Source organism: Fusarium falciforme, chromosome 13, assembly GCF_026873545.1.
Source record: "Fusarium falciforme chromosome 13, complete sequence".
Lineage (NCBI taxonomy): Eukaryota > Fungi > Ascomycota > Sordariomycetes > Hypocreales > Nectriaceae > Fusarium > Fusarium falciforme.
In genome coordinates this window covers 1375070-1446503 of record NC_070556.1, presented here as the reverse complement: position 1 = coordinate 1446503, position 71434 = coordinate 1375070, and the positions used below count along the sequence as shown (strand labels likewise).

The 71434-nt window shown below is 49.3% G+C and overlaps 6 protein-coding genes and 1 pseudogene across 7 annotated transcripts, besides 1 other annotated feature; 1 reads left to right on the top strand and 6 right to left on the bottom strand.

Annotated features, from left to right (window-relative positions):
• Positions 1–20447: 20447 nt before the first annotated feature.
• Positions 20448–21061, bottom strand: NCS54_01485500 (Hypothetical protein; the record flags this gene model as incomplete). The annotated part of the gene is made up of 3 exons (XM_053159977.1): positions 20851–21061; positions 20578–20783; positions 20448–20516 (listed from the first exon to the last, which is right to left on the bottom strand). The coding sequence occupies exons 1-3, from the start codon at positions 21053–21055 to the stop codon at positions 20448–20450; spliced, it is 480 nt and encodes a 159-aa protein (XP_053015952.1). The 5' UTR covers positions 21056–21061.
• A 2718-nt stretch (positions 21062–23779) lies between these two features.
• NCS54_01485400 (Hypothetical protein) lies at positions 23780–24412 on the bottom strand (the record flags this gene model as incomplete). The annotated part of the gene is made up of 2 exons (XM_053159976.1): positions 23780–24307; positions 24362–24412. The coding sequence occupies 2 exons, from the start codon at positions 24410–24412 to the stop codon at positions 23780–23782; spliced, it is 579 nt and encodes a 192-aa protein (XP_053015951.1).
• Positions 24413–27047: 2635 nt separating this feature from the next.
• NCS54_01485300 lies at positions 27048–30103 on the bottom strand (annotated as a pseudogene). The gene is made up of 7 exons: positions 30016–30103; positions 29857–29950; positions 29313–29713; positions 28904–29251; positions 28564–28845; positions 27957–28510; positions 27048–27905 (listed from the first exon to the last, which is right to left on the bottom strand).
• Positions 27048–30103: a sequence feature.
• A 4085-nt stretch (positions 30104–34188) lies between these two features.
• NCS54_01485200 (Ribonuclease H-like protein) lies at positions 34189–36926 on the bottom strand (the record flags this gene model as incomplete). The annotated part of the gene is made up of 3 exons (XM_053159975.1): positions 34189–35361; positions 35419–36468; positions 36519–36926. 3 exons carry the CDS (start codon positions 36924–36926, stop codon positions 34189–34191), a joined length of 2631 nt encoding a protein of 876 aa, XP_053015950.1.
• A 21526-nt stretch (positions 36927–58452) lies between these two features.
• NCS54_01485100 (BAH domain-containing protein) lies at positions 58453–58711 on the top strand (the record flags this gene model as incomplete). The annotated part of the gene is made up of 2 exons (XM_053159974.1): positions 58453–58477; positions 58530–58711. The coding sequence occupies 2 exons, from the start codon at positions 58453–58455 to the stop codon at positions 58709–58711; spliced, it is 207 nt and encodes a 68-aa protein (XP_053015949.1).
• A 1277-nt stretch (positions 58712–59988) lies between these two features.
• Positions 59989–60956, bottom strand: NCS54_01485000 (14-3-3 domain-containing protein; the record flags this gene model as incomplete). Its single annotated transcript, XM_053159973.1, has 4 exons — positions 59989–60156; positions 60382–60469; positions 60533–60883; positions 60943–60956. The coding sequence occupies 4 exons, from the start codon at positions 60954–60956 to the stop codon at positions 59989–59991; spliced, it is 621 nt and encodes a 206-aa protein (XP_053015948.1).
• A 6757-nt stretch (positions 60957–67713) lies between these two features.
• On the bottom strand, positions 67714–69351 carry NCS54_01484900 (Chitinase; the record flags this gene model as incomplete). Its single annotated transcript, XM_053159972.1, has 4 exons — positions 67714–68636; positions 68850–68899; positions 68958–69056; positions 69203–69351. 4 exons carry the CDS (start codon positions 69349–69351, stop codon positions 67714–67716), a joined length of 1221 nt encoding a protein of 406 aa, XP_053015947.1.
• Between the last annotated feature and the right edge of the window lie 2083 nt (positions 69352–71434).

Sequence of the window (71434 nt, the reverse complement as noted above, 5' to 3'; positions counted from 1 at the left end):
GACTGAGCTTGCGAAGGATGTTGTGATGTAATCGACGGGAAGGAAGGATGACTGGAGGAGAGTGGATAAGCACTAGAGTGAGCGTAGCGAATGAGGTGCGTTGAAAGTGGCCGGAATGAGGAACGGAGTGACGAATAAGCGTAGCGTCTAAGATCCGGGCACATGCTGACTTGCACGGAGCCATGGGCGAGTACAAAAGGGAAGGATTCCCTCGACCAGAGGTCATGAAAGCTTTGTCTTTCATCCTTTTCATGTTCGAGCGGTAAGTGAGGTTGATCGGACTGATCAAAGTTTGTTTATTCCTGTGGAATTTTCACTGAGGAAGCGAAGTGGTGTTACGTACGTTGACATACGAGAGGTATGTATAAACGACAATGGAATTGTTACCCAGAGGGCAACGAGTTGGGACGAGAGGTAAGGATAGAGACGGAGTCGACACGACGGGAAGGCGTGTTTGTGATGGAAGCAGAGGTATCTGCGGCATACTGAAGGTATGTGTTTGTACGGGAGTTATTGACAGCCTGGGCTGGCACCGTGAAGGTATTGTCGCAGGATGCGGACAGTCGATTGTGGTGCTTGGCATCACACCTAGCCTTAGGCTATTCGAGAGAATCGTGTTGAGGGCGAAGACCCGACTGGAGAGGCATCGTTGGAAGATGCTTGCTTTTGTATATCCTCTAGAAGAGACAAGTTCGGATGGACTTGCTTGTCATGGTCAGTCTGTGAAGACGGGAGGCCCGGTGGCCGTGTTTATTATCATGCGTGATGTGGCGCATGCTTATCTTACAGTACCCATTGACGCACAGGAGGTGTGTTACTTCTTAAGTGGAGGAGGGGAGCGACGAGAGTGGTATAATGACTTTCCAGTGGGAGACTGGTTTATCCAATCCTTTTCTCCGAGTGAGCTCGGGGTATGGTGTCACGATAGGTGGACATTGTTGTGCAAGGCCAATATGATGCTTCTAGACCAAGACGGGCTAGAGTATGTACAAGGACCGATCTCTATGGAGAGAGGTAAAGGTGATCGAGACGGAAGGTGGAGATATCTAGTAGGATGGCGTCAGTGTGTATTATGCGGTGGCATAGATGAAGGCGTTGTGAAGAATTGTGAGAATTGTCTTTGGATGCGTGTTATGAAGACATTATGGGATTATGACCCCAGGTATTTGGTAGATAGTCAAGCGAGCAGGAGTCAAGTGAAGGAGCGAGCCTAAGAACTAATAATCAAGACACTAATTTGGCGAAGCGACTGTGATGATATTGATGCGAGCATTATAATGTGAAAGTACATGTAAACTTGAGTGAATGTGAAAAATGTTAAGTGAAAACACCAAGGAGCCCTGGCGACTTGGGGTAATCGTAGATGTCGTGATGACTTCATCCGGTAAGATGAGTGGTAGTTGGTAGTCAAGCATTCATTAAATGGATGAGTGAAGAGTTACGAGCGCCCGCGGAGGGCCGAGTCCAAGACTGTGAAATAAATTACGGAGCCTGAAAGGCGACGTGTCAGAGGAGTGCGACGAAGGAGCACGAACGATGACTAGATAATAAATAAAGATGGAGTAAAACTTCATGGAAGGAAGTGTTGATATGGAATGACGAACATGTGAATGGAGTCAAGTAAAAACATCTTCGTTCCACTCAGATGGAGTAAAACCGAGCCTAAGGCGAGGTCAAGAATGGAACAGACGACCGAAGGGAGGCTGTCCCAAGATCATTCCAGTCGCTTCGCTCCTGTTTGCTGTTAGCATATCCTTCTATTCGTTCGCACCCTCACTCTCCCTACGGTCGCAATCAAATGATGCACTCACCTCTTCGTGCCGACTACCGTCTTCCACAACTCGTTACTCACTCAAACAAAAAATGAATTCCAACCTGAATTCAATCTTCCAGATGTGCGGGCGTTCCCTCCCTTTTATGTCCTCATTACATTCCGGGCATCTTCAATGTGGTCGGAACGTTCCTGCGTCACTCATTCGTCCAACCACAACACGAGCTCCACTCGGTACCCTCCTTCCCGCTCTTACACCACCCAACTTCGATCGTCCCTCTCTCCCGTTGGATAGACACGCATTCTACTCCACTTCGTTCCGTTGATGCCTAAAGACTGGGGATATCCAATCGACTGCGTCTTGATAGGATGACTGTCCACTCGTCCTTCGTACCTCAGTCCCGTCCCGTGTCCCATAGTCCCCCCTTATACCAAAGTTATAGGCGGCTTCGCCGCTAAGGGGGGACATACCCTTCGCTTCGCTCAGGTGGACTCTCGCACTGCTCGAGTCTTCTTCGAATATACTTTCTTATCAGAGCCCGAATAACGATCCGGGCACTTTTTGGGGACACTCGCAAAGCTCCTATCCTCTTCGATCTTATTCACTCCATGAATACTATTCGAGGTCATCTTCGCTTACGCTCAGATTCCCTCTTGATTCCATTCCCATATCATCATTCCATATTAACATTTCATCTCTTCATGTTTACATTATATTATCTAGTCCTCCGTCGTGCTCGTTCCTCGCACTTCTCGGACACGTCGCCCTTCGGGCTCCGTAATTTATTTCATAGTCTTAACTCTCCCTGCCGGGCTCAGGTTCTTCACTATACCTATCGGCTTACTGACTTCCAACTAAATGTTTGACTCCCAACTTACACTCATCTAGGAGGTTATTCACATTCACTTAACATTCATATCTACGATTAAGTTTAATAAAATAAATAAATCATAATTCATCACTATCTACTAAAATATCTGCTCGCATTGAAATTACTACCAATCGCTCACCTCTGAGAGCTTTTGTGTTATGTTGGCTCGCGACTGTCGTCCGTTATGCTCGCTCTCTACATGTCTATGATTACATTTATGTGGCTGAGGTTATCATGAGTTCCCTTTTGGGTAACATCCACTTGATTACAAGGATGAAACATTCCACTGCCCCGCGTGGCGGGTTATAATTGCAGTGAAAATCAATCTTTGATAATTGGCTATAACTAAATGTCAACGATGAACCGTCGACCCACATGGCGTAGTATGGCTGCATTAGCCTAACACCGTCTTACTCTTGATCCCTATTCGGTCAACCTCGACTCTATTTGCTCTTCCGAGCCCACACTTTCGTGTCGCATGAGTGCCATTAGGCACCACCCCTTCGGGTTCATATCCTCGCCTTCCGCGATGTATCTATAGATGCGTACTCTATCACCAAATACGTCTTCCAGACACCATCTAACCTTATTCAGGTCCGGCCTTACAGTAGCCGTCATGTTTAAAAAACCAAGTCGCCCTTGCTCCTTAACGTTACCCTTCTTACTTCGCATTGCTCCCCATAGTCGCATCATTCCATGAATAACCTCACCTTCGGCTCGACATTGAAGCCCCTCCGGTCCTTCCTCTCCTAGAAGCCAGTCGACTTCGTCTCTTGGTTTTAAAAAAAACAGACACCTCCTCGGTGATAAAGATCCAAATCCGGATCCATAACTGACTGATCAATCTCGGCCACTGCCTCACTCAACCTCACATCCCTCTCTGAGGATACTCTCACCCTGTTCGAATACTCATCCTCACACGTTCGGATGCTCTCCACTCACTTCGTTCGATCATTCCAGTCGGTTCCCTCCTGTTTGTGGTTAAGTTAGCGTTCGCCTGGCTCACTGATTCTACGAATATAAAATACAAAGACACTTACTCTGTTGCGTGACTCCTCTCGTCGTACATTGACTGGATATGGGAATCCAGATCTCAGCGCTGCTTCGCTCACAAAAAAATAAATAGAAGAAAGAGTTCACACATTCACTCTCCCTCTCGGGGAAGTCGTCCCTCCTTATATGTCCTCAACTCTGTTTCCGGGCACTCTAAGATGGTCGGATCAATACCGCTACGCGGATTGGTCAGTCGTAAACTCCTTCCCCGCCCATGCTGACAAGCTCCACTCCGTCCCTCCGTTCCCGCTTTTACATTCGTCGTTTCGGTCGTCCCTCCCTCTCACGACTTACATGACTCATTCCTCGTTGCCTCGGATGATTAACTGACTGGGTGACAGCAATGGTGCAAGCACCTAAAGCTGTTGACTCCTGGTATGTCACGTCCCGTGTCCCGTAGTCCCCCCTTATACCAAAGTTATAGGGAGCTTCGCTCCTAAGGGGGGACATACCTCTCGCTGCGCTCGAGTGCGGCTCACTACGTTCGCCTCTTCTCTGTTAAGTATATCCTTAACATTTCTTTGAAATCCGGGCACATTTTTTCGGGACACCTCAAAAACGTTCCGGGCACTCATACTTATTCTCTTCTTCACTTACGTTTGACACCATCTCCCCTCACGGTCCGATGATGTTATTCCCATCTCGCTTTGGCTCGATGGATTATTATTTCTTGTTGTTTTACACATTATCTAGCTGTCGTACGCACTCCTTCGTCGTGCTCCTCCACCACGTCGCCCTGCGGGCTCCGTAAAGATTAAAGCAGTCAATGCTTGGGGTATTAACTCCCACTTGAGTTAACTCTACTAGTCAATCCTTCGATGCACCGTCGCATGCGCTCCTCCCATCTCAGGACTATCTTAGTATAACATTTCACATCAATATATCTACGCATGATTCTCTACATCACTCGCTCACAGTATTATTAAGTTTTTTTGGGGGTTAGTGTTCGCTCGTCTCTACATTAACTCATGCTCACAACAATACGATTACTACTCTCCGTCTTACACTGCCATGAAGCTATCTACACTACCTGATTAGTCAACTCAATGATAGTCTAACCGATCACGACTACATGAAAAAATTCATATCTAATAAACTCCTTGTCTCCTCTGTACAACACCAGAGAAATCTTTTCAATCTCGACTCCCATATCTCGTCACGTATCCCTTCCGGGTATATAAAGAACACTCGTTCCATGAACCTTAAATAAAAGGCCATAAGAAAAAGCTGAAGCGATTCCACTTCACCCGCCTCTCGGCACTGTGCAACTGCACCTAAAAGCCTAGACGACAAGCCGTACATCATCGTGGTCTCCCCACTCCTCAGTCTTACTTCTACAGACTTACGCTCCCATGTCGCGCCACGACCAAACTCATCACATTGCGTCTCCTCCGGATCAATAAAGAATTCCACATTGGAAAACCTACCAGACATCGACAATCTCTCGTCATCTTTGACCTGCTCCAACTGTAAGCAGACATAATCAATCTCCAACTTCTCGCACACCTGCTCAAACACGAATCTAATACGACGTCGCCTACGGCTCACTTCATCTTCCATCTCGGGAGTCCCTCCCTCCTCATCCAAATGCGCCAACGCATCTCGAACAAACATCATCAACTCGCCCCATCGGTCTCGCAACTTACGCAAAGTGTCCCACTTCAACATAACCAATTGTGTATGATCCCCTTCGTGGATACCCGTCTCCGACTTCATACCCAAGTGACATCCGTCCACTTGATCCATGTCTACCGCCATGATACCCTCACTTGACGTTCGACCAGAAAAAGACTCCTCGGTTCCCTCGTTCGATACAGCCCTCCACTTCGTTTCGGTAGCTACTTCGCTCCGCTCGTGCTTGCGTTTAGTAAATGGTTCGTACACTCACCCGATCTCCTAGATCATATTAGTCCTCATACCATTGCGGTTTCCTCCAGGCGTCGGAATGAATGCATGACTGAAAGATTTCAGTACTCACCTACAGTTCGAACATAATCAAGTGTCTACTTCCACTTGAGCTCACGGCGTGGGCTACGCCCTCTTTATACCTCGTCGGGTACCCCTCCTCGTACACAGATGTGCCCGGATCGTTCGTTCCTCACTCATTGGTCCAGGCACCATCTCACGCGACTCCACCCTACTCCGTGGGTTCCGTCTGCTTACGCACAGCCCGCTTCATCGTCCCTCTTCCGCGTGCCTAGACCCAGCAATCCTCCTTCGTCGGTTGCCTAAGAACTGGGGCATCCATTCGAGCAAGCTCTTGAAAGGATTACTACTCTTTTGACCCGTCCCGTGTCCCGTAGTCCCCCCTTATACCAAAGTTATAGGCCCCTTCGGGGCTAAGGGGGGACATACCCTCTCACTACGTTCGAGGTGCGGCTCGTTGTACTCGCCTAACACAGCCCGAATAACGATCCGGGCACTTTTAAGGGACACTCGCCAAGGCTCGGTCCTCTACGAAATAATTCACTCCATACCTGTCGTTTACTTCCATCTTCGTTCCACTCAGATGTTTTTACTTGACTCCATTCACATGTTCGTCACTCCGTATCAACACTTCCTTCCATGAAGTTTTACTCCATCTTTATTTATTATCTAACTGTCATTCGTGCTCGTACCTCGCACTCTGACAGCCCCTTCGCTAACGCTCAGGTACTTATTTCACAGTTCTTGCTTGGGCTACCAACTCTTCATGGGTTGCTTAACTCTAGTTGACCATCCCTCGGGCTGCGTCGTTCCTCCTCGCCCTCCGGACTATAGTGTTTATTTACAGTCTACGATCAAGTTTTCATTCATAATCACGTTTCGCTTCTCGTTCACATCTACAATCACATCACACTTAAACAAATAATAAATTACTACTACAACTGCTCGCACAAAGAAAAAAAAGACTAACAACCCGCTCGCCTCTAGGCTTCTTGGGGGTTATTTGAGGCTCGCTACGTGGTTAGACGTATGTATGCTCGCATGAATATAGTTATATGTCCGGTTGGATGAAGCTATTCAGACTTCCCTTTCAGGTAACAACCATCTGACTAAGCCGATGAGAAATTCCACTACCCCGTGCGGGGTTAAAATTGCAGTGAAGGGGAATTGGGCACACGGCACATATTGAATCACTGCATTGCCCTAACACCGTCTTACTCTAATCCCTATTCGGTCTAGGGTATGTTCGACAAACATCGCGACACCGTTCCTCGCTGTCATACGGTATTCACCAAGCTCCGTCCCGTCGCTCAATATCATACTTCCAATGGTGCGTCCTACAAAACGCATCAGTAACATAGTAGCGGGGATCAGACCCCTTCCGCTCCGCTGTCTCTTCAACACCAGATTGAAAAGTAACAACAACATACCAAGAATCCTTGGTACTACCGCCTCGGTCCAGTTCGCCTTCGGCTTCCATCATCACCTAAAAGATTAACTCACTCCCCTCTCGTTCGCCCGTTGGAAATGTATGGGAGTCCATCCTGTCCTCTACCCTCGCTACGCTCAGATGTTCTTCATGTCTCCCGCCATGGTCACTCCTTCCGTCGTCGTTTAATCGTCATTACTGACTCCATAACTCACACCTTGTTCGTCGGCATCTATGCCAGTTCATGTGTTCCAGCACACATTAACCCTCCGGGTCCATCAACAACAGTTGAAAACACTCGACTCCGTCTCCGTACATCAATAAAAATTAAAAAAATTAAACTCACCTTCGCCTTGCTCAGTCTTCGCTCACGCTCAGATTAAGGACAGTCGCTACGCTCCTGGTTGCTATTAGCACTTTCCATTTACGTTCGCATACTCACTTCATCTCCGATCCAAATATACCACTCACCTCTTCGTGGATCGCTCTCGCTCTTCTACTACCTCACCTGTCGGTTCGACTCACATACTGTTCAGACAATGATGAAAGAACCAAGTTCTTCAGACTCCGTCGAAGGGAATCCCCTCCCTTTTATGGTACTCACAACTATCAAGACGTTAGTCGATTGACTGACCCCCAGTCAATAAGCATCCGAGTTTACGAGGAATGCAGTGTGTAAGCATGTTGGTGAGGGACGAGCCAATCATGCAGTTGATAAGACCGGGAATGACGTAGGAATGGAGGTCGTGTGGCGGAGTGAGGAGGAACGACGAATAATCTGACGGAGGAAGATCCGGCCACTCCACATTATGACCGGACTGTAAGGAGGACATAAAAGGGCGAGACGCCCACTGTTCGAAGCAGAGCTGAGTTCTTTTCCTTGTCATCTCTTCAATGAAGAGTGAACGGTGTTTGAGGCAGGGCCGAGTTTTCATGACGGAGTCAAGACGAATGGGTGAGTCTTTTGTTACCATGGATCGGAGATCAAGTGAGGATACGAACGCAATGCTAATAGCATACAGGAGCGAAGCGACGGGGACTGTGAACGAAGTGAACATTCTAGGAGCGGTAGCGATACGAGATTGAGTCGAGTCAATTGTTCAGATCCGGGGGATCGTCCATCTGTAGATGGGACTTATCTACGACGAGAGGAGTTCGTGACGGAGGAACAGTATTGGATTAGATGGCGGTAGACATCACACATGTGATCGACCACGGAGGGGGAGAGGAAGAGAATGTGAGCGAGAGCGAACAAGATGACGGAAGTCAGGGAGGAGCCGGGAGTGGCGACAAGTATGATGTAAGCGACAAACAGGAGCGACCACCAGATTATTTGTGGTGTATTGAATCCTCGTTCCGGAAGGGAACATCGCTAGAGGCGGTGCTTGATGTCATTCAAGATGTTATACTGCAAGAGGCAGTGTTGGACGAGAGTCTATTGACGGATGGTCAAGGGCGTGAGGAGGCGCCCTGTTCATTCTATGGTTCATGGGAGACCTGTAAGTATACGGGAGAAATTTCGATTCATGTTTTTCTTCACGTTCGAGGTTGTTGGAGACACACCTTGTCGAGTATAGAGCCGAGGCTCGGGATATTTCAGGATGATCACTGCGAGTTCGGAGGGAATAGTAGTTGGTATTCTGCTACACGTTGGCTTGAGTCAAACAATTGGAGGGAATTGGAAGAGGCAATTCTAGAAGTTCAGCGAGAACTAAGCGAGATTGATGGAAGAGATTCGGTGATGATTGGAGATCGGCAGTCCTTTGAGAACGATGTTGTTAGTAGGATGATTAATGTACGGGAGACTCATCCCGATCCTTTTTCTTTCCTAAAAGGGAAATAGGAATAGCCTCAAATACATGTAGACATAGAGTAGTAAGCTCGCATCGAAGTAGGATGGAGCGAACTAAATAATCAGCTCGAATAACCGTGAGCGACAATAGAAGTAGATGCGAGTGAATTGTATGAAATGTTTATATATGTGATTGTTCATTGTCGTTCCTCCTCGCCCTCCGGACTCATTTAGGTTTCATTATTATTTCACATCTACGATCACCTTTCCATTCACAATTCCATTTAGATTTCCAATTCACATTAAATAAACAATCACATTATCATAGTCAAATACATCTACTACAATATCTGCTCGCATTCAAATTACTACCAGTCGCTCACCTTTTTGAGCTTTTGTGTTGTGTTGGCTCGCGACTGTCGTCCGTTATTGCTCGCTCTTATGTCACTGAGTGTATGCATATGTCTATACGTATGAGTGGGTAAAGCTATCACGACATCCCTTTCAGGTAACATTCTACTACCCCCGGGGCGGGTTAACTTTGCAGTGAAAGTGTCACATAACTTGACTGGCCGACCCTCTAAGCTCGACCCACATAGCGTAGTATTACTACATTAGCCTGACGCCGTCTTACTCTTGATCCCTGTTCGGTCTAGGGTATGTATCCAACATACCTAAAACCTGAAGTGCCATTTCACTTCCCACCTGGCTAGTATAGGATTTGATGACTCCAAATCCCGCACTCCCGTGCTACCACCGCTCGCCCTACACTCGCGTACATGGTTGCCTCCGTCACCAACACCGTCCTGGGTCACTCCTTCCCCAGACCGTCGACATTCCCGTCTCCGTAATAATAATGACGCTTCCCGCGTCCACTGCTCTTCCGAGCTCATACACTTGACTTCCTCAAGATCCACCTCGCTTCCCTCGTAATCATCGTCGCATTGCTCCTTCCCAATTCCATCCTCGACAACCCTCGTCTCCAAGTGGCCCTTCTCCACTTGATCTATACAAGTGAGTGTGCCGTCCGGCACCAATAGGTCTTCCAGACCCATAGTAGCTTCTCCTCCTCCGTCGTCGCTCACATATGAGATGTCTCCCGCCATCTTATACACATTAACGATCCCCCTCGGATCTCCTTAAAGACTCGTTGCCCACTCGTGCTACCTCCGGTAGATGATGTTCACTTCGTTCACCATCTCAGTCCCTTCGATAATTCCGGTCGCTACGCTCCCGTTTGCTATTAGCACATTGTTCGTTCGTCCTCTCACTCGATTCCTTGAATCTACCTTCCTCGTCTTACTCCGGCTGTGTACACACAAATCCATAAACAAATCTGTCGATTTAACTCACCTCTAGTTCAAACAGCATTGATTCCCACATGAATCAAGACTACGTCGAGCGGGCATTCCCTCCCTTATATACGTCCTCAACTCTGTTTCCGGTCGTCTTACATCGGCCGGATCGTTCATGCTTCACTGATTCATCACTTCGTTCCTCCCCGTCCAAACGAGCCCCACTTCACTCCGTTCGTTCCGGCTCTTATGACGCAGTTTCGTTCGTCCCTCACTCCCACTGCCTACACACGCATTCTACTCCACTTCGTTCCGTTGATGCCTAAAGACCGGGGCATCCATTCCGCTGCGCGTTGAAAGTCTGTACTTGGGATTGTCACGTCCCGTGTCCCAAGGTCCCCCCTTAAACCAAAGTTAGGGACGCCTGTCGGCGTTACGGGGGGACCTCTCACCTCACTAGGGGGGACCGGAGCTTCGCTCCTAAGGGGGGACATACCTCTCACTTCGTTCGAGTGGCCTTCGCCTATGGCTCAGGCTTCTTCGAATGTATTTTCTTAACAGCGCCCTCCCAAGGTCCGGGCACTTTTTTCGGGACAGATCATAACGATCCGTCCACTCTGTTCTTGGCTCCCTTCGGTCACCGTTACGTCTCGCTTATGCTCGACTACTTTCAGTATTCTTTGATGCCATTGTTGTTGAATTGCGCAGTGATGCTGGGTGTGCTTGATAAAATCAAGGTTGTTATTATTATTGTCATGGTGAGAGCTCCCTAGGGGTTTATATCCCATGCGATTCCATCTAGGACTTTCAACTTTCAATCTAGGACTTTGTGATGTGACCCTGAAGTGAGGGGGAAGCTCCCAATTATTCCAACAGCCATTCCGACATCAATGTTCCACATCATCTTCCATGATCGTGAAGTTTTATTATTACTTCACATTACACATTATCTAGTCCTCGTACGCACTCCTTCGTCGTGCTACTCCGACACGTCGCTTTCAGCTCCGTAAGTTTATTTCACAGTTCCTGCTTGGGGTATTAATTCCAACTCGAATTAAAGTCTATTGACAATCCTTCGATGCACCGTCGCATGCGCTCCTCCCATCTCAGGACTCATTTACATATTATTCACATCTACGATTAAGTCTAAATAATTACACAAATGTCACACTTAATTACTCGTACACATATCACTTTACTCGCTCACCCGATTATGTGAGTCTTGTTTAGTTTGGGCTCGCTCGTAATCCATCTACTGCTCGCATCTTACATTGGAATGAAGCTATCACCATATCCTAATTAGGTAACTGACCTAACATCAAATTATTCTACAGTATAAACCTTGTCTAATGTCCTCCTAACGTCGTCTACCTTTCCTAGACACACGTCTAGTATCCTTCTCCGACATCGTGCCAACACGACAACCGCTTCTCGCTCTGTGTTTCTGCATCCCACCAGGTATGCTATAAGAATGATGGTCTGTAAGTTGAGATACAACCATAATGCCACTGCACAAGTATGTTCTTCCCGAACCAATGGACCACTGGTCACTGCCGGGCTCCTCTCCTCCCGTCCTTCCTTATCACTGAATGCATGCTGCATCAACCCTTTCAGGTTCTCTATACACTCGGCTTCACCCAAGTACTGACAAATGTCATGCGTGCAACTCTCCTCCCTCGTTGCTTCCTCGAAATACAGCTGTCGTAAGTCCGACAGATCTAACACAACCACTTCCTCTCCGATCCGTGTTCCTTCGTATCGTCTCTCGTTACCCACTCGAACACACTTTCCAAAATACACAAAGTCGATCTGCCCCACAGATGCCATCCTCCGGATCATGTCTGACCACCTTCGCTCTAGCTCGGATAGCGACACTGACGTGTCTCCCAAGGATTTCCAATCCACTTCACGTCCGTTCAAGAATGAACATAGCTCGTCCCTCACATCACATATGGAATGATACGCCCGTTGGTCGATAGCAGCTCCGCTCAACTGAACCGTCTCCTCCGTCGCCTCATACATCACACTCGACATCCTGTCTCTGCCGTACCTCGTTCGGGATCCCCCCTCACACTTCTCTTCAACAAGTTGAAATCACTCACTTCGTTCGATGTCTTCGGTCACTCCGTTCCCGGTTACCGTTTGGGTATAGGTTAGCGTTCGTATACTCACTGATTCTCCGAATAAATCCAGTCCTCACACAGTTCGTCTTGACTACGTCTTCAATTACTCGCCCTGCTTCAAACATTTCAAGTTCACAAATTCACTTGTCCTTACGGGGTGGGCGATGCCCTTTATATGTCCTCTCTACGTTCCGGGCACTCACAAGAATGGTCGGATCGCTACGCTCTCTCCCATTCGCCGACGTCCACTCGCTCCGCTCCTTCCCCGTTTTACACACCGCATGTTCCGTCATCCTTCCTCCACATGCCTACCATCCACATGACTCACGTCATGTCTACATACTGGGAATAGGCAACCGACTTCATCTGGAAGCCTAGTACCGGCTTTACCTCGCTTGAGCTCGGTCGCCTCAGGACAATTTGGAACGTCCCGTCCCTTGTCCCGTAGCCCCCCTGGTTACCAAAGTTATATATGACCTTCGGTCATAGGGGGGACATACCCTTCGCTTCGCTCAGGTGGACTCTCGCACTGCTCGAGTCTTTCTCAGAAGTATTTCACTAACACTGCCCTCCTACGATCCGGGCATATTTTTCGGGACAAGCCCTCAAGGTCCGGGCACTTCATGCCCTATTACTTCGTAGATGTTGTTTCACTCCATCTTATTCCATCTCCCTTCGGTCGATGTTTGACTCCATTCACATTCCGTGTCTCCATGTTATGTTCGACCATCGTGAAGTTTTTACTATTACTTCATCTACCGGTATTGATAATCTAGTCCTGCGTCGACTCACTTCGTTCGTCTTCTCGGACACGTCGCCTAAAGGCTCCGTAATTTTATTCACAGTCTTGGACTCAGCCCTCCGCGGGCGCTCGTAACTATCCCCGCATCCATTTATGAATGCTTGTTCCACATCAGCCTAACATCTTTGTGTGAGGCCATCACGACATTAACATTACCCCAACTCGGCATGCCTCGTTGGTGTTTCACAATTACTTTTATAATTTACATTCACGTCTTCACTTAAGTTTAATAACATAAACAATTAAATACAGTCTAACATTCATTTACTATCGCGTGACATTACTCTACAGTCGCTCACTTTTATCGAGCTTTTTGGTTATTATTCGTCGTTCGCTCCTTCTACATCATCACGCGAACATATTACATCTACATTACAATTCACATCACTCAATTGATACTATCACCAGTTCCCTTTCGGGTAACGCCCACTTTGTTGAATTCCACAGGCCCGGGTGGGGTTAACTTTGCAGTGAAGGTTTGATCAGAGTCTTACATTTCGGTCATCCCTCAACTCGACCCACATGGCGTATTATGCTACATTAGCGTAGCGCCGTCTTACTCTTCTCACTCGACTTACCCCGTCTCGTCACACTAAGTTGGGGATCCCCCCAAGAAGTCATCCTGACCAAAACCATAACCATCTCCGATGTGATGACAATAGTCATGAAAGGCCTCCTCTTGTCAGCCATCCTCTCTTACGAGACACCAGCAACAAGCTGTGTTAATGGACTTCTCCAGCCCTCCTACATGCTCACCGCATTCTCCTGCTCCACGGACTCTCAGCTCAGCATTCTCCACTTCTCGTAGCCTGTGGCGGGATAGTTTGTCCAAAACCTCCTTACTTGCCTTCGTCTGGATCATATGCAAGTACTCGTCATGTAAACTGGCGATTCTTGCCTCAAGTGACTGGCTAGAGGCCTGCGCTCCGTGGGAACTAGTCCCTGACCTTACCACATCACGCTCCATGAACGTGATATCGCTGTCATGAATCTGATTTATCAGGCTGACTTTCGCAACTGCATTTGCATGCGCCGCCTCAGATTGTCGTAGATCGGATCGTGCCCTCTCTGCACGACTCTCCTCGGTAGAAAGGTGTCCCTGTAGTTGATCAAGGCTCCCGAAGGACATAGCTTTCCCAACAAACTTGGCGAGAGCAGACGGAATGATTTGCACGCCCTCTCCATCTGGTAGCCACCTTAGAGGATTGTGTGCCTCTAGGCCATCGGCCTGAGACACGCCGTAGCTCCGTGTTTCTCTCTTCGAAAGAGCCTGTACCTTACTCAAGAGCACTGAATGACTTGGTGATAGCAAAGGGAGTGACAACGCATCATGTTCGAGGATGTCCCTTAACAGTTGGGCCCTGGCATCAACTGGGCATATCGATAGGTCGATAGGCTCGCCCCTGAATAGACGCCTGAGATTCGTCAACACGAAAATGCCGCAACTGACCCCGTCATTCTGCCTTGCGCATATCTATTTCGATTGAGTTTGGTGAATTATAAAATGACACTGAGAACTAACCTTCTTTTCAAAAGAAACAATACGGGATGAACCGCTTTCTCCTATCCAGGCTTTGAGGCGCTCTTTGACCTTTGCGGCGCTCGTCGTAATGGGCAGGGAATCGTAGAAATCGCAGTGAATCGTACGCTTCGTGATGTGCAACACACCCATCGTCCAGTGCCCAATTTCTTTGTGGTGAATTGGAAAGAAGATAACATCATAATTCTCAAAGTCTCGGAGCTCCTGTGGCAGCGTCTCTTCGTCTGCGTTGAACCAGAGTGGGTGTGTCACGCGAGCGGACTTGTTATCCCCACGGTGCGGCCAGAAGATGGCAAATAAGACTTCCATGATGAACTGTAGAACGCTGTCTTTCAGGCTTTGACCTTTCGGTTGTAGTTGCTTTAAGACTTCATCAGCCGTCGCCGTCCATTGCACTTCTTCCGTCGATGGTAGCTCTCCTCGCGAACGTTTTGTAGGGTGGTTGATATCGCCGTCTGGCTCTGGAGTGAGCACCTCTTTGGTTAAATCAACCTATTTATGACGTGCCTTGCGTTTCCTGGAGGCTGTGACGCGTTTCGACAATTCCTCGATATCTAGCAGGTCGCCGTCACCTTCGTCAGCGACGCCGTCGTCCAATTAGTTGTCTGGTTCCATTTGTTGAACGAGTTCAAAACGGGACTCGTTTTTTGGGTCCTGAGTAGTATTAGGCGAAGCGACCTCAATTGTAACATCGTCGTGTCGCTCCTCCTTAGCTGCATCATGGATGGTTGCCTGCGAGTGCTTGCCCGGTAGATTCTCAATGAGTCTCTTGTTGGCCTCGCCCTTCTTTCGGGCCTCGGTGCTTGACCTCGCCTGACGCATCCCAGACAATCTTGCGTTTCCTGGTTTCTCTTTTGACCCTTTTGTACGTGGTGTTCGTTTTTGGGAGCGTGATGAAGTGGGATCAGATGGCTGAATATCTGACACTATCCGGGGTGGATTTTCATCTTTTGTCTCCAAGGCAGAGCCAGTCGATGTCATAATGACATATATAGGAATAAACCAGAGGAGAAAAAAAGTCTGGATGGGGTGAATAGTGAATAGAGCTGATTCCACTGCCCGGGAAGTCGTAGGTCCAGAGACAGTGAGCACTGTCGAAAAGGAGGAAGTAAGAGAAGCGCTGACGAGGATGCAGGAGTCTAGTTGTCCCCGGTGGATGAGACCGTATATATATCCATTCTCGTGTTCTATGGTGTCGAAACTCGCGCATTCTCGCAAGGCTCGTGAATCCTTTTGACGTTGACACGAGTTGTACGAATCATTGAACTGCCGGATTACACCAGTGCAGCTTCGCTGGCACACATGATTCTCATTGTCTCATGTTATGCATTTCCAGGGATTTAATCCTGGCCACTGGTAAGGCAGAGTCCTCGGAGAGGCCGAAATAAGCCTATCGCTGTGGTTACGCAGGATTCTGGGGGATTCATCGGCATGTTGCTCCTGAGGGCGGAGTGGCCTTCCAGGCGCCGACGCTCAACCGCCAAGGCAGTACGAAACGAGCCCACTTGTTCTTCAGAAACGCTATCATCCAGTCAGGATTCGATATCATTTGGAGGCCTCTTCTTGTCTTAGGGCGTCGACGCGATACCTCCATGCCAGCGAGCGACTAGTGCCTTTATATGGGGGCCAGGTTACAGCTCACGAGGACTGAGAGATCGGAAGGAGGATTCAAACCTCCGAACACGTTTTGCCTCCTGAGTTCCATGGAATTCTAAGATAGGAACCGTTAAGTAAGCCAGTTCTAGCTAATTTCACGGCGCCCGTGGCGCAGCCCGGCGGAAAGGTGTGGGATGTTGGGCTAATCGAGCATGTTTACCCTTGCCACGAGGGGCTGGCGGCATCGGCCCGGAGAAGGCCCTGCCAAGGCAAGTGGAAGGGGAATAAGCATTAACAGAGACGCGTGGCGATGGGGCCAAGACTGGCGATGCTTTTGATGGATCTTAGTTATTCGGCTAGTCATGGGAATACTTGCATCAAATTGGCAACAAGAGGTTACCAACAGAAATCCCTCATCTTGGCAAGCCTCAGGACCTAGAAGGCATGCTCCTAATAGTCAGGGGCAATGCAACACACCATCAGGAGAGCTTCGAACACAACCAGCCGGAAAGGCCGAAGCACCATCGTCCTTCTGCCAACTGCGTGGAACTTTCTCGGTCAAGCCGAGGATAAAGATAGATACCTTACATCCATGTAACATGGCAGGGCATCCATGCACGGCGAGCAGTGTAAGTGTATGGCAAGAAGATCCTTTACCTAGAACGGTCTCGCCCTTCTCCTGAGATGCTAGGATCCTATTGTAACCTCACCCGTAGGGATACAAACTCCACTATCTTGACTAGCCACTAATACTTCTATCCAATACCTCCTCTCCGTGATTATCTTAAAACCCTTTCCATCAAGCTTGCTCCTTAAGGAATAGTCGAGTCGGTATCCTTCCTTCCTGTTGATCTCGGCAGCCTAGAATGGCCGTGATGCGGCTGGGTTCACTGGAGCGTTCCTATCCGAGGAACAATATCATACGATTCCGCCATTGCTGTGACTGTCCCCGAGACTAAGCCTCTGACAGGCGGTTTAACGGCGATCTCTCCTCCTCCTCAACTTACCAAGTCGGCCGTAAAACCCGAGGTCACTTTCTTTCATATTCCTAGGTTTTGTCACAGGCTTTAGGATCTCCTCTGATTCCTATTTGGGAGTCAGGCAAGAAGAAGGCGGGAAGAAAAGAGACATGAAACACAGAGTAGTACTAATCATATTAGAGGGCGGGATGAGCCATGGATCGTGGGATTTTTCTCGCATCATGTCCGCCACAACCCCATGGCCCCGTTCATGCGATCTGGCCCTGGCCGGCTGACCACGTTGGTGGAGAAGTCATTCGAGGTCTTGGAGGCTGAGACCAAATCCAACAGGAACTAGGATCAGGTTTATCGAGTCTCGCAAATTTGGGTTCAAGGAGGTCGGATTCTTGATGCGGGCAAATCTAACCGGGGCCAAAAACAGGGCGTTGTCCCAGATCTGGGGCCTTGCAGGGGCATGCGATCCCAAAAGTGGGCTCGTGCAGACACCTCAGCCTAAGCTCAGCTCAAGCTCAGCCCACCCCAGCCTCAACTCAGGCCTCCTCAGCCCGAGCTCAGCACCAACTCAGCTTAGAGCGGCAGGAGCTCAGCTCTAGAAACGGAAATGGATTTTGGTGCGCTTGAGTTTCGTCTCCGAGTATCTTGGTATTATACGATGTGCTGCAGTCTAGCCACCATCCCAATATTGTCCGTCGCCTGAATACCGGTCAGTCTGATTGTCTCTTTCTCGAACGCATCGAGCCGCCAAAAGAAACCTGGTTGGGCTCTAGCGAGGCAGACTGCCGTCGCTGGGCGCGCGGGCTCCTAAGCGCCCTCAGCTGGCTCGAGAAGCTTGGCTGGGCCCACGGAGACCTGGGCAAGTGCAATATGGGCCTATTCTCCGACGGCTCCGGCAAGACGCACCTGAAGCTCTTCGACTTTGGCTTCGACTTTGGCTCCGCGTACCAGCTATCGCATGAACACGCCGACAAAATGCTTGAGAAGGACCATTTTGATCTCGCCACGTGCCTGCACTTCATCCTCTCCGGTATCGACCCGCTCTCTGGGTCGCTTTCCTTGGTCGAGCTCAAGCAGGCTCGAGAGACGCTTATCGCTGGCTGCTGGACTGTAGCGCCGGCAGCGGCTCCCCTGGCGGATGTGATCCAAGACGGCTGGACTGGACGTGCATGCAAGGCAAGTTTTGGTTCCATCGCCGCCCATGTTGATGGAGCCTTGGGCTTGGCACCGATGGACGAGGTTCTGTGTTCCAGCCGCCCGGATAGCTACTATGGTGATCTCGAGGTTCGTTGCCGGAATTAGCTTGGGTCGGCGACAAGAAGCCTACTTTGGATGAGCAGGGAGGGATAGCCCTACTTTGCAACAGGTGGAGCATGACTGCGCTTCTAAGTGAGCACAGTGAAGTCCGGGATATTGAGCTTCAATGCTGCGAGAAAGATGTGCAAGTGAGCGGTTTTCATGGCCGAGGGGCGCTTGCGACGTGTGTCGACTTGCCTACTCGCACATCATCCTATCTGTTCAGTTGGTTGGCTACATTGGCGAAGCTGTACAATGATGGCGGCGCTGCACTGGGATGTGATAGTGCTTTGCCGAGAAGAGAGTCACAGTCTTCTTCATAATACGACTATAAAGCACTGCAATCTCCAAGCATCGTAGACATCAGGAAGCCCTCTGGCAGCGAAACTTAGCACTTTTCAACGCTCCTGCGACCAACATCTCTACCATTCTTGACGCACTACTTTACCTTTGTCCCCAAAGACGCTTTATTGCCTCTACGCAGGACTGTAACTTAATATGCCGTCTCATACGAAAAGGTCCCAGAAGTCCAGGCATGGCCAGGACAACCCGAAGGGAAGTTCAGGCAAGAAAAGGCGACAGAGCGACAGGCCAAGCAAGGGCAGGTCAGGAAAGGAGTCCCACAAAAAAACCAAAGATGTCAGTGGTGTGGGCAGTACAGAGTTCCTTAATCTCTACTGCGCTATGTACACACCAAGGTTCGGAAACTTCTACCATTGGGCTTTTGCCCTGTATCGTCCAAGTACGCAGACGTGGCTTCTTCTTGAAGTTACCCAAGAAGATCCAGAGAGCCCGTTTGTGCCTGAAGCGAAGCAGGTAGATCCCCGGAGTTCGAGGAGGTGCCTCCAACCCCTCACGTACTTGGGTCAGATGAACGCAGGATGGATGGAGTCGCTCGAGGAAATGGTGGAGCAAATTCCAGTTCCAGGTGAAGCTGCCTCTTGGAACTGCCAGGACTACGTCATGGATATATGGGAGGCGATGTTGGGATATGGAATGATCGACCAGGATACTTACAATGAGGGCTATAATCGCATGCTCCCCTATTATGGCCAGGACTTCGGCGGCGAAGAGGAGGAGAATGAAGGGATGGAGTACGAGGAGAGTCACGAGGAGCAGGAGGGCGAATACAAATCAGCCGAATTTGTCGAGGACTCGAGCTCCAATTGACTAACACGGGTGGAAGTATAGGGACGTTGCGTGTGGTGCTGTCTTCACTGTCTCTACTGTATCTTGACTCGGATTTCCAGTTCTTAGGTAATACTCGAGGTGTTACTTTGAATTTTCAGTCTTAGTTTCAACTATAAACAGATTGCAGCTTCGTTGCCCTCGCTCACATCCACATCAACAGTGCTTCTCGAACCACACCAGTCTCAGCTATTGACCATACTTGGATCCCAGACCCGGTCCACTAGCCAGTGAGCCGCGTATCTATTCGGTGAAATCACGCTTGGTAAGTATTGATACCAGTCGCTATCGTCACGTGGCGTCAGGTTGTTCGTCGCTTTGATACATTCCCAATACTCGGGATAGTGACCACTTGCTTCCCAGTCGATTATACACACAACCTCCCAAGCGTCGCTATTGACCCTTTCAACCATGATGTTGGCAGGGCGAACATCCCCGTGTGTAAATACGATCTTTGTCGGAGACTTTGGCATCATACTGCGCAAGAAGCCAATATATGAACTCGAAGCAGTTTTAGATCCAGAAAAAATAAAGTCTTGGAACTCGTTCTCGTTCATGATTGGATCGGCGTTGGTACGGATGCCTCGTCGCAGGTCCTTGCAGCCTTCTCCTCCAATACCACCCAAGGGGGTATTAACCGGGCAAGAAAGTGACCTCAGTTGAAGAAAAAGAGATTCAAGTTGGTCAGAGATGACTCGTTTTTCGCTGTCGTTTAACTGAGGCCAAACCTTCTCTAGGTCACGTCCTGGGATGAACGTTGTGAAAAGGAGATAAGAAATGCCTAAGCTAACTAGGCCATGCGGCCTCGGTGCGGGAAAATTGGGCAAATGTTCTCGTAGGTATAAGAGGGATCGTTGTTCTGTTATGGCAGCTGCTTTGCTCGTAACTTTGACGGCTATGTTTTCATTGAGTTTGAAGACCATGACGGAAGCGGCCGCGCCCTCATAGAGAAGCTCGCCATTCTCTAGCAGATTCACGAGGGTTTCGGAGAGACTCCGCCCAGATTGAAGAAGGGCCTCAACTTCGGTTGAGAGTTCGGCAATGATCGTAGCTTGGTCCTTCAAGTTTAATCTGGAGCGGATGGCATGGTGTTTCGGGACTGAGGAATCATCGTTTTGAGGCTGAGCTAGATACAGTTGGCATTAGCTTGCGAACTCATGGCCAAATGTAGAAATTTGAAGACAGTGTATTACGGGGATTTTTAAGCATTCTTAGCTTGTCCAAGTACGTGGGCTTGAAACAGGATTGCAAATCGACCTCAGGATTCCTCTCTAGGATGGTCTGAAGCTCCTTCAACATCGTGCGGTTCCATTGGGCTGCTGGTGTTCGAGATATGGCTTTACGAACACGGCTCTTTGCTGTCGGATCAGTCGCTCCCATAGGCTTTCTGTGGTCCATTTGTAAAGCTGTTCGAGCTTCTTCCGGGGTCATGAGTCAGAATGTTGAAGAAGGAAAGTAACCACTGAGTGTCTGGTGCAAATACCTATCAGGGTCCGCGAAATATCCGTGGTATCTGGATAATTACATACGCCGATAAGGGATTATGCGTCCTAGCGAACTCTGCCCTGTCGCGTTAGCCCCACACAAGGACTGGCACCTCTCTTGACTATACCTCAGGTTTATTTGTGATTAGCATTCAAAGACTCTCGGATCCGTAAATAAGCGAGATGAAAGATTGAGATGAGTCAAGATCGACTGCTGTGCCGGGTGAAGAGAATGCAGGGGGGCTTTGCACTGGCAAGGAAAGGCGCGTAGCTCGCGTGACGCGTCGGAGTTGACGCGTCGCGACTCTATGGCTCCGACATCTGGCTTGATTCATTCACCACCTTTTTGGGGTTTCTCCTTCGAGAAGCCACGTGAATTACCAGGTGCTTACCAGATCCATTCTGAGGCGTCCTGGCAGGCGTCAACATGGTCCGTCTAGGAGTCAATTGTCCCCTTCTGCTGACCTGCTTCGCATGACGTGGTAAATACTCTCAACCTCACCTCATGACCTCGTATGGATTGATTATAATAACAACCCTCAATTGCACTGCTCATCTTGAATTGGACAACCTTGAGCTAGCACCAGCCACTTGGCCAAGCCACGGCCGGAAAAGTCTCATTCCTTAGACGCTGCTGACCTGATAACCCTATCAGATACCTTGAGGCATTGACTCAACAGCCTGATCCAAACCCATGAGCGTTTTTGGGATTATTTTTTGCCATGGCTATGAGTAGGTCATGAACTTCTAACAACGTCAAATCTATCGAACCACGGGAGATACCGAGGTGACAGCCACGGCAACCCCTGAGCACAGCAGGACTTCATGCGGATCAACGGCATGTCCAGCAAGCACTGCGGTGGCCACTTCTGGGCACAGATACCTGTATTTAGTGCGTGAAACCCGGCCGCTCTCAAGAATGTGAAGAGTAGGTCTGTCTCTTACGCCTATAACCTTTCTATCGTCATGAATTTCTGGCATCTGATGGCGACGAGCGAATCTACTGCTGGGCCTGTTATCGCGAGTACAACCAAGACGAAGAATCGCCAGTGCCATCTCCCTCTATGTCTGACTGGGATCTTACACTATCCGCCTCTTCACGTCGACCCCAGCAGCTGACCATCCCGGCCACACTCTCTCAGTCGCAGTCGTAGATAGACATGATACTCCTTCGATCAGGATCAACTTGATACCTCTTGCCTAACTGATCGGGATCGGCGATTCATCGCCAACTGCCATCTAGGTAATCAACGCTTGGCGGCTGGTTCGTCTCCGGAATCTGGTCTGTGTCTGCATTGGTGCCAGGTGCGGTGGATTCAGGAGGGCTCAACTGGATACTTGGTTTGTCGCACCCTAATTTGCCGGTGGGAATTGGCTCGTCACAGGTTGTCTATGTGGCGTGTTCCGTAGTGTTGACTTTGCTGAGTGTGTTGCATGACAGCTGCTGGCTTGTCCGTCCAGCAAGCCCTGGGCGAGGCTGGAGTTGGTAACGGAGATGGGAACGCGTTGATGGGACCAGGTTAATGAAGGACTAAGGTAGAAGAAGTATCGAGAGATAACTAGTAGATATTGGTCTGTCTGCAATTGCATTGGCGGTCAGAAGTGCTCGACTCTATCCTATTCCCGTGTCAGCTTCAGATAGTCCAAAATGCCTAGGCACCTAACCTACAGGCGGTGCGAGCGGTCATTAAATGCGCCATAAACACGAGGAGACTTGACGAAAAACTGTCAGCATTTAGAGGCCCAAGCCTGGTGATATTAACACCAAATAGCCTCAAGTCGTGGGATCATGCTTCGGTTGCAGAAGATAGGATGCCAAACACTTGGAGAAATTGGCCTTCAAGCAAACTTATCACAAGACATTCAGCGAGGCAAGACCATTCAGTCTTGGGCCACCCTCGATAGACACCAACGCAAAGAGTAAATTGGTCGGAAAGAGCACTGGGCCATGCCGGTATAGCTAAATGGTGGTGGAGGTGCCCCATTGTGAGAGGTTTATCCAAAGCCTTGCCCTCAATGACTATTCCAATACGCTCGCTCTATGTATTTTCAAACGAAGGTGCCTTTCCACAAAAAGAGTAATTGTACCACATGCGAGGTGTATAGAAATTAAATCGTGATTAGATCGTGCTCTGAGAGTCAACCGTAGGAAGCCTCTCACACTTCACTACCTAAACCCCCGACCCTACTGTCTATTGTATGACTTTGTCCAAGTGTTTGGCTTGACCGTAATCTCTGTCTTGGCCTCTCCTTTCTTCTCGAGCACGATGCCGGGGCGTCCGTCCTGTGCGGAACTGGATTGAGGACTTCCTAGCTCTATCAGCTAAATGGCGCTCGAGTGAAAAATGATCCATCACACTATCTGGCTACCCGATTGGCCCTTGCTCCTTCCAGGGCAAGGCATGGTCCCACCGATGAAACGCGAGCATCTAGGATGGTGTCAGCCGTGGTCACTGTGTAACGCATGAGTAGACTTCTTTCTGAGCACTAACCCTGATATGCGCGACGCCACGAGGCCTCGACTAGCGGAGAGATTTGGGTTTGAACGAGAGAGAAATCCACGGCTCAATAGCTGGCTGGCTACTCGGCATATGCCAGGTTGCGACCACACGTTGCCCATAGGAAACGGTGAAGTCTGTTAGATGACATCAAGAGCACGCGGGCGAGGAAGTTTCATAAGAGAAAGGATTTTTTCCTTCACTTCATTGCTTCTGCCATTGAGAAGTTCGCCTGTTCCATCCTCTTCGAGTCCTTCGAGAGCCGAGACGTCGGTGCGGAAGACAAATTTGTCAATGGCCTGAATAAAGTCCTCATGAAGCTTCTTGCACCACTGCTCCCCATCCGGCCGGTCGTAGGTGTTGACCGCGTCAACGCAGTAGACCTCCTTGTGGTGCTCGATGAGGGTGTCGATGGCTTTTTTGGTGAGCTTGTAGGCTACCTCGTTGCGAAAAACTATGTCGACGTATCCCTCAATGTGAACGAGCTCGTAATTCATGCTGGCCTCGACGAAGGGGTTGTTGGCATCACGCTTAAAGTCGGCCTCGGGAGTCTTAGGGAGCATAATTGAAGTGAGGGTCCAGGTGGCATTGGGTGATGGTAGAGTCTCAGTGAGGCATCGCTGGTGCTCAGGGACACTGTTGAGGGGACGCTCTACTTGGTTCATGCGCTTGAGGGTTTGTGTGAGCTAAGGCTTAACCTTTGAACCTAGGACGATACTAACGGATAAGGCTCGAGGAGCGAAGGCAGCAGCCGAGGCAGGAAGAAGTGGCATAGTCATGAAATTGGCCGAGCCGCCGACGGGGTAAAGGTGGACAAGAAAATCGATTACTGGCAGTAGAAAAGATTCGTGATGAGTGGCTTGGAGGGGAAATGTCGCGAGCAGTGAAGACAAGCCGAGTGAATAATCGATGCTTTATAAAGCCAGTGGGCTCGCGGAATGTTGGCTGGGCGTGTCCCCTCGTGAGTCCGTTCGGCGCGTGCGGAAGGGCCCCCACCAACGGTGATTATGTGGCAACGATGGTATGCGGACGTGCATCGACGAGTCCTGCCAGCGCATGGCCAAGCAGGCTAGCTTGTAGATGGCTAGACTGGAGTCGCTTATCTGGCCCGCTGCGCAACCTCGCAGGTGTCAGTCGGCAATGGGGCTTACCCAAAGAGTAAAGGGGTAATAAGTAAAGGGGGTAATAGTTGGGCACGAAGAATGAGGGATACCGGGAGCAAGTGACAGTGGGAAAAAGTTGTTTGCAAGGGGTTGACATTGTACGTGACAAATTTGTAGTTGGCGAGCAGGTGCCCTGAATTATCAATGATGGTCTTGGAAGGGTGTATTACTTCTGCTGTTCACATGCAGACTACGGGAGGGAACACACCAGGTTCGGAATCAATTCATCGTGATTTAGCGGACCAACTGTTTCGTCTTGCCCCTCTTGTACAACTCCAAGCAGTAGGATCAGCAGGCAGCACGAGATACAGTGCGATCGACTTCATGCTGAAACAGCGGCGTATCTAGAGACCTATGTAGTTTCAAGGAAAACAGCAACAAAAACAATGCCCAAGGATTCCAAGGCTGCCTGCCCCGTTTTCAGTCCTCTATGTCAGTCGCTGGGGTTCAAACATGGTGCGAAGAGGTTTTTCCTGACGTCTAATTACTCTTACAACGTCGACCCCATCTGTTCGATGAAGTCAGCATGCCCGCGTCTCTGGTCAACTTCCGAGTCGTCTGGGATACTTAAAGTTCCGTCTTTAGACTCTCGTCTAGTTCCTGTAACTACATCCAAAGGCCTCCTTGTAAGATTTGTCCTAAGCAACCTCGACGAGAGGGTGGTCGGGCACGCTTGAGTGAAACTTGTAGACAGATATGTCTCCGTTCTTAAGTACTGATGAACCTGCCCACTTCGATGCCGAATCGGCGCTGTCCCACTGATAATTGCAAGTTCACTTTCTCCTTATCAGCGAAAAGATGCCTCTATGCATAACAATGACAATTTTTGGAACACCGCCCCCCTTCGATCTGTGGTGTTCCTTGGCGATGTCTTACGCGGTATTGTGCAGATCTTCTAGGAATCTGTCGATACCTTTTTCAACCTCCTCTAAGGACCGAAGGCTCTTGAGTGCGTTCATAATACTATCTAGAGAACTAAAGCTAGAAGGACTATTCTCAAACTAAGTGGTGTTGGTTAAATCGAACTTGCCCAAGCCCAGGACCTCGCCAGCATTGGCGCCCTCACCACCTCGAACTCGGATGTATGACGCATAGGTGCGCCCATTCTCCGTACAAGTCACAGGAGCATGGTCCTGGAGCCAGTTGGTCGCTTCTCGAATCCGGTTGTCGCAGTGGAGAAGCAGGTTCCCATCCTTTGTGGATCGTGAGCCCACTAACCTGAAGCTTTCGCTCATAGGATCCGCAGTTTGTATGCCTCTTAGGCATGAAGAGGACATAACGATGTAGCCGTTGTCGCGTGGGGTTGGTAACCCTTGAGATGCTCGGGCTTTTCGTTCCTCTGTGAAGGCATCGGGACAAAAGCCGCCGATTTTGATTCGGGTTTTCTTTAGGGGGTCTTTGGTCACTGCATTCTCATTCTACCTCATTCATCAATCTTGCGTCAACTCAAGTCTCTACTTGATCTAACGCCGTGCCCATTCCATATCACCCATCCAACCACGGAGATGCATCGTTCCAGTCATGAACAAGAATCGGGTGGTTGATTTCGAGGGCCCAAGTCCCTTCATTTCCGTATGACCATCCCAGTCAGTCAGACAAGGCTTTGCTGCCAGAGTGACCCATCCGAGACTCGAGAACGAAAGCATCGTACAGTTAAAGAAGCAATCAAAGCCGGGATCGAGGTCTGAACGACATCCCAAGGCCAGGCTCTTTTCTCGCAGGTGATGTGCCAGTGAGACGGGGGAAAGGCAGCCCAGACGGTTCATCCTGGGCACTTGCAGTTAACAATCTAGAATCAATTCCAATTATTAAGTGATAGTGACTACCTGTCTGAGAAATTCTGAGTTGCCTCTTCCAAGGGATCTTATTAATCAACTCCCAATGTCGGTGGCGGCAGAACCACGTGTTACTCCGGCTTTCGGTCGAAAACCACCGTAAGGAGAAGGTATGCGTAAGATTTCCTCGATCGCAGCTCTTCCCGAAGTCCAGATGCGAAAATAACAGCCTCTTCCAAACTCCATTCGAGTACTTCCGTCGCAGGACGGAGCACAAGCCCTTCGAGATTCATATCTAGCGTGCGACTTCTGACCATTCATCAAGATACAAAAGACACGTATTCAGGGAACGTCCCAAAATAAATGTGCCTGGCAGGTTTCAAGCCCTCGCCCTCGCCCACGCCAACGACAAAAGAAAGCTGGCGATCGCCTCGGAGGTTTGTGGCCTGATCAGTACCCCTAATCTTTCTTCAAAGCAGGTTCAATACCGGACCGTCGTAGTCCCAAGGACGCTTGTTCATCCCTCCCTCGTAAACCGAACCAATAGACTCCTGCCACATGGCCGGCGTGACGAAATTGGGCACAGGAGCAGTCGAACATTGCGACGGTAACAATTGCTGCGATCCAGTTGGTAGAGAGGCCTGGACCGCATCGATAACCTGAATGGGAGGGACCTCCGTAGCATCTGAGGACGAAGCGTTAAGAGGGCTGGTCTGAGGTGGGGTAGTAGTGGTGTGTGAATAAGTGGGCGTAACAAAAGTCGTGTCCCATTGTCTCGAGTCTGTTAGCACACGCAATCTAGACATTGGCGGACCTTCCGCCAGGACGTCGACAACGTACTCAAAAATTCTTGACGGATTCCATCCGGGCTGATCTGTAAACGGCGTGCTTTGGATCATGCCAGGAACCTGGGTTCCCTGCGACATCATGATGAGCGACTGATCAGCTGCAAGGTCACTTTTGCTGTCCACAAGGCCCGCGGAAATGGGAGGTATGACGGGATGGCTGGTATAACTGACTTGTTGGGCACCGTGCGTATCTAGGTGCTGATCTATGGGTCCCGATCTATGGATGACTGGCCGGAGGGGTTCCCGGGCTCGTGGTGGACTAGAGTGGCTGGACGGGTGAGGGCTCCCGTATGGAAACGTTGGCTTCAGCACAAACGGCTTCCGCACGTCTGCAGAAAACGCCTCTCGCAGGGCATTGAACTGTTCCTCTAGCTCCGGTATAGACCATGCCTCCATTACCTTCTCCAAGACTCTCATATGTCTCGTGAAGAATTCTCGCGCATCTGTGTTGAAATCGGGATCGGGTGATATAATCGCAACCTGTCAGAATATATTAGTACACGGCCTTGTGCCAGTCTAGAGCTTCCATACCAGATACACGACGATGCATGATAAGCCGCTGTAGAGGGAAAAGCTGAAGCCTCTCTGCATACACTGCAGGCCAGTAAGCCCAAAGGTATTGAGGGTAACCTCCTGTAGCCGGCAGAGAGCCTTTGCTGAGCTGTAGCAAATTATTATGTGGCGTTTCCATTGTCCATCTGGCGAGTTGGGATCGAGGAACGACAGGATGGGTCGATGGAAAAGAATTAGTGCGAGGTAGTAATAGGCATGCGTGTTTCCGAGGAAGTGCGACGGGATCCAAGGCGGCGATCCATCCTGGGGAAACGATATAGCCAGCTCTGCAGGCAATTCCGTCAGCCATGTGTTGAAGCTTTGACCCAGCTGCTGGAATTCGGGGTCGATGCCCCATTCTTTGCGCCTCTGAAGTCTCTGGTAGACCTTGCTCATTGTGGCTATGGTCTGTACTACTTGGGCAAAGTAGGTGAAATTGCGCGATATATGATACTCCGAGTCATCATAGCCAGGGATTGGCCTAGTAGGAGATAAGTCCACTGAGTCAATACTGACGGCGTGATCATGTCGGCCTGAAGAGCTTGTTAGCCATTATCCTAGGCGCCTCGAATTCACCTATACTCACCCTGAGGGGCTCGGACCATCACCTCGCAAACAAAGACAACCTGCCAAATGCGAGTTCGAAGCTGACACTCTGCCGGGCCGAAATCGCAAGAGTGGCCCGCCTGATGATCTTCATAGTGTTCGTCAAGACCCAGGTCCTTGCCCATCTGCACACACTGCACAACCGTCATCCAAGAGCGATAGAAGTATCCTCGTTTAGGGGCGGCTTCGCGAGCTTTTAGAATCATCAGCAGAGCTTGGAGCGTGCTCAATCTAGGCATATCCATGAAAGAATCCGCATGTCCTAAGAGGTATAAGCTCGTATCCATCGTTCAGAATAAGCAGGGAACGGAATCACTTACGAGAGGCCAATGCCAGCCATTGCTGGCCTTCAGTCGGCTCTTCCGCCAATCGTCCACCAATCGCAAAGATGGCTTCGAGTATCAACGGTGATATCGATTCTCGATCCGTGTTCCACTGCTGATAAAATGTGGTTTTGCATAAAACGGGGACGTATGGATGTACATTGCCGAAGTAGAGATCAAAGTAATGCAGCGCTATCTCATTATCCGGCATCAATTCAGGCGGTATGCGAATCTTACGGCCTGGCGCGAACATCAGGGGTGGGAGAGCACTGGTATAATCCTCCGAGTCCTCAATGGCCGGTTGCTCTTCTTGTCGGAATGATGCCTTGGTTCTGAGATATGGTGCTATATTATGCTGTTAGAAATACCCCATTCTGACATACGGCTCATGACAAGCAATCCTCACCTGTACCAGTCTCACTGATCTTCAGTGCACCCAACAAGTCTGCAAGATCACGATGCTGATACTCCTCCGGGGAGTATGCTTCCGGCGAGGCTTGTTGCTGAGCCAGCTGCGGCTGCATCGTTGGCGTGGGAAACACGTTCTGAATTGCACATGGCTGTTTCATCATGGGAGCAGGGGGCGGAACGGCTCCGTAGGATATGCTTCCCGGTTGCTCCGAGGTATCATATGGAACGGCCCGGCAGGGAGCGGCGCCCGCACCGGGGTATGCCAGCCGAGCGGCGTACCTGGTCCCAAGGCCTAGGTTTGATATCTGTTGCTGCTGCATTGGCCTTTGTTGATATTGATCGGAGGGGTTCATGGGCGTCGTGTCGTAAGTCGTCAAGTCGTTAGCACCATCGAAACTGTTCGGCCGCACACAACTAATCCCTCGCTTAGTGCAGGCGGAGCATGGCCACCTATTTGTTTTCGCGGCACTGCATTTGACTTTTCGTCTCCGGCAATCCTTGCAAGCTATGGTCGCTATAGTCCAGTTGTTTTAGCATACTTAAAAAGGCCAGAGAGAATCTTGGGGGATGCAAGGTATGGTTTACCTTTCGGCCGCTTGCGAGAGTCGCACTTGTTGTCCATGAAGACATAGTCTATGCGCAAATATTAGGATATTCCATGCGGCGGTATCTGTCAAAGGCCGGGGATAATGACGCACTCTTTCGGGTCCGACTCAGCGTATACTGCTGAGATGCAAACGAAAAGGGATTCATCTGGGAGTTCTGTGACAGAACGCGGCGGACGGGGGCTGAGGTCAACGGCCTCCAAGAACATCAAGCAGAAGTGGCAGTAGCGGCCAACATGAAATTGGCGGGCAAGGCAAAAGAAGAAAAAACCGGCGACGCCGTAGGAGGATCGACGAAGTGGTATGATTTCAAGGTCGCGCGCAATGGTAGAGTATGATCGGTGGAGGTTTGTGGGACGGACCAGTCGTGACAGTGGGCGACAAAAGCAACAATGCTGGATGCGATGCGCTGCGCGAGGTTTTGTATGTGCGAAAGGTAGAAGAGAGGAAGACGTACTATCGAGTGGCCGGGGCGTATCGGGGCGGCGAGAGCTGGACGTTTTAAACTGAACCGCAGGGCGGCAACGACGTGCGCATGGATGGGAAGTCGCCGGGGGTCGTGACCCTGGAGCTTGAAGCCTGGCCTTTTTGAGACTGAGCGCATTGACCTGGTCGGGTACACTAGCTATGTAGCAGGTCGAACAGTTGCCTGACTGGCAGTCATCTAGTCCTGGAGAACAGATCGTGGACGGTATCCCGGCTGGGGTTACTTAGGATCACGGCAGGGCGACCAGCAGGACAGGGGCGAGATAGGGGAGGGTGATGCAGGTACAGGGAAGCGGCGAGCGAATGTGGGATGAAGACTTAGAATGTGGATGGGGTTTGCCGCAGCATGATGCGTGAAGCACACCGCCCCCACGAATACGAAACTCTTAGTTGAGCTATCATACTTCCAAAACGCATTACGTATAAGCTGATACTAAGGAGCCATGCCGAGAGGGTTTCAGGGACAGATACTCACCAGATCAGACACTGGTTCCATATGTCTCCTAATAGACATGTCCTCACAGGAGTGCAACCCAGGCCTAGATCCTGTTAGCCTAGCAAACTTGGTCTCTACTGGCGACCAGTAACGTGAACTTTGTCTTGACAGTCAAAAGGAGGGGGGGGCCGGGAGGGGGGGCTTTGATCACATTCGAAAAGATAACGGGATCAGAGAGTCGGCTTAAAGGACGACAAGCAGGGGCAGTAGCAAGGCACTGGAATTCTGCTGATCATGGAGCGGGCATGGTCCAGCTGCAGGGATACAGACTAGACAGCACTTTCAGGGTGGTAGGTACGAGAATGCGGCAGAGTAGACGGCGTTGCCATCGAGATCAAGGCTACACCTCGACTATTCCTCAAGGAGCAAGCTTGACGTCAAGGATTTTGAGACAATCACGGAGAGAAGGTAGAAGATAGAAGCATTAGTGGCCAGTTAAGACAGTAGAGTTTGTATCCCTGCGGGTGAGGCTATAATAGGATCCTAGCATATGAGGAGAAAGATGAGAATGTTCTAAGTAAAGGATGTTTTTTGCCGTATACTGACACTGCTCGGCGTACATGGATGCCCTGCCATGTTACACGGATGTAAAGTGCCTATCTTTATCCTCGGCTTGACCGAAAGAGTTCCACGCAGTTGGCAGAAGGACTATGGTGCTTCGGGCTTTCCGGTTTGCTGTACTTAAAGCTATCATAATGGTGTGTACCATTGCCCCTGACTACCAGGAGCATTCCTTCTAGGTCCTGAGGCTTGCTAAGTTAGGGGCTTTCTGTTGGTAACCCCTTGTTGCTAATGTCATGCAAGTATTCCCCTGACTAGCCGAACAACTAAGATCCATCAAAGCATCGCCAGTCTTGGTCCCATTGCCACGCGTCCCTGTCAACGCTCATTCCCCTTCCACCTGCCTTGGCAGGCCCCTCTCCGGGCCGATGCCGCCAGCCCCTCGGGGCGAGGTTGAACATGCTCGACTAGCCCAACGTTCAACGCCTCTCCGCCGGACTGTGCCACGGGCGCCGTGAAATTAGCTAGGACTAACCTGAACAGCACCTATCTTAGACTTCTATGGAACTTAGGAGGCAAAACGTGTCCGGAGGTTTGAAATCCTCCTACTAATCTCTCAGTCCTCGTGAGCTGTAACCTGGCCCCCATTTGAAGGCGTAGCTCGGTCTCTCCGAGGACTCTGCCTTGCCAGTGACAAGGTTTAATCCCTGGAAATGCACAAGATGAGACAATGAGGATCATGTGTGCAAGTGAAGCTGCACTGGTGTGACCCAGCAGTTCAATGATTCGTACAATTCCTCAAGTCAACGTCAAAAGGCCTCAAGAGCCTTACGAGAAGATGCCGAGTCCCGACACTAGAGAATAAGAGAATGAATTTATATACAACCTCATCCGCATGAGAGAGACAACTAGGCTTTTGCATCCTCATTAGTGCCTCTCCTCCTTCCTCCTTTTCGACAGAGCTCACTGCCTCTGGGCCTACGACTTCCCGCGCAGTGGAATCAGATCTGTTCATTGTTCATTATACCCATTCGTTTTCCTCTTTTGATTTATTCCTATATATGTCATCATGGCATCGACTGACTCTGTCTTGGAGACGCAAGATGGAAATCTACCCCGGATAGTGTCAGATATTCAGCTATCTGATCCTACTTCATCACGCTACCAAAAACGAACACCACGTGCAAAAGAATCAAAAGATAAACCAGTAAAAGCAAGATTGTCTGGGATGCGTCAGGCGAGGTCAAGCACCGAGGCCCGAAAGAAGGGCGAAGGCAACAAGAGACGCATTGAGAATCTACCGGACAAGCACTCGCAGGCAACCACCTATGATGCAGCTAAGGATGGGCGACACGGTAGTGGTACAATTGAGGTCTCTCTTCCCAATACTACTCATGACCCAACAAACGAGTCTCGTTTTAAACTCATTCAAAAAATGGAGCTAGACAACGAAGTGGATAACAACGTCACGGAGGAAGGTGACGACGACTTGCCAGATATCGTGAAATTATCGAAACGCGCCACGGCCTCCAGGAAGCGAAAATCATACCCTAAACTCTTTGATTTAACCAAGGAGGCGCTCACTCCAGAGCCAGACGGCGATATCAACCACCCTACAAAACGTTCGCGAGGAGAGCTACCATCGGTGGAAGAAATGCAATGGACGGCGATGGCTGGTGAAGTCTTAGAGCAACTACAACCGAAAGGTCAAAGACTAAAAGACAGCGTCCTAGAGTTCATCATGGAAGTCTTATTCGCCATCTTCTGGCCGCACCATGGGGATAACAAGTCCGCTCGCGTAACACACCCTCTCTGGTTCAACGCAGACGAAGAGACGCTGCCACAGGAGCTCCGAGACCTTGAGAAGTATGACGTTATCTTCTTTCCGATCCATCACAAAGAAATGGAGCACTGGACGATGGGCGTATTGCATATCACGAAGCGTACGATCCACTGCGATTTCTACGATTCCTTGCACAGTCTGGCAAGCGCCGCAAAGGTCAAAGATCGCCTCAAAGCCTGGATAGAAGAAAGCGGTTCATCCCGTATTGTTTCTTTTGAAAAGAAGGTAAGTTTTCAGCGTCATTTTATAAATCACTAAACTCAATCGAAATAGACATGCGCGCGACAGAATGATGCGGTCAGCTGCGGGATTTTTGTGTTGATGAATTTCAGGCATCTGTTCAGGGGCGAGCCTATCGACCTATCGATATGCCCAGTTGATGCCAGGGCCCAACTGCTAAGGGATCTCCTCGAACATGATGCGTCATCACTTTCTTTGCTATCACCAAGTCATCCAGTGCTCTTGAGTAAGGTACAGGCTCTTTCAAACAGAGAAACACGGAGCTACGACGTGTCTCAGGCTGATGGCCTAGAGGCGGAGAATCCTCCAAGATGGCTATCAGATGGAGAGGGCGTGCAAGTCATGCCATCTGCGCTCGCCAAATTTGTTGGGAAAGCGATGTCCTTCGGAAGCCTTGATCGACTGCAGGGGCGTCTTTCTGTCGGCGGGGGGGGGGGGGTTCGTGCGGGGAGGGCGAGCTCCGATCTCCAACAATCCAAAGCGGCGTATGCAAACGCAGTTGCGAAAGTCAACCTGATAAATCAGATTTATGACCAGGGTGGTCCCCAGATCAACTCAATCGATTGAACACCCAATCGAATCGCGATCGGGGCGCTCAACGCCAATCGAGTCGCGCCCAATCGATCAGACCCTCAATCGAATCGCGATTGAATTGAATCGTTAAAGATAGTGATTACGTAACGAGGCTTGGAATAACTAGCTACGATATGTCCATGGCGTGCTCAGTGAAGTCATCCTCAGCCTGATCCAACTGCACCCTTGGCTCGTAGATACCCTCCTTTCCCCACGATCGAAGACACTGTTGCTGGCTAATAGTAGACCTACTCAGGCGGCTTCGTACATATGATGATTGTATGCCTGCGCTACTGAAGGTCCTTTCTGATTCACTCGAGGACGAGAGGATCGAGAGGAAATCCACAGCCATTACAGAGAGGGCAGGAAACCTCGACTCATTGAGTTTCCACCAAGAAATCGGATCAGTCTCAAACTGAGCACTATCGATAGGCTCTTCCACGATATATCGCTCGTACTCATCAAGAACAGTGGCGGGCGTCTGAGTTATAGTTGACCGATAGGGCCCGATCTTCCTGTTGAGCCGTCGTTGAATATACGATTGATGGGCTACCGGATTTACTCTTGGCTGATTGAATCGGGTAGGGTTGTCCTTATATTTAGCCGTCCAAAGAGCCCTGATCCGGCTTTGGTAATCTTCCGTCCATTCCACTGATCGACGAGTTGGAAGCCCATTCCACATTTGTTCAACAAGTCTCCACTTCTTGCAGGGATGGAAAACAACGGCGGCAACGTACGCAATTGGCGTCATGAGGTGGTAGTATTTGTCGAGCCGTTGCCACGCGAGTTTGATGAAGACTTTGATAAGCCGGCGAGTTTCAACTCCTACATCGGTGAATATGTTGATGATCTCCATTTCGCCTTCTGCGTTCTCTTTGAGGACCCGTCCTTGAACTGCTTCCTCAAGGTGGTCCAAAAGCAGTTCAAAACAAGGAAGGTATTCGTGGAAGGCGCCGGTAGTTGATCGCTTGTCTGGCTGACCGTTTCCTTGAAGTTGTTTTGTTACGACTTCGAAGGGTTCCAGAATAAGGTCGAAAGTCTTGATGATCTCCCAATCCTGGGCGGAAAGCCTACAATCAAGAACAAGAGGCCGATCTTTAGCTTTGGCACCGGCTATATTCCACTTCTCCTCGATTGTATGGAAGAAGTAATTGGTCGGGCGTCGAAGGAGTAAGGCTCGTTTTATCATCGCTCTGTCCGACTGCCAGCGTGTCACTACGTTGTGGACAAACTCGAGAGTAGGGATGGGTTCTTCAGTATCGAGATTGCTCTCTTTGGCTACCTGTCTAGCTACTTCGATCTATAGAGTAGTGGTTAGTTAGGCAAGAAAGCCGCAACGGGCGCTGATAGTACTAACCTGGGCTTGAATAAACAGATCATGAAGCTGTGAACTTCGGTGAAGTGCAACGCCCATATTGTGAAGTTTCCCCATTGGGCCACTTTCCCTGAAGGCTTGTAGTCCGGGGGCAGTAGGACTAAATAGGACAGAGAAGTTCGCCTCGATGGGCTCGAAAGGATCAACAATAACAGGCTCGTTGTCAACCTCATCGCTTTCATCACTTCCATCGCTTATATCGTCTTCATCGTCTTCATCCTCGTCCGTGGTTGCATATTGATCCACGGCTCGCAAGGCGTGACGAATAGCGACCCCCTCGTCCTCGTCGCTGATGTCATCGCCGATTTCCTCGGGGGTAGTTGCGATCACTTCCGCGTTGACCTTACTATTTCCGTACAGCATGGCGCGTACTACCCGATGAAGAATGTGTGGAGCACATCTTAAGCGTCGTTCCTTATCGTCAAAACCGAACTCCTTTCCAAGAAACTCCATCGCTGTATCGTTGTTCGAAGCGTTGTCAAGCGTGAAATAGCCAATCTGCTTCTCGATCTTCCAAAACGACAGGGTATCAGCTACCTCATCGGCCAGGTTGTTACCACAATGTCTTGATGATAAGGGATTAAGCGACAAGAGTAGCTTTTGGTGCCTCCAATCGCAGTCAATGAAGTTCGCGTTGATACCAAGAAATGAGAAATTCTTGCGCGAAGTCCAACCATCAAACGAGAAATGGATCTGGCTGCGTGCGGTTTGTAGAAGCTCCGTGACAGGGCCAATAGCTCTCTGATACTCGTCCATGAGCATCTTCCTCAGCAGCTGCCTACTCGGAAGATCTTCGTTCTTGACCACTGGGCTGATATACTGAAGGATTCGTTGGAAGCGAGGAGTATCGACTGTTCGGAAGGGCAAGTTATGGTAGGTGACCCAGTCGAGTAGGAGAAGACGAAGTCCCTCAGGGCAAAAATGACCAAGAAGGTTGGCGATCAGTCGTTGGTCGTTTGGGGAGGCAAGGTCGGCTTGGAGATAGGATTCGATCTTCTTGCCTGTTTGGGGGCGATTCTTATTTTCAGGGTCCTGGAAAGTTAGCCAAAGCAAAGTAATAAATAGATTAATAGAAGACTCACTCGAAAACCATGAGTACTGAGGTGCCTCTTAATATTCCCGCTTCCAGAGGCAACAAAGCAGAAGTTCGACAGAATCGTCCTTTTCTTCCGGATACAATGGAGGCAGAGCCAAGAAACCTCCGAGTTAATCTTCCTTGCCTTTGAATTACGGACCTTGAAGCCATGACTCCACCACCAGCCCCGATCCTTCTTGCTTCGTGGTTCGCGGGTATAATATGGGAGGAGCTTCCAATCAATTCGATTCCAATCGTCGAGGGAAGGTCCGTCTAATTCGCTGGTTTCGCTCTCCAATTGGGAGGAGGGTGCCGGGCTTGAGTCGAAGTCAGAGATTGGGTACGGGGAAGATTGGGTCTCGATGGAATCAAGAACGCTGGAACGAGCGGACGAGAGTGCGGCTTGGGAGGCCATTGGGGGATCTATCAAGGAAGTGGAAGCTCGGGAATCCAGATTGCGAAGAGGTTTGCAGAGCCGATAAATGTAAAATTAGCTGTGGGTACTTTGGTCCCCCTGGTCCCCCTTTTCCCCGATCAGCCCGATTCAGTTCAATCGACTGAAGGCTCAATCGAATCGGGATCGCGGAAAACCTGATCGAATCGCGATTGAATCGACTCGCAATCGCCGATCTCAATCGCCGACTACCTAGACCAGTTGATCTGGGGACCACCCTGTTCTCGCGGCTGAATGCTATCTGTACAGATACATGTAGCACGATGAGAAAGCTTCATCGAGAAATGAAGGCGCTGCCAGAGTTCAGCCACTGCCTTTATATCTTGTGCGATTCTCACGGACTTCAATTGCTTATCAAAGACATTGTGGAGTCGAAGCGGTGGATGCCAATCCTTGGGAAGGTTACTTTTCTCATTGCCTTCTTTAAGAAAGCCAAATTGCAGTTGTCAAGGCTTCGCATTCATCAGCAGGAATGCTACGGGCAGCGCAAGGCGTTCATTACTGCTGCAATCACACGCTAGGGAACACAACTTGCTGCCGTTAAATCTGTGTTTGACAACAAAGACGCCCTTCGAGCTTTCGCACGCGATCCAGTTATTCTCAACGGAATGAAGCAGGTAATTGTCAAAGAGGAGGAACAAGTGGCACAGTCAAGTCTACCTCAAGTGATATCATATATCAATGATCTCGAATTTTGGGCCAATCTGGAAATGTTATTCAAAGTTCTTCAGCCGATTGGCCATGCCCAAGCCAACTCAGAACGCGACCGCGCTATCCATTCAGGCTTCATGGGACGCATTGGAAGAGGCTGGTCAAGACCCATTAATAAACTACCAAGAACTGAGAGCGTTACGAAAGCAACGGCTTGACGTGCAAACGGACGACATACACTACATGGCCTTTGCTTTGGACCCTGCCACTACCGACCCGAAGCACCATTTGTTGACGACAGACATTGTCAGAAGAGCACACAACTTTCTTGAGGACAACACCAACGCTGAGGAATACGGCAATATCTTCTGGGAGTTTTGTCAATTTAGGGCTCGGGAGGGCAACCTCTTTGGCCCAGGAAGTCGCATATACAGAGCAGCATCCGAGGGCACTCCGCACCACCAACACGTCCTTGACAGTTGGCGGTATCTTCATTCTATGAATGTATCACTCACTGCATTGGCCAAACGAGTCTTGGGCGCTTTGGCTAATTCCGTACCTTCTGAGAGATCTTTTTCTTCGATCAATTTCCTCCACAACAAGATTCGCAATCGTCTTACTGTCACTAGCACCAATAAACTGACATTCATATATATGAATAGTCGGGTGTTAAGAAGACTTGAGACGGCCCATGAGACACCTTGGAGAATGCCGAGCGGCCAATCCTGGGAGACGGCTGACGTGAAGCTGCTCTTAGAGCTCGAGGACGACTTCCAGGACTGCATTTTTGTAGATGCAGGCACGGACGCAGAGACAGAGTCTGTTTATTAACGTTGAAATGTAAATAGGTTGGCTTTCAAGATATATAATACTATCATATTGAAGTAGCAAGTCTACGAGTTTTGGCGAAGAAACGAACACGGGGCCGTTGCACGGGGGTATGGACCTCTTGTACCCGCACAGCCAATTTTGGTGTGATCGGTACCTCATCCCCGACGAATAGCAATGACACCAGACTGTATGTGCGTATTATCATTCCACTGACGCCGTTTCGTAGTCACCAAATAGTGCTTGGAAGCACGTGATAAATGACGCGTCATAAACCTCGGGTTTATGACCGTCATTTACCTAGGGGTTTTGGTAATTTACCTCCTGGTAATTTACCTCGAGGCATCCCTAAAGAAGACATCCACATTCTCGCCACCAATGGATCGGAATAGCCATTGATCCGTCAAAACAACGGATCCCAACAGTTGGGCCCTTCCTGACACGAGTGACCAGTATCCCAAGTTCCAATTCTGGGCTGAGAACAGCAAACATGACCGATACCTCCAGCTCCCAACCCACCCCAAAGGCGAAGAAACCCAGCAAGGCGCTAAGGGTCCAGCCTGTTCACACATGCGACCGATGCGGTAAGGTAAGCGTTCATCATTGATGCTGTTACAGTAGGCTCGACCTTTGACCTCTCAAGACCTACACACGAGCAGAACCTCAGGTTTGGCAATCCCTGCTCTTCGCCGTGCCATTCGGACATGTTTGATCAACAGACACTAGACCACACGAACGCGCCCACGGGGAGCCGGAGTTTCCATACAGTCCGTGCGAAAAGAAATTCTTTCGCAAAGACCTGCGTAGGCACTATTACCAAAAGTATTTCCCCGGGGGCACTGCATCCCACGTGGTAACCAGGAGCTGACGCTGAAAGGAGACATGCCGAAGAGGCTCAGAATTCCGCTTGAGTAGTTCCAGAGATGTGCGCCATCGTAGGGTCTAGCGGTGGGATATGTGCTTGTTGATGCAGACTGGACGGCCGAGGACTGTGATCATGTTGCAGAATTCGGTAACTATGTCATTGCAAGAGGGGAGCGGGAAGAGGAATGGGGCCGACGAAGTAGGGAGATGAGGTCGTGTTGGATGCGCCTTTACTTAAGGGCGACGGGACCCGTTTCATGTAGGTACGGTGACTTTCTTTGTTTCAGTTTTTTTTATTGTATTTTTTATTTGCTTCAGTAGAAGTCTCGGAAGCTCCCCCAAGGTCTTCGATGGGAAGGTTGAGGCCACTTCCACGGATCCTGTCCCCGATAATGCCTGGGCCCAACTTAGAGAATGGATCATGGACGCACGCCCTGATCCAGTCGCCTCCGCTGCTCTTCAGCGCCTATTAAGTCAGCGAGTATATTAAGAAGGTACCGCCCATCCAGAAGAATCCTCTCGAATTGCCTGGTACATGGGCTGAGATCGTTACCATCATCAACAAACTATTCCTTGGCCAACGCAACCACGTCTTCCACAACTTCTCTCCGGTAAGAGCGGCACTTGCATATCTTGAGGGAGCCTTATTAACCAGGCAGATCCAGATATTTCAGGGCGTGAGTGTCGACCAACTGAACGGCAGTCTGTCTCGGGCCACTTCATCTCGGGCCTTCGTATGGACTACAAGGGTCTTGCGCCAGTTTATATTGCACACGGATCCCCCAGGCTCGTTAGATCGGCAGGGTTTTTCAAGTTTGTTCTCACTGGGAGGTCGGCTGAGATCATAGGTTCACGAGAAGCCGTCGGCACTTCATCTGGAAGAAAACATACGAGGGTGGACCGACGCGGCCCGGGGAGGCGCTTGACCTGTCAATGAGGATGCTATGTTTTGCGCAATCTCCTCCGGCGCACTGATTTCCCCCCGTACAAGAACACCTCCTGTACCTAGCCCACTTGCGCATCGAGTCCCCCTCCCCGGGTGCATATATGAACCTGAAGCTTCCCGCGGCTTTCCATTTCTCTTCATCGCCCTTCTTCCCTCATCTTCACTGGCACTAGCTTCCACCATTGGTCTCCTCATCCTCTTCAAAACAGCAGTTGAGTCTCCTATGGCTTCTACAGATCGTTCATGGCGTCTTCGTGGAAATGCGAAGGACATTCCCAAAGCTCTACAAACGGAAGTTTCTAACTTGCTTGAGAAGCCTTTGCTTGCATCGCAACCCGCAGACCCCGAGAACCAGAACCCCTCTTATAGCCGAGAGGAGCAAAATACCTTTATCGAAGCAGGAGCCTTTGCGAGACGCTACCTACGACAGATCCAGGTAGCTCGATTCAAGGCTAGGATTGAAGCGGTCTCAAAGGCCCAGGAAGCCGGCCAAAGCGAGGAGGATGGCGCGCCAGAAATAAACCTTGACAAGCTCAAGGTGCCTCTGGAGTATGTGGCTGTGCTATCACCAATAGCTGCTACGGAGTGTCTTCGCCAAGGAAGGAGTGCTTCCAGCGTCCAAGAGTTAAGAGGAGCCTTGATAGAGCTCGAAAGCTTGGTCAGGGAGGAAATAGAGAGCGTATCAATCGTCAACAAGGATAAGAAAGAGGAAGCTGGCGCTACTTCTAGTGACTTCAGTGTGGCACCAATAGTAGGCGATGCCGCCCCTCATACTACATTCGAGGTGCAGCAGCAACAGAGACATGCAAATCTCGACAGCCAGAACGATCAGGACGAGAAAAAATTGGTAACAGGTCAAGACCAGCTACCACGCACACCCCAGACCCGGAAACGTCGGAAGTCGCTTCTCAGCCCTGGACAACCTCAAAGGCCAGCAAAAAAGCGATCGAACGAAATACTTTCGACGGTGGCGGATGACAAGACGCAGTGAGAAGATGGAAATGGTAGGGCTATGGCCATGTCTATTAGAGAGGAGGGGGCTGGTCGGTGTTCTGAACGGGGAGGGATAGATTGCAACACGGGATGGGGCCTCCGCCGGGTTGGCTATGTTGAACAACCGGCATGAGACAAGATAACATCTGATCAGTCATTGAATACTGAATGTTTGAGGCACTGTGATGAGCGTGATCGGCCTCCTATTGCTACCCGAAACTGAATGCCAGAGACGAGACCCCTCATCACCTGACCCATTCGGCATGCGACACATTCACACCCGTCGAGACATGGAGTGGCAACGTATTGAGACCGTGTGACTAAGATGGCCCGATCTGCTGGTGGCTGGGGTGTGGATAGATAGGTCCTAGGTATATAGGTAAGGAGCTGCTCTCTTCTCAGGCACATGTAACTTAGACCTTTTAGCAACAACACATCGTCTTCCAATCCCGTAGTATTGCTTCATCATAACGATACTCGGCCTAGGGTCATGGCATACCTACGTCCGACGAAGTCCACGGCTCTCCGCAGACCCGACCCGACCCTTCCAGACTCGGGATATGCTTTGGCTCACAGCGAATGGAATGACAATTGTCAACTTCTATTGTCAGAGTGACGATACGGATGAGGTGGATAATCTACTGGAATGGTATGTTCGGAACACTGTCTAGTCGCTGGCAACTTCAACACCAGACACCACATTTGGCAGACAGGACAGACTACTGACCGGACCAAAGAAATTGCAGGCTGGGCATCGGAAAATGGCCTTGACCTACTTAATACTCCGGATGTCTCGACAAGACCACACGGGAACACCATTGACCTTGACTTCACCAACATACCGCTGGCCGAAGCCACGATTGAGGATTATCTCGCCGCAAGGTTGACCACTTCACCCCCAGCCTCACTCTCCCTCACACGAGACCAGCCCCGATATAACCGGGCAAGATGCAAGTTAAAAACGGACGACGAGCTCAAGCGATTCGTCGACGTCGTAGATCTCGGGACTGCTAGAATCTCTCGCGCAGATTCGACTCCACCGGAGCTCGACGAGCTTGCCTCCCCGCTCGTGAATCTCCTGACATCGGCGGCGAAAGCGGCTGATCGACCTACACGAAAGGTAGCACGCACGGCTCCCTGGTGGACTAAGGAATGTGCTGGTGCCGCAGCCGGCTTTCGCGCAACAAGAAGGCTCTACTCTCTTGGCTTCAACTAGGAAGTCTAAATCGCGAAAAAAAACTTTTACCGCGTGGTCCGTCGAGCCAAAATAATCTTCTGGCGGAACCTCATCGACGATTTCCCCCATAGTAGCTCTGTTTTCAGAGCCATTCGGTGGCTAAAGTTCCTAGGGGCCTTCCAGCCACCACCGCTGCGGGTTGATGACCGTCGTCCACGAAACGCAGCTAGACAAGGCGAACGCACTCCGACCAGCCACGTTAGAGGACAAACCGCAGAGGACGATATCCAGGATCCCTATAGGAGGCGCAATATGCGACCCTCCATAAAGGAAACACTTCTCCAGGATCAGACAACATCATAGTCAAGCTTCTCCGAGCTGTGTGGCATATTATAGGGACACACATCCGCCGCCGCCGCCGCCGCCTGTTGGATTGCACAGGAATGCTGAGTGCACATGATAACTTGCTGTTATTATTGTTGCTATTAACTCGAAGTCGAAGGACCGGACTCTTGGACCCTTATATCTTGGACTGATTCCGTCTAGGACTCGGGTCCTGCGGAGTCCTAGATAACGGTCCTGCGATTTGAGTTTTAGGACATCAACCTTTTAACTTTAATCCTGACCCTGAAGTTGAGGAGGACCTTTCAGTTCTTTCAAAACGGGATCGCCAGGATCGCCAATCCTATTCTTGCTCTCCACAGAACCCATATTCCGATTGGACAATCCATGGGGTCACTTCGGCCACTTCGGACCAAAGAAGACGAAATTCATGCACTTCTCCCGCAGTAAACCTAGGACCGCCCCAGCCATACGTCACGGTGGTGTCGTGAAGTATCCCGAGTCGGCCCTGTGCTGGGTTAGGCGTCTGGTTCGACAGCAGGCTATTATTGCGAATCCACTTCGAGAGATGGTCGGCCAAGGCACAGACCGCCGCCTAACACTTCCGAGGACTCGCCAATAAGAAACATAGCACCCCACCGAGCACCATACGAAGTGCCGTCAGAGCATATGTCGAGCCGGTCCTGCTCTATGGTGCCGAGGCCTGGTACCCAGGCAGAACCCGGCCACAATGGAATCAACCACCCAAAGACCCACCGTCGAGCAACCAACATCGCATACAGAGAATGAGCGGGTCGATGAACCGACCCATGCGGGCCATACTTCCCGTCTGGAAGACAGCACCCGTCGCCGCCCCCCACCGTGAAAGCGGGATACCGCCGGTCGCCCAGCTTCTCGAAGCACGGCGGCTTCGGTTCTCAGCTCGACTCAAGTCCCTCTCAACCCCTTCAACGAAGCCTACTCTCTGGCGGCTCGAACGCTCCTGCCCAAACAACCTGTGTACTACGATCTTGTCAACCGCAAATATCAAGCACAGGCAGGGAGCAGCTTCAAGACACGTCTTCGACGTACTGACGAGCTTCTCTCGTTCTGTGTACGACCAACACTCGTTCAGCAGCGCTTTAACCAAGAGATGATGGAGCCTCTGCAGACAGCATCGAAAGAAGAAACCGCCGAGGCCTTCCTCCATTGGGTTCGGTCGCTCGATCCGCTCACCATGGTCGTTTACTCGGATGGCTCTCTATCTCCCGAAGTGGCAGCCAGCTACAGCTTCATCATTCTGTTGTTTGTATTGCGCAGCTGTTCTGGGTGAAGATTATTGCTATTTAGAGAGTTCTTCTCAGGTTTATATCTCTGAGTGATTTCATCCAAGACTTTGAACTCTAAATCTAGGACTTTCAGACTGCTAGTCTGAACCCTAAAAGGAAGGAGGATTCTCGGATTTCCAACATCACCGACCACTAGCTGTCCATCGGAGCCCTCGCTCCCGCGCACAGCATTGCACCATCTGCTTGCAGCAAGGTCATTCCACGGGGTTTTGCCACTTATTATGGGCGATTTGGCCACGGGGGAGCACGGGTGGTCTTCTTGTGCAACCGACGCAAGGCAACCAGATCATATCTTCTACTGCAGAAAGGTTCCGCCGCGTCATCGGATGAGACTAATCCCCCTCACCGGATGCAGCAGTCAACCTTGCAATAGTAAAGTATTTCGTCAAATCCATCAAGCTGTACAGAACATTCGTCTTCTTCGAAAAGATTTGCCGTCGCTACTAGACGAGACCGACTCGGGACGCATTCACGTCCCTCCCTCCTTCCTTCCATCCTTCCTCTTCAGGCTACTTTCTTTTGTCTTCTCTTCTTACCTCTTTCTGGCTTGGCCAAATGAAGGGCGCCTCGACGCCCTGGCCGTGACTCCCCGCGGGCAGCCCCGAGCGGCCATGCTCACCGGTTCACCGCAGCCTCCCTGACAGCAGGTTTGTCTCGCGGCTGCTGTTTCCCAGCTGCACCTGATCCTCCCGCTGACGGGTAACAAGCTTGATACGGTGCGCCTTCTGTGCTGGTAACATGCTAAATAGGGCGGTCCGTTGACGTCGTCTGTAGAAAATGTATATAAATGGGGAAGGTCTCAAGTCACTAATCCACCTCTCTTACTCAACGGCATCATATAATTAGACTAGATAGAGACTCATTGATCAGCACGTCCTGTGCCCCAGTATGGGACTTCTCGGGGCCGATAATCCCCCGGATGACAAATGCACATACACATACACACATAGATAGATACATACCTACATACATGCAAGCACCTGTTGGCTCGCCTGGCCACAGTGGTAGATAGTACATGCCGGCCACGGCAGAGTCTAGAATTCTTAGAGACACAAAAGGAAGAACAAGTGGATAACGAGATTAGCGATGTGGTAGTTCATGGTGCTATATCTATTAAAGCATTCGAATATACTACGAGTGGCCGGAGACTAGCCATGGACTCCCTGCTTCGCAATGAAATATATTCGGGTTGGTGTTTTTCTTTCTATAAACCAGTTGTCACTGGCACCATCCACTTAGTGGAGGCCAGCCTCAAATCCTATCATCTAATTCATTTGGTTCACTGAAATCCAGGTCTCATCATCTGATGGGAACCACCTTATAGTTGCTTTAGAATCGTCAGAATAGTCTGAATCGTCCACGTCCTCCGTGTCTTCTCCGTGAAGGTCTCCGTGAAGGTCGTCGTTAATGCGACGATGCAACATGGCTTGTTCCTCAGTGTGGTGTACTTCTAATGCTTCTACAATCGTACTCCACTTGAACGAGATCATTTCCAGGTTAGGGAACTTGGCCAAATTGCAAGTATGCTGCATGCATTCTGTCAGTCGTACACACTGACACTCGTGCCTCTCGATAAGCACGGTGAGCTTCCGCACAAGCAACTCGACTGGAACAGCATCAATCCAGTCACCCAGAATATCGTTCAAAAAGCGGCTAAGGCCGTCCCAAGAGATGATGAAGGCGTTTTCCTCATAGAAGACTTTCCTAGCCTCCTGAATGAGGTGTCTTTGGGCTTCATCTTCGCTAAGCGACTGCTTTAAGAGCAGAAACCTTTTCATTGGGCCTTCATCAGACCAGGAAATAGGCTCTTGTATCTTGATTGGCTTTTCAGAAACCAGATACTTGCGGAATATTTCGAGGCGACCATCGGTAGAAAGGCCGTTGAGGTTCTTCGAGCTCATCGATAAAGTGGCATTGTTGTCTCGGTCGGGATGATTGGTTGTTCTAGGTTCCCGAAGCAGAGACGACGGCTGCAAGAGCTGTTAGTATCCATTCTACTCGAGTGAAACAAGCCGTTCTCTGCTTACCTCCGCAAACTTGCCCGCGCTATATCCTGGTTGACGCAACATCACCGCGGGCTTCTCGTCTTGGATTATGGTCAGAGGGTTTGAATTATGGGTATGAGGAATTATCTGAACTGTGAAAGTTAGTATACTGAAGTAAAAGATGCAACGATGAGATTCATGGGTATCAGAACTTATATACATTTGCATGCTCTGACTAAAATAGTAAAACCGGATCACTCTGTCACCCTGTCTGTCTTCTCATCCTCAGACCCCCCTGCAACCTAACACAAGACGGCCAAAAAAACCTATTCATTTGTCCCAATTTGTGCTCCTTGCAGAGACAATTCTGGTCATCGCTTTTCGAAGAACAGCTGCCAAAGCTGAAACGTCCGGAATTAGCTAGGCTTCATTGATGTTAAAATAACTGGGCAGATTCTCAATGTTATTTCGTGGCGCGAGCAAAAGTCATGAAATGGCTGTAGATAATTCCACGACCAAGACCCACTATTTGGGTGACATAGACAGAGCCAAGGCACGTCCGAATTCAGAGCATACATTGAGCATGAGAGCAACGGGTCACCCAGTTAGAGGCCATTTGAGGGTGCTTGATTGTCTTGATACAAATTAGAGATACCTTAAGCTGAATTCCGCGGCAAAGCTAAAACCAATTAAATATAGGTAAGTTTCTGGTTACTAGGACTCATTACTCCGCAGCCAGCTAATCCGCACAGCACCACGTAGCCCGACACTGCAGCTCACGCCCTATTAACCCACCCCCCCCCCAGAAGCCAGTGGCTTCCAGCCCAAGTCTACACCATATACAATAATGGCTTGATCTTATTTCGGGATAAAGCTCAGTCCTAATCCGATGGCGGACGAGGCGTTAATGAAGTGGATAATACTCGGACGCAGCGCTGAGGTAGGGCATCGACAAGACCACCCAAGAACACTAGTTACTCGGGGAAGACAAATTCTGACCATATTATTTTAGAAAGCGGATAGACGTACCCGGCGCAGGTTTTATTTATGGCTCCAAACCATGGGCCTCGGTCTACCCGGGGATGATTGCTGCGTCGAGACTAAAGAGTTACTATCCCGGAACAAGGGTTCCTTACTGGCATCATTTTGCCAGACGGATGAGAAATTAGAGCCGTATTCATTTGATTACCAAGAGGATCACCGTCTCGTTGCTCTCTTGCGTGACGTACTTGAAGAACTGGGAGGTGAACTGGACCAGTTCCAGCATGGTTTTGACGACTAGTATTCAGCTGTTCAGAGTCGAATCATATACGGAGAATTTGTGCAAGTTCCAGGGACCAGCTCCCTCTTGGAGGCGGACCATCGCCGACTAGACAATGCAATTTCCCGGTCAAATCCTCTTGAGGGCGAAGGACTGGCGATTGAGAACTTCATGATGTTGCGAGACAAGTGCAGCCGCATTCTAAATCAAGAGTGGGAATGCATAGGGTATTTTTCTTTCTAACGTGCGGAGTGACGCTAAGTTGGCCTAGGTCATTGTGATCGGCCTCAATAAGTACATAAACGAATTTAAGACGGCATAATAGATGCCTGTTGCTACGCCCGAAGGATATCGATGGAGAGTGAGGCATAGTGAGACTAGGATCAATCCCGGAGACTTGGTTGTTTTCCATTCTTGTTCTTTTCTTTTTTTTATTTAATAAAATAAAAGAAAATAATAATCGTAGGGTTTCTCCCGAATTTCTCACTACTCACCGTTAGCTCACCAGGAGCCCTAATATAAATAGCACATACTCGCTGCACTCTTCTACGTAATAGCTACCTTGGCTATCAATACAATTTTATTACACTCAATAGCCTTCAGCATGTTAGTGGATATGATAAAGCTAAGTCGCTTAGCGCGCTATAATCCTCTCCTAATATAAACCCAGCATGGCTTAGTTTATCACCCTAGGAAACCTGACCGACACACTATCATCCCCTCTCTGATCAAGAGAGGGTTGCGGCTTAAGGCCAACTTAGCCAGCCCCCGGGTATGCCCGGAGCTCCTCAGACTAAGCATGCCAATAACACCTCGTTTCTTTCAGGGTAACATCCCTCGCTTCCCCACTCTCCGCCACCCTAAAGCCGGGATTTGTGTTGTCTAATGACTAACGGAGGCAGAGAATCGAATCTTGCCTAGCCTGCTATTATGACTAGACAAGGGTTACACTACACGGTCAACCAAGTAACGCATTATTTTGATTTCCCTCTTCACAACTGTCGATTTCTTTAGGAACCTATAGTGGCAAACTTAAGCCTTCTATCGTTCGCTTATCGATCGGCGGCACTAAGACGTCATTTTTTATTTTTATTTTTATTTTTATTTTTACTCGTTCTTCCGTTCTGCTTCGGCCTGTTCCCAACGCAAAACCGGCACTTATTTGACCGACTCGTCGTGGCTCCAAGTCGACGACCCTCTGCTATCCACGAAGCCCCAAGTTTTTCCCAAAGAAGATGAAGTCCACTATATCTCTTTGCACCACCGCAACCCTGGACACTGGACGCTCGTCGTCTTGAAAACTACTAGACCTTAGTTTCGTTGCGAGTTCTACGACTCGTTGGCTAAGGATTCCTCGCGTCCCAAGAAGGTCGAGTCCCTTCTGGACCGATGGTTGCAGAAATGTCGGCCCGGCCTGCACTTAAGATTCGAGCTGGAAGTCTGTGTTGCCCGTCACCTTTTCATGATCCAGCTAATCTTTCCAGAGTTGTGCACAGTAAGCAGACGGTGTCAGTTATGGGATCTTTGCGCTCGTTTGCTTCCGACGTCTACTGGAGGGTCAGGGTGTCAGCAAGACGTTAGATCCAGCCAGAGCTAGGCAAGATCTTCTAGATGAAATACTCCAAGCCGATATGCCATCTCTCTCGCTACGAGAGAGCACCTCCCTACTCCTACTAGAGCTACAAGCGGCCAATAAGAAAGAAGACCAGAGCAAAGGGCATATTCAGCCTTCGACAGCTGACAACAAGGGCGGCGGCTCGCCATACCAGAATGGACGTCTTATTGATCACTATTTTCTCGAGAAACCAGTCACTCCGGGTACCCTCGAACATTTGCGGAACTGACATCCCGAAGAAACGAAGGCCGTGGAACCCGCCCAGCCCCACGTCGAGGCTACGAAATCTGCTCACGCCATGGCAGTTCGGCGAGCGGTGTGGGTGTGAAGGGGGTTTGAGGATGTTTTCAATACAATCTCAAAGGAGATGGAAGGTGGTGGCGCCGGCGGCACCCCCCTCATGCTTTAGAGAATGAATTGATTAGCAAGCTCGAGGGGTCCCAGACTACTAAATCTACGCCAGCTTCCGACGCCGACCTAAGCACAGTATCCTCCAACCTGATGAAGATAGCCAAAGATTGCATACGTGCAGCCTGTTCGACTCAAATGGATAAGATCAAACGAATTATAGCAACATAGGTCGCCACTGCTGATGAGAGGGCTAAAGAAGGGGAAGAGGAGGTGGCTAAGCTATCGGGGGAGACCAACAGAAGGGAATACAAAGGGGCCATGCTACAGGAGTCTACCAACTTGGGCCGGGGACTATTGGCGTTTGAGGACCAGGCGTCTCGTGTCCTTCTCGAAAGGCTATGTAATACTGCCCAATAATGTTAGGGCTACTGTAGTTACAGCATCTATTGTACATAGAATTAAAAAGATTCACACGGTGCGTATTACGACTCTATCATTGACAACAATATCATAAATGAGCTTTTACGAGGAAACCAAGTGGGTTCGGAGACTAGTTCCTTATGTTTGTTCCCAATCTGCCGGCACTTCAGGGGCCGGGGGGTCTAAGATACAGGTAACTGATTGGGCCATCTATGTTTCTTTCCGTTCTTTGGGTTAGTTATCAAGAGCTCTATGTGCATTTAAACTCAATGCATACCAGTCTGTGACGGTAAGCTTGAGCTCCCCATGTGTCTGGGATAAGTGTCGAGCCATCCAGGTCAAGAAAGGAAGAGATAAAGCAGCTGGCTCAATTACATATCAGAGCACACGGGGCGTAGATACGCGTCCTGTATGTGAGCACGGTTATAGTCTGGGGGAAGGTTCAATATGTCCTCTGCGTGCTCGGGGAAACCCCAAATAATTGCTTCGATGTACTTACTCGTCCAGAAGTTCTTGGTGAAGTAGCATCATCGCCGCGACGTTATGGGCTACTCTCATAGATCGCTCAATAGATCGGGTTTTGTCGGTACGTGAACTCTGAGTTACCGTCTGCTTAAAGTCGGTTGCCGGGTCCTGAAGATATATATAGCTGATCTGTCCCTTCGCTATTGCATTCATAGCGGCGGCGGGATCGTCAATTTTCATGGGCACTCCATGGACGTGGAGACAATGACATATGTTTATCTTGACACGGAAAGGGGGCTAGATGGCCGTCGCGTATAGAGGAAGGTTATCGCCCAACTGTTCGTCCTAATCCTTATTGTCACTCAGACCGACATCGTCTCGTTCAAACTCGAAATTCCGCAGACGGTCGACCCAGTATACCGAGCCCATAAAAACTGCCAATAAGCCTTTGGGGGGGAGGTAAGAAGGTGGATCTAGCACAGCATGAAGCCGATCCGCAAGAATCCGTGCCGTCTCATCATGGCGTGCGTAGATGGCCGCTACGAATTGGGCTCCGAAGTCCTTCCTAAAGGTTTTGTCTTGTAATATAATGAGGTTGATTACGTCAATCCGGCCATGATAGGTAGCCATGATGACACGAGATACATCGATGGTTGTGAGTCGGTCGTCTCTATAGACAACCATAGACCTGGATTTAGAAAAGATAGTACCGGCCTGAATTTCTCTCTGAATGAACTCAGCAGGCTTGAGTCCAAACTTATCGTGAGACCTTGGGGAAACACAGAATAGTGCATGGTGTCGATAGAGACGCTAGTTCGCGATAGCGCCAAGTGCATCACCGCAGCTGCGATGATAACTAGATGACGTCGCCCGCAATGGCCAAGGGTGAGGATGCGGTCGATGATTTCGAAAGGAAGGCGTTGAAGGCCGGACGTGATAGACGAATGGTCGAGACCCTGGCCAGGGACGAATATAAAGATGTATGCGCATAGTAAGTGGGTGTTTGGACCGTTACAAAGAGGAGTTAGAAATCCATGAAGGGTAGTGAAGGAACCTTGGTCCTTTTAACCATATCGCTTATTGATAGATACTGGCTCCAAGAAAATGATCCCTTCCCGCGGCCCTGGTTAGGAGGTACGACCCCCGTTGAGAAGCTCGAAACAAGGGCCGATTCCGGTGGGTCTGGCTCGTATGTCATGAGGACACTTGCAGATGTTCTTTTGTGCCTTTAGAGTCCTCGGGAGGCTGTCGCTTGTTTCTCTCTGCAGACAATCTGGAGGTCAAGAACAGGAGAGTCATGGGCCGCCGCCCTCTCGAATGCTTGGCAGCATTACACCCTCCTGGTGAACGGGATAGCCTTCATCAACGCGATAAGTTAAGTATTGGTACGGTCGGGCTTTGCGGAATTAGGGCCTTGAATGGTGTGAGATGTGAGGGTCGGAGGTAGTGGAGTGGCTTCCCTAATATCCCAGGTCAGCAAAACCCACGGGCAATCTTCAATGAGCAATCATCACAATATATCTAAGAATGTAACTATAAACTTGAATAAAATCATCGTGAATCTCTTAGCTATGGATATCCAGTGAGAAACGTTTGGTTCCATACCTGAGTGATTGTTTACCTGAGAGATACCTACCTAGCAAATTGAACGAAACACACAGCCAGATGTCTTGCCACTCACATAAAATGCACAACTAAGAGATGCTGCCAATACTGGGTTATCCTAATTTACCCTATAGGCGCTAGAACTCCATAATAGCTAGTCTACCGCCGGAGAAGTCGGCTACCTCACTAAATCTGCCGCGTTGGTCATCAGTATCTTACAGGATTAACCTAATGGCTGTAATACAGAGCTACGCATACTAACCCCTATGCGCCTCTGAAACAACCAACGTTAGCCAAAAGGCAGTATACTAACTCGGCCCTTACTTAAGACAGAAGGTAGTATGCGGTAAGAGAAGCCCGTCATGGGCATAATATGTAAATATTAGAGGGCAATCATGGCTGTGGCTCAATCTGGATGGCGTTAATGGCCGTCTTCGAGTGCGGGCGGGTTGGACGGAGGAGGCAGGCATGTTTCTCTCGCATGACTAGGGACCCTTCGCCACTTGCTGACAAGGTCGAGTCCTCACATACGCCAGATGGGGCAGGTCATGGTGACTATTGCGTCCAACACTAATAACTCGCCGGAGTCGGCCATCTCCGGCCTCTCTTCACCCAATCATCCTTCATGGCATGCTAGCTTTCCCCCCGTTTACGAGGCGAGTAAGCCATGACGAGCGGTATAAGAATGGGTGAGCTGAGTACCAGTAGCTATTTTTGTCAGTCAGAATTGCATTCGAGTGTCATGTGCCCATCCGTCATATGAGAGGGTGTCGCCATTCTCCTGAGGTGCAAGCACGCGCCTGCAGTTTTGCGTTCAGGAACGGGAAACCTGCCATCTTCGTAAGCATCCGAGATTTACATCCAATGCTTTCCCGCCACGATCGCCCTGGGTCACTGCACTCCTATGCTACCTTCCTTCTAGAAGGGTAGCCGAGCTAGCAACTTTTCCTCCCGATTGACGTCAGCTAGGGCGTGAGCCTCAGCCCGAGCATTCTTGTTTCGGTGCTACGGTTCCAATGGTAAAAGGGGCAGTACTGCGCGGTGACCATTGGTGGGCGAGGGAGGTACGAAGGACACTGGGCAAATCCAACGCCCCTCCCTGGTGTATAGGCACCCACTTTAAATGGCGCTGGTGCTTACTGTACTCCAAACTGAGCATCATCGTTTGACGATGTGCCAACATGAGGCCTAAGGCCGTGAAGGCTGGGGGTAGCCTTGATCTCGATGGAAGCAGGGTACATGGCCAAGCCCAGCCGTAGTATGCGGCAGCCTGCTCAGGAATGTAGACCAGAAGTGAACTCATAGAAAATCCCATACTAATCAAAAACGCGCTATTGATTACCAGGGGTGAACTCGTTGAACATCCGATGGGGTGGGTGACCTCGTAGGTATTTTTATCAGCAAAAATGGCCCTTAAGTGAGTTTCCCAAAAGATAACGTCAATGGCATATCGCATATCAATTCCCAGCATCATTATACCCGAAATTGCGTATTGCGCCCGGGTTGAAGTTTCGCACTGGTTGATTGAGGAGATCCTGGTCAAAGGTGGAGCGTCGGTCCTCAAGACCCCAGCCTCCCCAGACGCTCAGACGGGGTCTTATCCCTAGCCCCTGTCCCGCCCGTGATATTGCCCTTCCGGTGGCGGAGGGGCTCGGATTGGCAACCCTTGACCGGCCATGGCACCTGATGATGTAATGCTGAGAGCAGATAGCTAAGGATCGACACCCATGGTTTCCTAGAAGACTTAACGCGGGCTCTGTTTATGGATGGATGGGTTGGCCCGTCCCAAAATGTTTCAGACGAACAAGGATCCCGGCCTCACAAATGACGACAGAATAAACCTGAGGAACGCTGCTGATAGAACCCCCAGCCTCGCGGATTGAGGGACAGCTCGCGAGCTCCACATGGCACACTTGGACACAAATGTGCGGTCACTAACGGCATTTTTCAAGGCGAACGAAGATAAGGGCTGCAAGCAAGTCCCGTCCTCTTTCATCACTATATTGAGAGTCCTCAATGCTGTTTGGTGGCGGAAGATGAGAGCTATGGCATATCCGGATTGCTCAAAGGGGCAACTTTGGCTGACAGGAGAAGGGTACAGAACCCCTCTCAGTTGTCACAAACTATCTTGGAACTGGGAGCCCGTTTAAAGAAAGATAAATTTCACCGTCATTCTCCATGCATGGTGCTATTGGAAAGGCCTCGACGATATTTCCACTAGACAAACACCCATGATATGGAAAGCACATCAAACAATCGTCTTTTGTGTAACCTCTTCCTTTTTCTTTGCAGGTGTCATTAGCCTTATGGAGTACCCCTAGGATGGATGATTGCCAAAGCCCCCGCAGATGCTGGTCGAAGACGGTAGTTCAGACGCTAAATCTCATTCTAGCCCAGAAGGAAGGGGGCTAATTTTCAGTTGCGGCTTCAGGCACGGACCCATCACGTCTTCACCACAAAGCCCGGTCTTAACACTAACCCACCCTGACAGTGCGTCCCGCTACTTTGGGCAACGTTGAGCATGAGGGGTTCTGATGGCTCCGCTTTGTCAATGTGGCTATATGTTGGTGGGAAAAGATCCGCGGCCTCGTCCTGACCAAGGGCCGTCCTCACTTCCAGAGCAGTGCCGCGGGTAGGAACCGGCCCGCCAATGTTGTGAGTGGGTTTTATTGTCCACATTGGAGAATGCATAGAGGGTGAAGGGCGAAGCTTTGCAGGGCTTTGAAAGGACCAGATATAATAGACGTTGGGCCTTTGCAAGTCCAAAAAACATGTTGCATTGAGAGGCTGAGCGATGGGGGCAGCAAGGCCGCTGCAGGGGCAAGGGCAACATGTATCTTCCCTTCGCTCTGCGTCAGTTCACGAAATTCAGGGTCAACGCAGAAAAGCAGGCTATGTGTCTCTGCGAAAAGCGACGTGTCATATGCGAATGTGGTGATTAAACTTGCATGCATTTCCTACTTCGCCGAGACTCTCTGGTTTGGTCCTCATCCGGAGTTCGATTTCGAAAGTGCGGGAGACCTGGACAAAGAGAAATAGACGCCTTTATCACCGAATTAATCCCATTGCGTCTATCCTTTCGTCAGACGATTCAGCTCGCTCAGCTTATACACATATTGAGAACTTCTCCGCCGCTGCCCCTAGCCTGTACTACGAAAAAGTCCGTCTCATAGACACCAGGGGGATGCCGAGGGGTGGTCTCAGACGTCTTAGTGTGACAGTCTCACGCCGCCGTTCGTCACGCCCTAACCGGGCCGGCGCCTACCATATGTTGATACATCATACGCGCCATCCCTGCGAGGGATTGACTTGGCCAACCACTTGTAAAACCTTAGCCACCTATGAGGGTAGGTCCCTCACCCCTGACCACTGACCTAGCGGCAGATAAATAGGGAAGCAAAATCAAATTAGTATCCTGTAGGTCTCAGTCCTGCTGCCACCTGTTGGTTTCACATTGCTTTTGACATCCCTCACCCCCACATCCCTCAAACAACCGGAGGGACCTCCGCGATGGCGCCTTGGTATCTTTCCTCGCCCCGTTTTAATCCCGCATTAATTCTGCTCCCGCCGCGAAAGGGGCTACGCCTACGAAAAGAAGGTCGCTCACGCCGAGTTCACCAACGTTTGCACGTATCGCTGGGACTCATGGGCGAGGTAGTTCTGCATGAGAGCGCAGTTGCACCCCGACTGCTGTAGAATTTCCATCTTGAGCTCATACACCTCGAGGGTTAAGTCGGTCACGCAAGTGGAAAGATCGTCGTGGATGCGCTCTAGGTCCTGCTTGCTAGACTCAAGTCTCGATATGTTTTCCCTCTTCTTGGCCCGGAACTTGGTGGATGCGATTCGGTTCTGTTCTTGTGTCCTTTTTACCTGGTCGTTATACTGTTGGGTTGATGGATCGCCGTTGTTGCTAGCACTTCTCTTGCGGCTAATAGTTGATTGTCTCGTGTTCTTTGGCCGTGGATTAAGGTTCCCGTTACCTAACCAGCTTCCTCTAGCGGATTTGCGGGTCGAAAGGTCGCTAGAGTCACAATTCCGCTCCGGACTCGGATTCTTTGCTGGGTACCAGTAGCCCTGTGGAGGAGGCAATTCCTTGGCAACGATATGCCTAGAAACTGAAGCTGGATCCGCGTACTCCGTAGTAGGATCAAGGGCATTCCACCAATTGCTAGAGTCGGTCATGGGACTGATATAATTCCAACGGTCTGTCGACTCGGCACCATATCCATAGGTGAAGCCTTCGAGTAGAGGACCAGTCGGCGTGTAGACGCGGTTTGCCTTGCTGCTCCTATCTCCTGATGTATCAAGCGGGGTTGACTGGTCCCACGGCCCCCGTTGCTCCCATGGGAGAGGTTGGAAAATGTATGCTGTCCCAAAAGGTGAGTCGCCTTCCATGGGACCCAGAACACCTAGAACCCTGTCATCTATAAGATAGAGAGGGATCAAAAGGTATCTCTCTTGCAAGAGGTTCAAACAATGGCCAAGGCACTGGAAAGAGTAGCTAAAGAACGGTTTTAACTATTGAAGCGTGTTAAATAGATCGGTGGCTACGATTCTGTATGACTGATGGTGGATGTGAGTTGATGGAGAATGGTGGAATGGAAACTCGTGATCACCGGAGGTGAAAGATGATATGATGATTCTTATGAGTCGTTGCAAACGAAACGACGCGCGTTCTAGAACATAGTTACGAAGCTAGACGTGGGAGCAACCGGCAGGAGAGCTCTTTTAGCTGCTCATGCATACCAGGACTCAATAGTGTTGTTGTGTCACGCAGGGGTGCTGAGTGCACTTGACAAAAGGTAGTTCTTGTGTCGTGATTGTAATTATTCTTGGTTAAGTTTTCATAATCTCAATGAGAGGCCCTTTGGGGCCTTATATCTTTGAATGATCCCATCTAGGACTTTGAACCTTAATCGTAGGACTTCAAACTTTAATCTTGATCCTGAAGTTAAGGGGGAACACTCAGTTCTTCTAACATCTCCTGAGTGCGTGCGGACCTCCAAGCCCGTACCTCCCAGTGTTACTCCTTTAACAGTTAGCGCCCTATTTAGGGGGTCTCAGGGAGCCTCACTGTTAAGGCCTTATGACAGCGCTACATTCTTCTCAATTGCAAGATAGTTGAGAATAAGGTAACGTCCTTACCAAGATCTCTAATTGGCCCAACAACCTTAGAGTGACCGCCTTGGAGGTCCGCACGCACTCAGGAGACAGGCTAGCTGAAGCTGTTGAATTGGGCCCTGTGCGCAACAAGCTCACGTGGAACCCCAAGAAGGAAATTGGCCCAATTAGGCAAGAAGGAAGGGGAGCTGCGTATATCATAAGTGGCGATGACCTCAGACAGTCAGATTGAACTCAACAAGAACAACAACACAATTGTAGTCATCTTGGTGCCACACGTGCTTTCCGACAGAAGCACCTCTGTAATTGCTACAGCAATTATGACCCAATCTTTTGCCCTGTGGCGTGACGGCTAAGGTCCACTGTGACACGGGTTATCTGGCCACAGCTTATGGCTGTGCTCCTCTTTAATGAAGCTATTATTATTATACATATTGATCGTTTTTGCCTCTCATGGAATCAATTAAGTACTCATTGTTAATATCGAAAATGCTCCAGGGCTCTTTTAGTAGTGTTTTTAGAGGGTTTAGGTGTGACGGTCAAGGTTCCCAACGTAGTAAACCGTAACCTGATTTGGTTTATGTTGGCAGTTGCAACGGGGCGTAACGTACTGAGCGTAGGGTGGCGAATCACGTCTGATAATATCAAGAAGTATTCTTGAGTAATCAAGTTGTATTGAAAGCTGGAGAGCTATCTAGACATAGGAAAGTGGGAATGAGCGAGGCTATATATACTTAGTCTGATTTACTTGGTCGATCGTGGTCGAACGCGCTCTTGTTTGACCTGTTCGACCACACACCACTTCCACCGGGGCCTGTTTGTTCCATTCCGAGCTCCGACCTTTTCCGTTCGTATCCTCGTTGATCTTCCTACTCGTAACATTAGGTTAATAGATCAAACTCTCAGTACCTCGCTCGTACTCTCGTTATTGGAGGGATTATGTGGGGCGAGGTACGGAGCGGAGGTTTATCAGGGGTGCCACGGATTGGTATTAATCCGAGGCGCTTCGGCTGTTCGCCGGACCCCGCTATCAGGGCATAGATAGTGGGGCCAGAGTCCTGCGCGCGTGTCGCGTCACGAGTCGCGACCAAAATGACCAAAATGTGGAATGACCACGTGGAATCAACGCGATTCCGGTCATTACGAAATTCCAAGCCGTGCTTCGTTTCCCTGGGTTCTTACAGTAATACTGGTACTAAAGAGGTCTATTCTTCTGATTGAGCGGCATATCGGGTACGGACCAACCTTCTCATGCATATTTTGTCCCCACGCGTCCGCGTGTTTGGATATTCTTCCATCACTGTTTAACTCTAGCTGGTGTCATGGGGGCTGGCGTTCAGGGAAAGTGGCACGTCGCCAATGGCTTGGTGGGATCGGCATCCCAAAATGCTCACCGCCAGCGCAAACGCAAGCGCTCTCCTGCTGAAATACTAAAGGCCAAGGCACAGCAAATCCCTTTTTCACTTTCGGGAACTCGAGAGCAGGACGAGTTGATCGACTATTACACAGTTGAACCCCGCCAACAATGGGACAAAATGGGCCGATACAATAGCTTCATCCGTACGACCACGCAGATCATTCCCTTTATTAAGGCACTAACAATTCATTATAGTCAAGGACAAGAAGTTCCAGCGCGGAGACTTCGTTCTAGTTGCCAACGAAACGACTCGAGAGAGAACGAATAATGCCCGAAGCTCGAAGCAGATGACCGGCGAATCGAGCCGCTTTTGGATCGCCTACATCCTAGAAATCAGAGCTGCTAATGAGAATAGGGTGTTTGCTCGGGTTTACTAGATATATTGGCCAGATGAACTGCCGCCAGGTACGTTCAGCGATAAGAAGTCCATCCGAGGACGCCAGCCATACCACGGTCGCAACAAGCTTATAGCATCCAACCACAGTAAGTAATACAAAATAAGTACCCCAATATAAGTTAGTGACACAATCCAGTGGATATCATTAATATACTGTGCGTCGAAGGGCCTGCATCTATGAAGCAATGGATAGAATCCTCAGATAACGATCTCAATTCCGATTTCATTTGGCGACAGAGATTCGATTGCCATCAGAAACGACTCACGGTGTGTCTTCTAAATCAAACCATATCAGCTCACCGCTAATCCACGTAGTCTACCGAACCAATATATAGATGCGAGCTTCCTACTAATCCACACCGACGCACAATCGGTTGCTCAGCATGCGGCATATGGTTTCATGAATGGTGTCTCCTTTGGGACACTCTTAAACGTCTTCGAAATAGACTACAAGACTACGAGGCCACTCCCCCCAGGAAATGGACGAGAGTCAACAGAAGTAAGTGCCAGGGCGGTCTACGCTGCTCCGATGTGGAGACGGATAACCAGGAGACGCTTGTCATAATATCAAAGGATATAGATATCCTAAAATCTAGCATATCCCGATCATTGGCGCAATTGCTGGAGCCCCGGGGTGAGGACGAGCAGACCGAAACGGTAGGGCGGGAACCCAATCCTTACAGGACCCTACCGCATCCGTTCGAGGCCGAGCTGAAGTTAGATAAGGGTCCGATCTTAGTGGAGTTTAAAAACTCGGAAAAGGAAGGGCCCTCGTCTACGTTCTTAGCCGCAGTTCACTATTCAGGTTGCGGCGGCCCCATGACATGATTTTTCAGTATCAAATTGATGGTGCGGTAATGAAGACAACGATGCAGCTCATGGTACGCCAGGGGTTATATATGCGGGATGGGCAGCGAAGTTGAGCGGTGAAAGTCTCGGGCAATAGTACATTTCTCTAAATATCTTTCTTCTCTATTATAATACGGGAGAGAACAAAAGGATGGCAGATTTTTATTCACCTAAAGATTCACTAGGTAGCGCTTATCGAGTCATATAAGCTACCTTGGCAATATCGTGCTAGATTTTCTCAAGGATATATAATGTAATGATGAGCAGAGGTGCGTGAAGTTTCTGCCGCTCTAAAGCAAGGAATGGAGAGAGACAGAGAGGCTTTATATATTCTAGTCACAATAAGTACCTCTAAATGCACTTATTCTCCTTCATGGCCTGAGTTACATAAGAAGGGCATGCGTGGGACTATGTCGACTGAATGCGCGCGGCAATTATGTGCCTCATCTTTCTGCAGCTAATCCCTTCACGCTCACCACTGTCTGAAGACGCCCAAAGGGTCAGGTTGTTGCAAAGGAGTTGCATGAGAAGGATGCTGTCGCCATCAGGCTCCTTGGTTAGGGCATCGAGCTCGGCCTTAGCATCGTCAAAAGCATGTTTCGCAAGACACCGGGCACGATCGCGTGAATTCAGAATTCTGTAGTAGAAGACAGAGAAATTAACAGCCAAGCCTAGCCTCAACGGGTGAGTGGCTGTGAACTCTGTCTAGGCAACATAGGCAGCAATCTAGGAAGCAAATAAAATCCTTAATTTAGTATACCTTGGCTGATTGAATTCTGAACCAACAGATTTAGAACCCACCTTGTAGGCATTATACGCAGAGGTAACTGCAAGATTATGCTTCTCACCTGACACGAACTCGGTCAGATAACGGCTATAGTCACCCTTCCTTAAAACATGAGTAGTCAGCCAAAGTATTCTCGAGAAGGGGAGACCAGTAAAATAGGCATACATCTTGTAATATAATGCCATTGACTCGCTAGTACTGGCATTTGGGATCAGGCTCTGGTCTAGCAGATCCAAGACGTCCCGACAGATCTTTTCGATCTCATTCTCAATCTTAATGCGGTATCCACGGATGGTAGCAAGATGCTTCTCACTGCCTTTGTACTCATTTTTCTCGACCGAGGAGATAATGCGCCAGCTGGCACGACGGGTGTCGAAAACGTTATTAAAAGCAGTAGTGAGAAGGTTCCGCTCATCGACACTCAGCTCACCACCCCTCTGGATGACTTCCTTCAGAAGGGGGACCATGTCATCATAGCGCTCAGCCTGACTACAGAGGCGAGCGAGGAAAACCTGGCTGCAGCCATAACATCAGTGTTATGGGCCTGGAGAGACCGATCGAGCGGAGAGACAAACTTCTTACGCTGCATAATGGGTGTATGGTTTGGTATTTCCGGCGGTGCGGTGGGGACCTACAAAAGGAAAATCGTACTCCGGAATAGAACAGTATCAGATATCCAAAGGAAAATGTGCTGCTAGAATGGGAGACAATGAGGTAATGACAAAGCGGCAACGGTAATAGGAAGTAGCGCGTGGCAGGGGCAATCTAAGGAGGGTTAGTTTATTAACTCCTAAGTATAGTATGTCGGTTTCGATTTTGGCAAGCAGAGAGGCGCGGTATAAATGGTCGTTGGGAGTCTACAACACGCCATAGTCGGGCAAATGTAATGGGTTGCGCACTAAGCCGCTGACTGAAGGTTGACGTTGCGTCCTAACGGCACGCTCAGGCCCACACTTTGCTGCACCCGAGAGATGTGCAGAACATCAATGTATCGGCTGGAATGACTTGTATCAGGAAGTGAGGAATTTATACAGATGTCTGCATGCTATAGAGACGATGCGCAGCATTCTCATCTGCATTAGATGATAACTGCCTGGATCCGATCCGGCCGGATCAGCATCAGCCAACCAACGGCGTGCATATACAGCCCACACTTGAAGTCAAATTAAAGATGGGTGAGTTGATAAAGAACGATTACCTTCAGTTTCGGGTGGCAAGCTCTCTCACTCGATGAAGCCGATAATTATTGTTCGCTTATACTCTATATCTTGCTTGGCTATGTCCATGGTCCTCTGAGTCCGGCTTCACCACGCATTGGATCGGATGTGGATGGTACGGATATGTTGGCCGGGACTGCTGGAAGCTCGCCGGTGGCGCAGTACCCACCAGGGGAAGAACCCTGCAAGCGTGCACGGGCGAAAAGCGTGTATTTTTGATGAAATATCGGCAATGCTCGAGGCACGGACGTGTGCACGGACGCGCTTGGGCATATACTATCAAGATATGGGCGGTTGCTTGAGAGCTATTATTGTGATACGCTAAGATGTCTTCTTTTTGAAGGTGTAGAAAGGGATAATAGATTAACAATATCTATTACCTGGTTAAGAGGGAGTGCAACTGAATCTATATGTAGGCAGGGGACCTGCAGAAGAAGCTAACTAGAGAGCCCTATCTGAGTGCGCAAACACCAACCAGGTCACGACGAGGGGTTCGATCCAATCAGAAGGCGCCAAAAAAAAAGGTACATAATTCCTCTGCTAAATTAGGTGGTGATAGAAGTCCCAACAATGCTTCGTATTACAAATCGCAACATCACAAATACGGCATCCATGAGAGGTCTGACTCCGCACATCCGGCCTCTTCATCTTCTTCTTTTCCTCATTGCCGCTGACCTCCGTAAGAGGGCTCCATTCCGGGGCTCTTACTTTTAGCTGCCCCTGCCGACAGCCCTGACAGGCTAGACAGTCTGACTTTACCTTGTGGTTGACATGATTGATCTTGCGATCGATGTGTTCCCTCTGTAATTCGGGTTGTTGTAGATCACGCTCGTCTCCGGCTCGGTAATGCCTCCTTGCTTGACTGTTATGGCCGTAGGTATTAAATAATTCGTTATAAATGCAGTCTCGCCACTCCCTTTGATTCGTATATCTCTTCCAATTTGGCTGCGGTCCGTGGAGTTGAGCAATATAGCTGTTAACGAGGGCCACGTCAAAGAGGAAAGTCCATGCAAGTACCTGCCACGCACCACGGCGTAGGGGATGATCATACTTATAACAAGACCTCAGTTGGTCACCACGGTCAATATGATTCATTTGGTCGTTATAAGTAGCAGCCACTGTCGGTATGTTGATCTCTTTGGTAGCTTTGTTACAAAAAAACGCCGTATTGGCTTGGCTTCTGACTTCCGTGATGACGGCTTCTTCCTCTGCCGGACGACACGCTCATCGTCGGCGCCGGTAAACACGGTAATTAAAAATAACACAAGCTTGTTGTCTTTCCAAGCGATTTGGTTGACCTATAGATACAGAATGAAGACGAATTAGTAGGGATTTCTCAGCCAAAAGTGTCTGAAGCTAGTACCTGGTTGTCGATGAGGGTAGGTTGTGTGGAGAAGGCAAACACGCAACTGCTTCCTCTGGGCCGATTATCTCCTCTATTTGTTTTTTTCCATCCGTTGTCAGATCTCCATGCCATCCACCGGCAAAGCAAGGTTCTCAGAGACTCCAGATGCCGCAGGTCTCGATGGTCGCTGATCGAGATTCAGTCAGGCATTATGTTGCGGATCACCTGCCAACCAGAAGAGAATAAAGTTATAGTCTGTTCATTATGCGTTATCCTGCTTCCAGGCATTACTTCAAGGCGCCCATTCGCGGCCCGTTCAAGATAAACCCCCGAGAGGGAACCATACGATTTTGGCTCACAAGCCCTCGTGGTGAAAACACCTCATCTCATGCAGGAACAAGGTAGGGTCTTCTGTTTCTACCCTGGATCAAGTTTGCCACTCTATACACCCAAGGGCGTAGAAATGTGTGAGTCTTGTCCAACAGGGCAGTAGGGTCTGGTCTCCGACTGCACTACAGGGAGGACACGTCAGCTGGAAGATATGCAGAGCCGGCGGTTGGTACTTGCCCCTGAAACCCTCTTTTCTGGTTCATTACCCCTATTTCCTCGCCATGGGTCCTTGGCATTAGCTTGTATGTAATGCACTACGATAATATGTCTTGAAACAAAGGAGTAGGGGGTGGCTGCAAATCATTATAATGAGACCACAAATGCATGGGTGTCATTAAAGAGGCTGGGTTGAGCACATCGAGCCCTGCCATCCATGTAGGAGAGAGTGTACATTCCCGATAGGGTTTGTCGGCCTAGCCAACCGAATGAGGAGGACTTGCATCTCCCCTGCCATCATCGCCTAATAATATCCTGAGCTGAAATTTCGGTCATCAGTTACAAATCGGGATGAGTGCCTGCAATACCTGGAGTGGAGTCCCGAGGAAGGATAGGAGTTAACGGGTGGAGGTAGGTGTATTTAAGCTGGGACTTTTGCTCGTCAACCTGCTATGATGCAAACCATCTCTCCTCTCTGTCGCTATTCCCAGCCCGCACCCATACCCGATTTCTGCCCGGGAATTGACCAAGTTTCGCTAAACGAGCATAAAGATGGATGGCTTGGATGATCAATCCGACGATTCAAGCTCCGCGCCGGACCTATCTGAACTAGCGCCTGACGATGGGGTAGAACATCTATGCCCCTTGTACGAAGGCCCCGAAAGCGATCCGACTTTGGTGACCATTGCACTCACTGGCATTCACAATACCGATTTTGAGATTACCTGCCCTGTTTGTTTCGATCCTCTCGGATTCCTCGATTCATGCCGCCAGGATTTGAATCGAGCAATCCAGCGACAAATGGACTCGGACAATCGTCAAGGCAGTGCAACAATCACGACACTCAATGCTGCCTTCAAGGCAATATGCCGCGGACACGCCATCACAGAGATTGAGGAGCTGAAGTTCCAAGTGCTCGGCCTAATCAACACATCCAATCCAGATGATTGCTCCGACTGCGAGCGCTGCTTCGAAACATGCGATAGCCACTACTGGGGATGGCGGCCTAGTACGTGCTGTCATGAACAGCTTTTCTCTGCGCCTCCTCTAGACTTTCGCTTGATTCAGGGGCCAAACGGCGCCTTTCGACCCGGTCCACGGATGAGCTGCGTCTCCTGCATTACTTTCGGCCGGCTTAAGGAATTACTACAACAGAGAGGACTCAGCCAACATGTCACAAAACTTCGTGTGCAGATTCGCGGTCAACCAGAAGAAATTATCACTGATGGACAGAAGGCCGATCACCAACTGTACGTCTACCTCCAAGCCCATTTGGAGCAAGGTTTACAGGCTTGGAGACAAAGATCTTGTGACAGGATCAGGGCTTCTATTAAGCGTGGTAATGCATTACCTAAAGGGGATGGAGTGTTGGAAGTCGAAATAACTCCCGTTGTTAATGCTGCGGGTGATGGACTTGACTGTTCTTGAATATTTCCTCGTCTTTCCCCCCCCCTCTTCCCCCTCCTTTTTCTTGTTTCTTCTTTCTATTTTTGTTTCTCTTTCAACGGTACTTCGCCCGACTTTACAGCATCCATCTGAGAGGTATCTGCGCTCCCTGACCATGAAAGATGCCCCCGAGTAATTTAAAACGAAGAAATTATACATTATCTTCCTTTCTTCCTCCAAGTTTTCTTTATTTCAATCCTTTCACTTGCTCATGCGAGGCTGCGGCAAATTTCTTCAACAATTAGTTTAACACACCTGCCCCATAGCTAGGATACATATTCTAGATACCGGCATGCCCTGTTCTTCTGTGCGCGATCTGATGTGTGGTCTGTCCATTGCATACTTAGCTAAGCCCTTGTACCCTTGGCATCCAACATCGGAAGGTTGAGTGTCTTGATTTGCCTCCCCAAGTTCTTGCTTTTTTGAATGCATGCTCGTGTCCTCCTCTTGTTATTTAATTACGCAGGAATGCTAGGTGCACTCAATAACCAAATTATTATTATATTGTTCTTATTAACTCCTTGCAATCGAAGAGCCTTTGAGGCCTTATATCTTCGGCTGATTCCGTCTAGGACTGGACTTCTGCAGAGTCCCAGGTGACAGTCCTACGACTTGAGCTTAGGACTGTAAACCTTAATTTTGATCCTGAAGTAAGGGGGAACCTTTAGTTCTTCCTACATCCAAACCCACTATGTCTGAGGATTATATGCGTTGCCAAATACTACAGTGGCAGCGTGGCTAACTATCATTAGTGAATAACTGCCCTAATTAGCTCTCTGGCAATGATTGTCCGATAGAAAAGGGTTAAAATAGACATACTACTCTTAGACAACGAGTTCCTGCAAGTGAGCTTGAGGAAAGTGTCTCGATATAATGTATATAATACATAGTCTGGCCCCTGTGCATAAAGAAATGACGTCTCTGACAGAATTAGAATAAGGACGAGATCACAGTAAGATATGGCAGTTCTTCCAGATGACATTTGGCATATCATTACTGGGAAACTACAATTCCGAGACCTTTTTAGCTTCTATGCTAGCCATCGCCATGCTAAAGAGATTATGGGCGACTCTCAAGTCCAGAAACTGAAGTATTGGGATCCTATCTTTCAAGATTACGAATGGGTCAAAGCCGTTGATTCACGATGCCAGATTCCTATGCTCTTGTTCCCCAATAAGGAGAGGCAATATATTTACCTTCTTCTCGGCACTCCGACGAAAGGGAAAAAGGACAAAGTAGTCAAGGCCAAGATGGCTGAAAGGGGTGCTCGCGAGGCGAAGGAAGCTCTTTTGAATACAGTCAAGAAGTCTCTCCGCTCTAAAACCCCCGGGAGACACCCGTGCGAGGTGCAATTCGAACGTTTCACCTTGAACATCAGCAATGTGCGATACGATTCCTCGCCTATTTTATGTAAAGATCTTATCGGGATGTTTCCTAATACAACCTTAGAGTTGTCAATTTATGGAAAAGGAGTTTGCATTGTAAGGTCGAGCATATTTAAAGATAAAATTGCCTTTGTAGACATACCCGGGTTCGAATCTGCTATTTTTTGGGATAGAGAGTTGGATGAAGATATTTTTCCGGGATATGCAAGTACCATCTAGAGCTGTACGGTAGTAGTTTTTAATATGTACCAATCCAGTAATGAGCACTTGCAATTCCGCTTGGTCAAGGCCGACGTAGATCGAGAGAGAAAGGAAACATATCCCAGTCCTGGTAGAGGTGATGAGCAACGTGTTCACCGTCTACACTGTGGGGGCTTTTCCGGATATGCAGACCAGTACGTCTCCTAACCAAACACCTTAGAGAGCAGGGATGCATTATCCCCATTAAGAAGTGCAACGGCAAGTCGAAAAACGAGCGTAACCACGACGACTTGAGCGATGGAGAGCAGAAAGATGCATCTCCTCCTCCGGGCGGAAGAAGGCGAAAGAAAATGGTTACATCAAGTAAAGACTGAAAATTCTATTCTGGTTTCAGAGACCCGTGTGCAAGTTGACGTACTTGGTGTACCCAAACCATTGCTCTGCGTTCATGGTTGGCGTGTAGGGGGCTGGTATCTGGCATGCTAAACTAATAGATTTGACTAATAACTAGCATCATGATGGCTTCAATTCCTGGCATCAACAACTTTGACCAGGTTTCTCCATTTCTGACACGGTTCAAGCGGGCTGTCCTCCGTCCCACACGACTGCAATCTTCCACACAAAGGTAGGCCGGTGGACGGGACAGCAGCGGTGGGAGATCCATCAGATCCATCAAACCCTTACGATCTAAAGAGGTTTTAGATCGAGAAAGGGAATAACTACAAGGGGTTCAAATCATGCTGCTTGTGTTGAGACCGTATGACTGGGATGGCCCGATCTGCTACGGCGGTTGTGGGAACATGCACGTTAACCGCAGTCTCTATATCGCAATTTCAACCCTTGAGACCTGTATCATATACTCTCAGCTAATTGGCACGGTAAAGCGGAGCCCCTTGGATGAAGTATATGAGGACTGGATCTATACTGCGTCCGTTAGTGGCCGGTAGAGACCTTACTGTCTCTCCTTTGCTATTCATCTTTTCAATGTCGATTGGTTGAGAGTATACAGCAGAGACAAATCAACAAGGCCATCACGTTGAAACGATCGAGCCTGTGGGCATACGAAAGGACATAATTTTGAACTTGCCAGGAAAGGAAAGAAAGAAAAAAAAACGGAAAAAAACCGCCGAGGCTATATTTGATTAAATAAAAGAAAATGTTGCCAATCAATTTAAACTACACTTGCCGTGTGGGGGCCCAGAGCGATCACTCACACTCCATACCGGAGACGATGTTGTGATATCTCGAATCTGGATAGTCAAGCCAGTTTTCCGTCTGGTCAATTGTGCCCAGTGCTTCGAAGCACGTTTCAACTAACGACTCTGATCCCACTTTATCCCCTGAAGCCTCCCAGAACATGGCTCCTCCTAGACCGAGCCTTTGCAGGTACCAGACCTTATTCCGAACGGCATCTGGCGGGTCAAATGAAACCAACTCGCGTGTGTTAGAATTGTAGCTATAGTAAGCCTGTGCCTTTTGGTCGTAATTGATGACGGCGCCTTCCTTGGGGAGGGCACTGTAGTCCCAAATACCAGCCTCCCAACTACCCAGCCCTGGGTTGGCAAGCCCGACGCCTGAGTATGGCTCACCCAGGCCAGGTGTCTCTAGAAAGGAACGACCGTAGATTGGCATCCCCAGGACCAGCTTCTCGGGAGGTACTCCACCTTCAATGTAGGCCTTGATAGCATCGTCCGTGTTAAAGGGGGTAGACTTAGGCAGGTCTTTATTTGCATACAGGTTGGCGGTATGACCAGCCACATTGCCGAATGACCCTGCGTAGTCATAAGCCATGATATTAACATGATCGAGAATATCGGCCAGCTCAGATAAACGTAGTTTGCTATAATGCTCAGGGCCTGCAGGGGCAGCGACTGAAAGTTGAAAATGATGGCCAGGCGCGAACTTGGTAGCATACAGGTCCATCTCATCTCTCACGGCCCGTAGGAGCAAGACCATATTGTCGGCATCCTGTCCGCTAGAAGGATATTCCCAATCGATGTCAATACCATCGAAGCCCCAGTCCTTCATCAGGGTGACTGCCGACTTGGCAAAAGCTGATCTCGTCGTAGCGGTACTTGCAGCAGCTGCAAAGTTGCTAGACCAGGTCCAGCCACCGATGGAAAGCATGACTTTGAGTTTACGATTAGCTTGTTTAAGGAGAAAGAGTTGTTTAACGCATCCGTAGACATTGTTAGTCGATTCTGCCCATGCTAAAGTGATACATCAGGAAAGAGTTAGCAAATGAGATCATCCATTTAAAGTTAACCCCACCAGGGAGGGAGTAGGGTCAGGAGGACAGCAGACGACCGGACACCAAGTCATGTCAGCTGCATACGACGTACAATCTCCTTGGTAATGTTTCTCCAAATCGGCCCAAGTGTCTGCCGTGAAACTAGTGAGACCAATGTTAGACTAGCGTATTTATTCTCTGGATCGTGCGGAACACCTACACTGTCCCATCACTTCGCACATTGATGAACGCGTAAAGAATGTGACTTAGCTTTGAGGCGGGAAGATCTTGAGGCTGGAAGTTTCGCTGGTAGATACCCCTGTTATTCCATTACATTAGCTAATTGACCTCTCCAAATCTGAGGCTGTACTCGATGCATTGGCCTTGTCAGGGTTGCACGATGTATGGTTTAAGCCTTATTGATCAGCTTGATAGTGGCGAGGCTGTTGGCGCCTGTGTACCTACCAGTTTACAAAGTAAGCAGCGTTAACATGGCCGAGACCGCGCCGGGGCTGGCGGGCCGGATGTCTCTGCGGGACGGGAGGCTCTGCAGCGCCGAATACACATTTAAGAGCAATTGTCCAGGAAATAAACTTAAGATAAGACAAGTACATAGCTATAGATGTGAGAGAGTATCGAATAAAATCCGGGTGGGAGAAGGAGGGTGAGGAAGCTCGGAGGCTAAGGTACTTTCCTAACTGCCTTGTACGGCAAATGGGCAAACACAGCCTATTCCTCCTCCTGTCTGGACATCCATGCGATTATTTATCAATGGAACACAATGGACTCGGGCGACCAATGACTACAGGATAGCTGAGTGAGCAACTCCCGGCCTTTTGTCAATTGCGTTATTCGGACTTGACGCTTCGAGTGGTGCATCTAGCACGCTTTATCTTATAGACATAACTAGGCGAGATTTAATCATAATCCTTATTTATCTCGTCGAGCATTATTGAGTTTTCATTGGTACTAAATCGGGGACCAAACTTCAAGCTAGGTATGCCGCTGAGCTTCTCTGTCTCAGGCTGAGATTGGCCTTGCCTCCGAGGCGGCAGTGCATGGGAAGAAAGCAGCAAGTACGTCTTAGCAGGCTTTACAAAAAGCTTCTACTATACCTCTCAGTCCTGCGCATTTATTCCATGTCACTGACTGTCAAAACTGCACCGCGCTGACACGATCCGTTTTGAGAATAATGGCTCCTTCCCGGTCAGACATCTCGGTCAGTACTGAGCATCAGAAAAAATGTTGGTATGTTGTATTGACCGAATAAGTAGCCGCGTGCATATTTACCTAACGTATGATAGGGTAGACGTTGGCGGCGTTTCCAAGACAGCTCTGCTACTCGCCATGATGAACGACTCCAGGGATAGGAGAATATCCGCTGATGAAAGAAGACGGACCAAGAGTCCCCAGATTGGAATCTCACAGCCAGATCAGCCTTGTCTCTTCCTTCCGCAAAGAATGCCGAGAATGAGTGTCGATTCGAGCCGTTATGACGAAGAACACGGTGTAGGCGCACTGCAAGAACTCATCACACGTATTTTGAAAGATACAACGCAGATGGAATGCGTGGCCGATTGAGTCAAATTATTAGTACGGACAAGACAGATAGAGACTGAATATCATAATCAAGCTCTGGCATTGACACATCATTCTTTCCAAGGGACAGGGGAATAAAATTAAAATTAAAATTAAAAAAAAAAAAAGACTGAGCAGTGAAGAGTTGTTTTCATTGATTTTTTTTTCTTACGAAGTTTACGGTATTATTTAATAGAATCTAGATTATCCCAGCCCGATGGGAAGCTATGAGGCATGCTTGGCTCGGACCATTCGCTATTAAGTTCTATGGACAACAATAGCTCCGTGACTTCCTGGGTCTGCTCCCACCTGGACATGCTCTGCAAACATACTTGTGTCAGACTAAAGAAGCTTAACGGTGCAGAGAGAAAACTTGTTGTTAGACTGCGAAGGAATGCCGAGTACACTGGATAAGGAAATTGTTATTATATTGTTCTCGTTAACTCCTTGCAGTCGAAGGGCCCTTGGGGCCTTATGTCTTCACCTAATTCCGTCTATGCGTTGAGCCCTAGAGAGTGTCAGACGCAGTCCTACGATTATTAGATATGTAAGAAATATGCAAATACCTTCTCTAAGGTCCTATGTGAGTCAGCTTGACCTTTGCGAATAGAAAATGCCCCATACGTTATCCCATTTCCTTGGCTGGCTATAATTAATAGATAAGCTTACCTCAAAGTCATAAAAATAATCCATATTGAATAAATAGTAATAAGATATAAAGCAATCTTTTACAAATTAATTCATGCAGAGCTACAATTTACTTTGAATTACACTACAATAAAAAAAACTGCTTAAATACAGACGGTTAACTATGCAAATAAGATGCGAAATAGTGGTTACTATAACTAGTTGACTAGGTATAACTATAACTATAACTAGTCAAATGGGAATCGTTTAAGTAAACTTATATTAAAACTATTCATTCATAATTAAATATCTGGTCGAGCATCCTAATTAAATCCTGATCCCTGATTTCAGTAGCCTATAGCAATTTTGTAGCATAGAAGAGAGTTGGTTCTCATTGAAAGTGCTCAACTCAGAGCATACGGGTTTGACTTGCAGCCCTGTACCGAAAACTTCCGGCTACCTGCAGACGGTACCTACCCTGATACCATAGCA